Source organism: Lygodium microphyllum, chromosome 29 (genome assembly GCF_053477565.2).
Source record: "Lygodium microphyllum isolate KBCC chromosome 29, Lygodium_microphyllum_v1.1.10, whole genome shotgun sequence".
Lineage (NCBI taxonomy): Eukaryota > Viridiplantae > Streptophyta > Polypodiopsida > Schizaeales > Lygodiaceae > Lygodium > Lygodium microphyllum.
The window spans coordinates 114,902,202-114,974,290 of record NC_141163.1 but is presented as its reverse complement, the minus strand read 5'-3'; the positions used below and the strand labels follow the sequence as shown (position 1 = coordinate 114,974,290).

Below are 72,089 nucleotides of genomic sequence, written 5' to 3'. Positions count from 1 at the left end.
TTAGCATCATCTTTCCTTGTTGTACATGCTTCTGACCACTTTGTGAAGTAGTCAGTTGCTACAATGATGTACCTCTTTTGCGTAGTCGACAACGGAGTAGTAGGACCCACAAAGTCTATTCCCCACTTCTCAAATGGAAGAAGTATCACCATAATAGGGATGAGTGGTCATTTCCTATTCTCTCGACTATCATGTCGTTGACAAATATCGCATCTCTTAACATATGCAAACGCATCCTGGAAGCTGGTAGGCCACCAATAACCTGCTCTTAAAGCCTTTTGTGCTGTAAGTCATCTAGCAAAATGGCCACCGCAAGCAGAATCATGGCACTCTTCCAAAATGAATGGTACCTCGTCAGGCATCACACATCGGCGATAGATGTCATCAACCCCTTGCCGATATAATGTACCTACGATCAAGGTAAAAATTAATGCTTGCTGTTTAATTTTCCTTCTCTCAGCTTTAGATAATTCGGATCCTGCCTCTCCCGTCCATAAATAATGCGTTATTGCAGCATACCAGGAGGGAATAGATGCCGTATCTATTTTAAATAACAACTCCATGTCAGTACCTTCAGCCACAGATTCTTTCGGCTCCCCAAAGTCCACAAGACATTCCACGATGCCTTGCAACCTTGGTGGCTTACTCCTGATTTCATAATCAAATTCCTGCAAAGTGATTAACCACTTTGCTAGACGATCAGGCGGCTGTAGCTTATTCATCAATAGTCGAAGTCCCTCCGCCTTCGTATAAAGCACAACTTTCTCATAGAGAATATAATGCCTGAATTTCTTGGTCCCAAAGACCATCGCTAGACACAACTTCTCCATGTAGGTATAATTGATCTCGGATACCCCCAGCTTCCAGCTAGCAAAAGCAATCAGGTGGTACCACTTCTCTTCCCAAATTTGGGCTAAACAGCAAGCTGATACTATACATGGTGGCTGCTGAGAATATATAGAACACCTCACCTCTTTTAGGTGCTTTTAAAACGGGAGCTCTTGCTAGCTCTTGTTTCACATCCTCGAATGCTACCTTGCAAGGGTCACCCCATTCAAACAAACAGCTAAAGGACAATAAATTTGTAAGCGGCAATGTTCTTTCTGCCAAAGCTTTTATAAATCTAGAGTAATAACCAACCGAAGACAGAAAGCTATGAACTTCTTTTGGAGTGCGTGGTGGACCCATGGCAACTATAACTTTGACCTTCTCGGGGTCTGTCGCAATTCTTACCGAACTGACCACATGACCTAGCAATAGCCCATAAGGTACTCCAAAAACACACTTCCGTGGGTTTAGAGCGATGCAGAATTGTCTACAGCGCTCAAAGCATTTTCTTAAAATAATCAACTGCCTTTCTCTCACGGTGGCGGCCCCTAAGTTATCAATAAACACCTTCAACTCTTCAGGGGATATGTCACCGAATGTCTTATCTGCTGTTCGTTGCCACGAACCAGGCGCATTGCATAAACCAAAGGCCATCACATGGTACGCAAAAGTACCAAATACTGTGATAAAAGTTGTTTTCAACTTGTCCTCTTCTGCAATTGCCATCTGATTATATCCTGCAAAGAAATCCATAAACGAATATATCTCCCTACCCGCTAATTGATCCAAAATCTGGTCAATAAATGGCAACGGGTAGTAGTCCTTAACTGTCTGCTTATTCAGCTCTCTAAAGTTTACACATAATCGAATTTGATTATTTTTCTTCTTTCTGATCACAACCGGCGAACACCATTCTGTGTGTTGCATAGGAAAAATCAAACCCGCTTTTCGAAGCTTGTGTAACTCTTCAAACAGACCGTCCCTCAGTTCGAAAGGCATACGTCTTACTTTCTGTCATACAGGACGACTTCCCTCTTTCAATGAAATTGTATGAACAGCAAGACTAGGAGGAATGCCTCTCAGCTCATCATAACTCCAGGCAAAGATATCACGGAATTCTTGAATCAAGGACACATAGTCCTCCCTTTCTGCTGTGCTGAGCATAGAACCCAATTTGATTGGCCGTGAATCATCAGGCGTACCAAGGTCTAGCTTGATAACATCTGCATCTCTTATACGATCTTGTCCCTCTATCGACTCGTTCAAAGTGATCTGATAAATGTCTTCCGTGGTGGATCCCTCTTTGGACTCATCACTCAATGATGTCTCACTGGCAGATAAATCTTCTAATGTCTCCAATTCTGTAGAAGATAGAGGAGCTCTCTCACTCTACGGGGACTCAGGATAAGCATCAACCACCACACGCTGGGCACCTCTGCCGAATATCAGTCGACCGGCGAGTATATCTACTTGGCAGTCTGCTTGCAAGATCCAAGGTCATCCGAGTAATACTTGGTAACTTGGACGGCCTGCAAAACGAATCACCCTAAAGTCCAACAAGCATTCTGCATTTGCAACAATGACATGGACCTTAGTAATGCAGCCTTCCAGCTACCTCAAACTATCATCTGACATTCTGAGAATTGTGGAGGTATCTTTCTAGATCGCAAGACCCAACCTTTCCATCAGTTCAGAACTCATAATGTTAACAGATGATCCCGTGTCAACAATGGCATAATCTACTAATATCCCATCGACATAGGCTGCAACCCTTGGGCAATGCTTCTCAGCATGCTCGAACCAGTCATCACCAACTCGCGCAATACCCAAAGGTTCTACGATATACCTGGTACGTAGGATCTTTCTAAATTCCTTGCGTACTCCTGGGGAAATCTTAATAAGCTGTAAAAGATTCACATCAAGCTTGACTTCCCAAAGAGAGCTCGCCAAATCAAATTCATGATAGTTTGATAGAGCTCGCTTTTCACACCAAACCATCCGCTCTTTAGGTCGTTGAACCGGCTTTATTTCCTCTTTCTTAACTTTCACCTTCTTCTTTGGTGGTTCCTTATCGGCTTTACTTTCTACGGGCTTCAAAGGTCCCCCTTCCATGGTAGGATCCAAAACTTGCGTTCCTTTGTCGCCTTGTTTAGGGTTTCTGTCGACAGGATTATCCTTGTCGGCTTCTCTACCCATTTGACCTCTTGTAAGAACAGCTCACAGATTGGAGGTTTCAGCATCATTAACGCCTAGAGCCTCAATCAAACTAACCCCACTACCACTAGGTAGCTCCTCCACTGTAGTCTTTGGTTGTTGAAGTATTTGTTTAGGCCCATCTTCTCGCTAGGAATCATTTCCTTGCGCACGATGATTAACAGGCCCTGGTTGCCGACTACCTCACTAGAGGGAACTGATCTTACTCCAGCAAGTAGCTGCTAAAAGGCCGGATTTTCCACAGATGTCGCACTTAACATTTGGGCAATTTCTTGGATAGTGCTGTCCACCACACCATTTGCAACTAAACCTTGAAGGTGCACCCTCCTCTGGGTATCTACTTCCTATCAAATTTTGTTGTTTTTTAAGGAAGTTGACATCAACAGCTATTTGCCGATACTACTCCGTAATCATATCGGTATAATGCTTCATCATGTCCTGTAATGAAAGCAATCAACCATGGAATAAAATCTAACAGAAATTGAAAATTAACTAAGCTACAACAAAGAATTAACAAATCTATTGCACCAAGACATCCTCATCATGTATTAATGGTTGGGAATTCAAGAATACATGACGGCCATGGCTGAGTGCTTCATAGGCTAAGAAGAAGCTAGCTCCAAGAAAATGGTAAAGCCAAGATTATTGAATGATCAAAAGATGTCTTGCCTTTGGCCTCTAGTCCCTTTTATTCTAACCCTCTTCCAAACTTAAGGGTTGTTCACACATGTACACATAGGCTAGGGCTAAATTTACAAAGGCTGGAATTAATCCAAGGTGCAAATATTTATGTTGTATTTTCCTTCATGACAAACCATCCCGTCCTGAAGATGGTTTTGTCCTCAAAACCAAGAAGTAATGGACTAAATCCAAGTCAAGGATGATAGTAATCATGCCCATTCATCTTCCCAATGATAAGAAAGCACTGTCCATGAAAAGAGGACCTTTTTGCATGCCAAACTGTGAGAAAACTGGCTGCTGTCCAAACAGGGCTGATTCACTAAAACTACCATAACTTTTGATATATTGGTCCAAATAAGGCGTATGAGGTGTAGAAACGAAGTATACACTCCCAAGCATCACCCCATAACATCAGAATCAAATTTTGATGAATTCAGGACAGTTTTATTATCTGCAGAAATTTCATACAGCAAGTTGTCTCTACACAGTCACTGCATACTGCATCATATATCATCCTGTAATAACCAAGGAAAGTTACTGACATAAGTGGATGGTTGCCAAGAAGACTCTTCAATGGGCAAATTCTTCCACTTAACGAGATACTCAATGAGAGTACGATTTCTGAGAACTTTCTCTCTCTTTCCAATAATGCTTTCAGGTTCATATATGATCAGTCCTGCCTCATCCAATGGTGGTAACTCTTCCAATACTTGTACATCAGGCCCAACATACTTCGTCAGCTGTGAAATATGGAATACATCATGTATTCTAGTGGAAGATGGTAGCTGAAGTTTATAAGCAAGCTCTCCAATTTTGTCCAAAATCAAGTATGGCCCATAAAACCTATGAGCAAGCTTGTTGTTCCCACCCTTTAATGAAGCATAATGCGTCTTGGGCACTTTGAGAAATACCCAATCTCCAACCTTGAAGTCTAAATGTCTTCTTTTCTCATCAGCATAGACCTTCATTACGTCTTGTGCTTTCCTTATGCTGTCCTTGCATTGCCTCATGAGCAACTCCATTCTTTCCAACTCCTCCTTTGCTTGTGGGTTGATGTCTTCATGGAATAAAACTGATGGAAGTTGGACTTTATACCCATAAAGAGCTTCAAACGGAGACATCCCAATGCTCATGTGATGCGTGTTATTATAGCAAAAATTCAGCAAGGTGGATCCAACGATCCCATGAAGCTTGTGTGTCATGACAATAATGCCTAAGGTACACTTCCACCCAATGATTAACTCTCTCAGTTTGCCCATCAGTCTGAGGGTGATAGGCCGTGCTAGGAGTGAGGAAAGTACCCATAGAGGAGAATAGACTTTTCCAAAAGTTGCCCATAAACTTCGAATCACGGTCTGATACTATTCTCATAGGTATACCATGTAGTTTGAACACACCTTCCATAAATTGCTCGGCGACTTGCCTTGCTGAATATTGGACTTTAGTTGGGATAAAGTGGGCTGATTTGGTCAATCTATCAACTACCACATAGATACTGTTCCATCCATGACTGGTAGTAGGCAATCCCGTTATGAAATCCATGGAAATATCTATCCATTTGCCCATAGGTATGGGTAAAGGCTGAAGTAAGCCAGCTGGTAATAGAGTGGAATCCTTATTTTGCTGACACTCCAAGCACTGAGATACATACTCTTTAACATCTTTCCATAGACCTTTCCAATAGAAGCTTTGATGAACTCTATCAAACGTCTTGAAAAGGCCCAAGTGACCAGCCATTGGCGATGAATGCATCTCTTGAAGCACTTTCAGCTTGAATTTACTGCTGGGAATCAAGTAAACTTTACCCTTAAACCATAAGAGGCCATTATGCACTTTAAAATTAGGAAATTCAGCATCACACCCTTGCTGTAATTTCTGTAGAATATGGGCAGCATGCTCATCAAGCACATATTCCTCTTGAATGTCTTCAATCCAATCCTTATAGATGGTAGACACAGTAGATAGACTGCATGCCCACATTCTTGATAACGCATCAGCCACCACATTATCCTTGCCAGCCATGTATGATATTTCAAAATCATATGATTGCAAAGTGGCCAACCATCTCTTTTGCTTGGGAGAAAGATTGGGCTGCGAGAGAAAATATCTTAAGACCCTATGATCGCTTTTGACTTTGAAGTGTGTCCCATAGAGGTAGTGGTGCCATTTCTTGATTGCATGTAAGATATCAAGCATCTTCTGCTCATAAACATGCATCTCTATCTCTTTGTCATCAAATTTTCTGCTCTCAAATGCAATGACACCATGCTCCTGTGCCAAAACTGCTCCCAAACCTCTACCACTGGCATCTGCATAAATGATAAAAGTCTTGGAGAAGTCAGGGCAAACTAGTATGGGTGCTGAAACAAGCAATTCTTTCAGCTCATTAAAGCTCTTTTCACCGATCTCATCCCAAAAGAAGGCCTCCTTTTTCAGCTGATCGGTAAGAGGAGCTGTAACATGAGCATAGTTCTTCATAAACTGTCGGTAAAAGGATGACAAACCAAGGAAACCTCTTAATGAAGTGGCATTGGTTGGTGTAGGCCATTCTTTGACGCACTAAACCTTCTTAGGATCCACTTTGATTCCATCTTCTCCCACTATATGACCCAAGTACTCCACTTCCTTTGTCATAAAAGAGCATTTAGTGGCCTTGGCAAACAGTTTGTGTATCCTCAATATGTCAAAGACCTCTTTTACATGCTGCAAATGGTCTTCTTTATTCTTGCTATAGATCAAAATGTCATCAAAGAATACCAAAACTGTTTTAAAGAGCAATGGCTGAAGTATCTTATTCATGAGAGACTGGAATGTGGCTGGACCATTTGATAACCCAAAAGGCATAACCATAAACTGATAAAGACCCCTCTCCGTCCTGAAGGCTGTTTTGAATTCATCCCCTTTCTTCATGCGTATTTGATGATATCCCGATCTCAAGTCAATTTTGGAGAACACCTTGGCATCCTTCAATTCATCTAAGAGATCATCTATTCTAGGTATTGGATACCTATTCTTGATAGTGACCTTGTTGAGATCGCGGTAATCAATGCACATTCGAAAGGAGCCATCTTTCTTCTTCACAAGAAGGACTGGAGATGCAAAAGGTGATTGGCTTGCCTTAATGAGACCCATTTCCAAAAGCTCTTTGACTTGGCATTCTACCTCTTCTCTTTCCACTTTGGAGAGGCGATATGGTGGTTTGTTGATGGGCTTTGTATTGGGCAGCAAGTCAATGGGATGATCTACTTCTCTTTTGGGAGGAAGAGAGGTAGGTGGCTGAAAAATATCATCATATTCTTTCAGCAAATTACAAAGACATGGGTCCATATTGTTGGTAGGAGAAGAGGGCTGATCCTCTTCAATCTTGGAAAGAAGAATGGTGAACATACATGCCTTTGCATTTATCTATTTCTTAACTTTCTTGGGGCTGATCATCTCCATTCTTTTCTTTTCAGCTCCATGTAGTGTTACTTGTTGTCCACACCATTTAAACTCCATTTCCATGTTGTTGAGATCCATGGTAAATGTGCCCAAAGATTTCAGCCAGTTGTAGCCAAGTATTATATCAATGGGACCCATTTCTAATGCAATTAGGATCACCGATGTAGTGCACAATGGGGAAAGGGTGATAGGTACATTTGGACAACATTGATTGCTCATCTCAAAACTTCCATTTGCCACTTGGATTTTGAGTGATGTAGGCATTTCATGCGTATTCAATTTTAGCCCATTGAGTGACTTAGCATTAATGAAGCTATGTGTACTTCCCGTATCTATGAGTATATGGGCGGTCCTTCCCTTGATTTGACCTTTAAGGCGTAGGGTATTATCCCCTCTTGAACCACTCCATGCATCACTTGATATGGCACATAGCGATGGATGTAAATCAGTCCATGAATCATCCAAATAATGACCACCCGGGTCGAAAGGAAACCCATCCATCGGATCATAGAACTCATCATGGCCATTCTCTTCATTTTCATGCGCCTCTTCTTGAGTTGTTGTGACATCAAGCTGAGCCAAGCTTCCTTCAATAGATTCAACATCGGAATCATCCTCGATGATCATGCTAATCTTCATATTTTTGGCCTTGCATTTGGACTTATGATCGGGTGACCATTTCTCTCCACATTTGTAGCATAGACCTTTAGCATACATATCTTTGAGCTTGTCATTCGATACATGTTTGCCTTGAGTAGGGACTGAAGTTTTGGCATTTATATCAGTCCTCTTTCCATCAAATCTATTTTCAGCATTAGGTCTGAAATTACTGCTTTGTTTTGACCCAAACACAGTAGGAAAAGTGGGTATCTTGCTGTAGGTATTGCTGAAAGTATTTGATGGCTTCCCAATATGCTGAAAATCAGTTTTAGTATGCCCATAATGGCCTGATGTCCTTGGGAACTGCGTAGGCTGAAAAGAATGCCCTATTTTTGGCTGAAAACCCTTGTATTTCTGCCCATAACATTCAGCTAATTGAATGGCAGCTTGTAGGGATGTAGGATTCATGGCTCCAACTTCAAAAGAAAGAATAGGTTCCAAACCAAATATGTATTTATTCAACTTGGCACTATCGGAGACCCCATGAACATACATCGAGAGGTTCAAAAACTGATTTGAGTACTCTCTAACCGAGAGACCACGTTGCTCAAGTGCATACCACTTTTTCTCTAACCGCTCTTTTTCAATAGGAGAAACAAAGACTTCAATCATAGCATTTTTCAATGCGTCCCAAGACAAGAAGTCATGTCCCATCCTCGCCATATATCTCCACCAAGTGTGAGCGTAGCCTTCTAGATGAAGGGCTGCAAATTTTACTTTGGCATTCTCGGGCCTCGGGTAAAGGGAAAAATACATCTCTAACTTGTCAAACCACTCCTTCAACTCCGTGGGTGAAGGGTTCTCTCCCTTAAAGTTTGAGATAATTATTTTCTCTTTGTACTCTCTCTCGTATTGAGGAGGTTGTCCATTAGGGTGCTATTGCCCACTATGGTGTTGTGGCCCAAAAGAATTGCCAAAAGGTCCTTGCCTAGGATATTCATTATTTCCATGCCCTTGCGCATAAGGAGTTTGCTGTCCATAATGCATACCATGACTTTGTGGCTGGAAACAATGTCCTTGAGGCTGAAAGTATGTGTTGCTCACATTGGGAGGTTGTCCATGCATAGGTGAGTTGAAAGGTGGTTGCTGCCCATTATTTTGCTGATTCCAACCATGATTTAACATGGGACTTGGCCTATTGGGCTGCACTTGAGTAGAGAAATTATGTTGTGGCTGTCCAAAAGCATTTGGGGCTGAATTCACATGTCCATGTGGCTGCCCATAAGAGTTTGGGGGTGAATTAACATGCCCTTGCTCATAGCCACCAACATTTTCTTGAGGGTAAAATTGCTTGTAGAAAGGGTTGCACCCATGGATGTCTTCATCATGCTTTGAGTTTGTTTGCACTTTCTCTTGAAGATCCTGCCCATGTGGCTGAAAGTGACCCTTTTGTTGATGGAATTGTGGCTGAAGTGAAGTGGGATGAACAAAATCCTTAGCTTTAGACGACTCTCCAACTTCAAATTGACCTACCACCTTAGGAGTAGGTGGTTTAGGTGATTCTTCAGCCCTATGAGGATGTGGGATATTAAGACCAGCTGTAGGCAACATTTTCTCACCAAGAAGTGCTACAAGCTTGTCAATACCCAAGCTCATACCCTCGAAACCTGATTTCATATCCTTTATGTCATTTGACAATTGTTGAAAACTGTTTGAATTCATTGAGATATGAGACGTCTCTATGGGTTGATTGGTAGGGGAGTGGATGGAACTTGCATCGACCTCATCGTTCTCATAATGCATTCGGTAAATGGCATCTTGAGAAGTGTCATGTTCACCCCTTTTCTGTTGATGCTCATCCCTTTCCTGTTGATATTCCTTCAATTCTTCATTGATAGTATCCAAAACAGGGTCTCTCTTCTTATTCCTAGCCATGGGTTGATCTCTGTCCTGAATTTCCTGCAGTAGAAAAACTTGATTATCTTCACTTCTAGAGCTCCAAATTACAAGGTCTTTGGCTCTGTTCAAAGCTTGAAGATCCCTCTATCCAATGATCTATCAAGTGCAGAAAATGGATGAGTACAGAAATTTCTGTAAGGGATTTTCTGTTGCTGTCTGAAAATTCTTGCAGGCAATAAATACCCTGTTCTAGTCAATTAATGGCTTGTACCATCAATACCAAGCATGTACCAACTTCATAACCCTGTAGGAGAGTCTCATACGTTTGCCCATATTGAAAATGACCTCTGTAACCAGTAAAATGGCTGTCTAACTCAATGTAGACTGCAAACTTTGATGAGGGTATGTATACATACTCTGTTCCAAACTTTAATGCTGAACCATAGTGTCTTTTCCATAGGATGCATACATTTTACTGTAGCCATAAGTCTTCATACATTTGCCATATCTCAAGAACTCACTGCCCATAACTCATGCTGTAGGTTGATTTCAAGTGCCTTTGAAATTTGTACCTGCACCTAAACTTGAAAATACATGGGATCCGAGACCCGAGGGGTTTGCAAAGTTCCCTCTCGGGCCGGGTTGTGCTCCCCTTCAGGGTCCTCGTCGGTAGGGGAGGGTCACCTCTCTTTTGTCCTACCGACTCGCCCGGCATCCACTTTTCCTCGTGGGCAAGTACATGGCAAGTGAATTCTAGCTCTAAAAATCAGTATGATATGCATGGAATAGGAAGGAAATACAATTGCCTTTCATTTACCCTTTTCATGATATGCAAGATTGGAATTGAAAAGGCTGAAATGTAAATGAGAAATGGAGAGGTATTTACCTCAGCAGTGACTCACTGCTTACAAAGCTTTTCTCACTTACCAATTGGGTAATGATTTTCTTATGATCAAGAGGCAAAATAGGCAATCAATTTCATATCAGGGTTAGGCAATAAAGATTTAGTAATGAAGCTCAAGAAATTACTGATTTCAGTGAATGAAAGTAGATGGGTAATGCTCATTCATTATGGAAGAGTTTGAGACATTTAGAGATGGCCATATCAGTAAATTGAAAAGGTTTAGCAAAGACAATGACGACATAACCTATAGGCTTCATGTAATGCATTAAACTATGAATGAAAGCTTCATTAATCCTCTTATTTCTCTTCAGCAATTGGAAATGAGATCAGTAATTGGATGGAAAGAGAAATTAAGAGTGATTAGAGTACCTCATTTAATTGATTGGAGAAGAGCATTGTTGATGGAATGTCCTTCAATCCATAATGCTTGACATAGATGAGCTGAGCTTGATAATCCGTCTTCTCTACTTGAAGTAGGTTGCAATAGGTAATAGAGAGGGCTTCAATGTGTCCAAGAGATCCCAAAATTTGAGAGGGAATGCCAAAATTTAATGGCATAAAAGCTTCATGCTGTCCATTGAACACCTAGACCTCCATTGGCTTCAATCTCCTTCAATGTCGGTCCAATGTTGATGGATTCTTGAGGGGAAATGGTTGAGGAAGCTTCAGAGATGCTTTGCCCACAAAAGCCCCATGAATTGCTTTAAAAATTTCAGGAATCTTTAATGCTGTCCCAAACTGTTATACATAGAGTTTGCAATCTCCATATCCAAGCTCCATCAAAGCTTCAAGCTTCAAGATCAATCAATGTTGGTACTAGGATGTATGTAGAAGCCTCGGGGAGTATAATAGAGCAAAAACCCTTTGATCTTGATGAAGAAATTTGAGAAATTTGAGTGCTGTCCAAAACTATCATAAAACTCCATACCTAGGGTTTGAGAAAGCTCCCATCTTCCAAAAGGAGTGAAAGATCAAGTAGAAGATGATGTATACTCATAGTTGCACTCCATTTGATCATCCCATGAAGAGTACAAGCTCTGGTTGCATCACGTTTTGTTGATCACGAAGGGGGGGGCTGTAAAAACAGCGCAAACTGCTGTTGTACATCCTCTTGCATCACGTGTTGAAAATGTGGTGGATATGAGGCATGTAGGTACTCCATAGATAGCTTAAGACCCATACTACACTCTTACATAAGCCATTTGAGGATTAGAGGTCATGGGAAGAAGATCTGAGAAGAAATGTCCATGGCAGTTTGTATGGCAGCTTGAAGGAATGAGGAAAGAGAAGAAGAAACCCTTCCTTCTCAAAAGTAACCACAGTCAAAATGTCCTGTAACCATTAGTTTGTCCACTTACCCCAGTTTTTGGCTCAAATCTTGATCACGTCCTGCTATTTTGGCTGGAGCCCTCCATTTCTTCCATTATTAATGCCAAGAATCACCATCTTCATCCCTGTTTGTAGCAGACTTTCACATGTAACTCCGGTTTGAATCCTTCATGTCCTGTCAAGTCCTGTCACTCAAATTTCTAACTATGGTTTGCTCTCTCTAGCCTAAGAAACTGAATCTAGTACTTGAAAATGACTTCTGCAAGGATCTAAGCTATGGCTCTGATACCAATGTAATGAAAGCAATCAACCATGGAATAAAATCTAATAGAAATTGAAAATTAACTAAGCTACAACAAAGAATTAACAAATCTATTGCACCAAGACATCCTCATCATGTATTAATGGTTGGGGATTCAAGAATACATGACGGCCATGGTTGAGTGCTTCATAGGCTAAGAAGAAGCTAGCTCCAAGAAAATGGTAAAGCCAAGATTATTGAATGATCAAAAGATGTCTTGCCTTTGGCCTCTAGTCCCTTTTATTCTAACCCTCTTCCAAACTTAAGGGCTGTTCACACATGTACACATAGGCTAGGGCTAAATTTACAAAGGCTGGAATTAATCCAAGGTGCAAATATTTATGTTGTATTTTCCTTCATGACATGTCCTTAACCTCGCCAAGAACATTGGAAGCACTCGACTCATAGCCTTGGTCATGACCATGTTGTTCCATCAGCCTAACTATTCGATTAGGCACTGGTTGTTGAGCCACAGGCATGGTATTAGAATTGACTGCCTGGCCTCCACCATTCGGACCCATTTGACTGCCCGCAGGCATCGACATGCTAGGGGGAGCTGGTAATAAAAGGACATTCTGCATCATGTTCCCTCTCCCATTAGGGTTAGCCATCGCTATCCCTTGGCCACTACTATCATTGGCCATCGCCATATTGTTTCCCAATACTAAACCCATATTCGAATTGCCTCAAGAAGCATAGACTGCTTGTAGTCTGGATTCCACCTCTTGTGCTCGTGTAATAGCAGTATCTATATCCCCCAAGGGGACACTACTCAACTGCAATTGGATGTTAAAGTCCAAACCATGTAGGAAATATTGCAATTGGGCAGCTGTGGGGATAGGAATAGAGGTGTCCAACTTACAAAAAACCTCTTTTATTTTCTTCACATAAGCACGAATATCCTCGTGTGGTTCTTGGCGGGTCACGTTGAGTACACGCAACCAATATTGCCCACCCCTTTCAGGGGCAAACTCCCTTCGAAAAGCTCCATAAAATAAATCAATATTCAATATGGTTCCGGCTTCTAAACCATGATACCATATAGCAGCTCTTCCTTTGAGAGTCATATTGAAGAACATCATTAAATGTCCTTCTTCTTGGATGCGACAATTAAACATCAGCTTTTGAAACTCCCTAATGTGGAGTTCCGCATCTTCCTCAACTAGCCCATTAAAAATGGGTAGCGGGTAACCTAGAGCCGAAAAATCTGTCGTTCTTGCTGGAATTACAATAGGCTGCGCCATAACGAGGATTGGATTTGCACTAGGAATAGGGGACGGTGGGGTTGCACCTCCTGCACTCGATGTAGACTGGCTTATGGAAGAAAGGGGAGCACTAGAGCTTCCACCTTCTCCTAACTTACTGCTTGTGGCCCCAAGACCACTAGATCCACTCCCTTGTAAGGGTTCAGCACCGCTATGCTTAGGGGAATATCTCCTAAAAATTTCAGCACGTCGCCTAGCTCTTTCGTCTCTCTCTTGCTTTTGGATTTCTGCTAGACGATGCTTATCAATAAATAATGGATCAATCAGAGTATCCTTTGGCATAAACTGCTAGTTGGTCCCTAGACAACTAGGATTCGAGGACCGCCACTTTTAAGCAGCTCCCGACAGACGCACCACTGATGGAACCTAGAACGGGCCGGCACTGGCTCATGCACTAGCCGCGGACCTCTATCTCACGCACTCAACAACCTCACGGCCTCACGGCCAGGAGCATTGATGACACATACATTGCCTTTCTAAATGTCTTGCGTTTGTATTACATCGTTTGTAGTCCACTCTTCTCTCACCCACTACTCCTCAGAGGGAGTCCCTTACACATTGCCTAATGGCACGAAGCACAGACATAGGGGGTCCTCCAACGGCTGAGTGCCGCCACCCCTCTGCGACTCTCCTACACCTTGGGGATTGGCCCCTCAATGCGTCGCTCAACATATAAACATTTCACACAAAATCCACTCAAGGTACCATTTAATCGTATACAAGAATGTACCATTGTCCTTACTTCTCTTTTCCCCAGACCCCACGACTAGCCTATAGCTTAGGGTGTCCTGTCTCTCACTCAATGTGGGTCAAGGTCCTAATGAAAGCAATTGCTGTGCATCCAGGATTTCTGATACCTTTAAATATTTCCATGATTTATGCATATTGTGGATGCTAAGTGCTCAAATAATTAAGAAATCAATATTGTGCACATGTGCAAAACATCCTTTCAATGATTTTCAACTACCGTTATTATGTGGCGTTGCACGAACCTAGCACCGAGGAATCCCTCGTGCTACTAGGCCCTTATTTTATAATTATTCACCGACCTATATGGCATGCAACCAAAAGCCAGCAATCTTTTCATCATTTTACTCCACATTTAGACACATTCTAACCACTCTACCCTCCCATCGATCAAATGTTGCATGTTGTATAGATTTATAAGGCATTTTGCCATCACTTTATGTGTAAAAAGCGAGAAAAACACACTAGAACAAGAAGGTGGGGTTGAACTAAGGCAAATCCTCATGCTTCAGTCCCCACAAACATTCACAAACATTGTTCTTAATTTTCATTAATTTTCCGCACCGAAAATGCATTTTTCCCCTATTTTTAGTGGTTTTTCTCTATTTTCCTTGTATTTTCCCTTATTTTTTGCATTATTTAATTACTAAAAATTCAAAATAGGTTATGGGCTGTGGCCCTTAGTTCCTTCTTGCAACAAAAGTGAAAATTTAGTTGGTGTTCCTATTTATTCTTCCATTTTTATGCCCAAAAACATCATTTTCCCTTGATTTTTCATATTTTACGTGTTTTAGTGTATTATTTTGAGTCACAAGATGCATGTTTTTCTAATTTTCTGATTATGATCAACAAGTACTCATGGAAAACAGCAACATAAACAATTTTTAGCCCACATGAACAACATTTTATCAATCAAAAGCCATGAAATCTCAAATTTCCTTTGAAAACTTGATTTACCGCTTATTTGCGTGTTTCGGGTTTCATGTCCATGGCTGCAAATCTGAAAATCAGCAGCACTTCATGCTCATGACGATCACAAGTCACCATTTCCAGCCCGTGGAGCAATCCGATCGATGCCGGACAAGCCTCCATCATTCTTTCTTCTTCCTTTCTCTTCCCATATGAATTCCCCCTTAGAAGAGAGAGAGGGAGGAGAGAGAAAGAATAGATTTCTATCTCAGCATTCAGGCCATCAATTGATGGGTCAAGGGCGGCGATAGAGTCAGCATTCAGGAGGGAAGCAAGGGCCAATGTCTGTTGGCATGGTTGTTCACAAGCAGGAGATAGCCTCTCCAACATCTTGGCGCAAATTTCGGACGTGATCTGATGGCGCCTTCTCTCCTCTCTCTCTCCACGATTTATTGCTAACTTTTCATGTGGCATAAAATTTCTTGGGCTCCCAAAGGTCATGCCCACTTTGGCCACTCCAATGTCCACCTCTTCAAATCTTGCCCAACTTCTTGGCCATTTCCCCGTCCGGACTCGGAATTGAACTCTGAAAAATCTTGGGCGTCCGGCTTGGCATCCCCCATTGGTCGTGTCAACCCGCACGACAGCCTGAAAAATTATGAAAAATCAACAAGTGTCGCTCTAGCACCTTTAAAGCACTTTGGTGCTTAAAATCGTCCTGGATCGAGTCGCCGCCTTTGACGGTAAATATTTTTCCCTTGATATTCATAATTTTTGGCTATTTTTAAGCACTTTTCGGCACCAAAATTCCGCTCTCACTGGTGTATTGCTGTGCACTACAGGTCGAGGGTTGCAGAAGATTTGCTTGTTGTTTGGTATTAGTTTTGTGATAATGGCAGAGAACAGTGGAAGCCCCATCATTGAGAAGCTCGACAAGAACAACTACAGTTCATGGAAGTTCCGTGTCACGAATTTCCTTATTGGAAAAGGCCTCTACGAGTTTGTTTCAGGTGAAGAAAAGGAGGCGGAGGTGAGTGATCCTCCAACTGCAGAAGAGACAAAGGCACGGAAGGAATGGAATGCAAAAGACAAGAAGGTAATGTATTGGTTGTCTGCAGTAATTGACAATAATATGCTAAGATACATTAGAAATGTAGAGAATTCATATGCAGCTTGGACCATACTTGAAAGTATGTTTTTTGTAAATAGAAAGGCATGAAAGATTCAACTCAAGCAAGAGTTGAATACATTGAAGAAAGGGAAGATGTCTATCAATGATTATGCACTGAAGGTAAGAAGCACTGCAGATGCATTGGCAGCGATTGATGCAATGCCCGATGATGATGATTTGGTGTCGTCTACCTTGGGTGGACTTAACAATGAAAAGGCTTGGAAGTCTTTTAAAACTTCCGTATATGTTAGAAAGCCATTTCCAGATTTTGATGAGTTGGTATCCTTTATGATCACTGAAGAGATCAACATGCAGAGTGAGACATCTGAAAGAAGTGGTGAACAGGTCCAGGCTTTCTACTCCAGTTCAGGAAGGGGACGTGGCAGGCTCTCTTCAAGAGGCCGTGGTACAGGACGTGGTAGTGACAACCAGCAAAACAGATTGAATCAAAAATTTGGCGATATGCAGGTTTCAGGAGGTCATGGTAACTTTAGAGGCAAGGGGAGCTTTAGAGGAAGAGGTGGATAGCAAAATAGAGGCTCTAACAATTCTAGTATTGTGTGTCACTACTATGGCAAAACAGGTCATATTGCATCCCAATGTTATGCTAAGAAAAATGATATTCGGAGTGGTAAGTTGCAGCAAGGAAACTATGCATCGTCTTCACGACAGAATGAAGACAAAAATGAACGTTTGTTTGTTATGCAACATATGCTGAATGCTGTTACAGGAAAGGGAACACATGAAGACGTTTGGTATGTTGATTCAGGTGCATCCAATCATATGATCAGCCATGCATAATGGTTTGGAGAGATGCAGAATTTGCAAAATGCAGATTATGTGCAGACGGGTGATGATTCATGCCACCCAATTTCTCACATTGGAAAAGTTCCCTTGTCCTTGCATGATGGTAAGACAAAGAGTCTTTTAGATGTATTACATGTGCCATCTATTACAAAGAACTTGGTGTTAGTTGGTCAAATGGTAGAGCAAGGGCTGCAAGTCAAATTTAATGCAAAGGGGTGCTTTGTAGAAGACTTCAATGATAAGTGCAGGTTGGTAGCAAAGGGAAGTAGAGTTGGACGTATGTTTACTCTAGATGGCTGGAATTCCTACTATGAATGCTGCTATGTATGCCAAAGGAAAAGGTGTTGTTGCAGACATTGAAATTTGGCACAAATGCATTGGACATGCAAATGTACAGAGGCTGAAATTAATGCAGTCCAAAAGGTTGGTTACAGGTTTGCCTACATTTAGAGTTGCAGAATCTCAGAAGGTATGTGAAGCATACCAGTTTGGTAAGCAGGCAAGACAATCCTTTTCACATGACAAAGATGTAAGCAGAAATATCCTTGATGTTGTGCATACAGACATTTGGGGACCTACACAAAATGTATCTCTTGGAGGTAGTTCATACTTTGTCACATTCATTGATGATTGTTCTAGAAAGCTGTGGGTATATTTTATGAAGGAAAAGAGTGAAGCTTTTGAGCACTTTAGAACTTTCAAGGCTGCAGTTGAAAGAGAAACAGGCTTGAAAGTAAAGTGCTTGAGGTCAGATGGAGGGGGAGAGTACCTCTCAAATGAGTTTAGTGATTTTCAGAGGTCTCATGGGATAAAGAGACCGGTCACATGCAGGTATTCCCCACAGCAAAATGGGGTTGCAGAAAGAAAAAACAGGCATATTGCAGAAGTTGCACGTGCCTTGATGGCTGAAAAGAATATGCCTAAGCATTTTTGGTCTGAGGCTGTTCATACTGCTGTTTATATTATGAACAGAACTCCCACAGGTGCAGTTCATGGTATGACCCCCGAAGAATGTTTTACAGGTAAGAAGCTTGATGTTTCACACTTGAAAGTGTTTGGTTGCATTGCGTATGTACATGTGCCAGATGAGTTGCAGAAGAAACTGGATCCAAAGGGACTGAAAAGTGTGTCTTTATTGGATACTCTTTAGAGTAGAAAGGGTATCGCTGTTACAACCCTGTCACATGTAAGTTCAGAGTGAGCATGGATGTCATCTTTGATGAAATGAGCAATTGGTATGCATCTAGTGGTGATGCGTTGGATGATGATGATGATCATGACACTCATGTGCAAGCTGAAAAGCAAGAATCACGAACTCTTGGTGGACCAGAGACATCATCTGGTAGTCCTTGGTCTGGGAGACTAAGGAGTACCTCTACATCTTCGGGTGCCTCTAGTAGCACTACAGGTAAAGACAAAGGAAAGAATAAAGTGTCAGAAGGCATTGATGTAGTTCTTGATGGAGACTCCAGTGGCTCAGAGAGCTTGGATGATGAGCTTGGCATTCCTTCAATGAGGACTCCAGGTGTGCAGAGAGCACGCGTTAATGCAAAGACTCCATTGAGTGATCCAGTGATACGCAGGTCTAGCAGGGTGAGATACCCTGTTAAAAGATTTGGTTTTGAAGGTTATGCAGCTCACCATTATGCTTATATGGTGAAACTAGTTGAGGATGTTGAGCCCACATGTTTTGAGGAGGCTGTTATTCATGGTCATTGGGATGCAGCAATGGATGAGGAGATGGCTGCATTAGAGGCCAATAAGACTTGGGATCTAGTATCATTGCCAAAGGGAAAGAAAGCTATTGGATGTAAGTGGGTTTATAAGATTAAGCTATTGGAAAGAAAGCTATTGGATGCAAACCACTTTTAGTCCCGTTGGAGCAGAATGTAAAGCTGAGTGTTGATGTTGAGGATGAGATAGAAGACCCTACTATGTTTAGGAGGATAGTGGGGAGTTTGATTTACATGACCATTACAAGGCCAGACTTGAGCTACGCTGTTGGTCTTGTGAGTCAGTTTATGCAAGTACCTAGAGACGCATATTGAGATATGTGAAGTCCACACTACATTATGGACTTTTCTATGAGGCAGGTACAGATGTACAAGTGTTTGGATACACAATGCAAATTAGGCTGATAGTATGTCAGATAGAAGATCTACCAGCAGATACATGTTCTCTCTTGGTAGTGCAGCAGTTGCATGGAGCAGCAAAAAGCAATCTATATTTGCTTTGTCGAGTACAGAGGTTGAGTATAGAGGTGTTGCTGTTGCAGCATGTGAGGTAGTATGGCTGCAAAAGCTATTGGCTGATTTGGATGTGCAGGTGGAAGGTCCAATTGTCATTTATTGTGACAACATGAGCAGTATACAGTTGGCTAGGAACCCTATGTTCCATGCCAGGACAAAACATATTGAGGTACACTACCACTTTGTGAGAGAGAAGGTACTAACAGGTGAGATTGACTTGGTATATGTCAGCACACAGGATCAGATAGCTGACATCTTCACGAAGGCATTGGGTACCGAGAAGCTTCAAAAGTTTCGAAGCTTACTTGGAGTTACAGAGATGCAGTTGAGCTTGAGGGGGAGTGTTGAGATGACAAGCTCAACACATGCAGACATTGATGATGGACCGCCTGGTTAGATGGGTCCACACATCTACACTTAGCACGTCGGTGGTCATTATGACTCTCACATAGCCACTGACTCATTACTTATTATATTCAGGTTGTTACACCTATTTATAGCTGGCATAGTTATAATGCCAGTCGACTAGTGTAGTCAGTTATGCATTGTTTGACTTAGTAGGCCACTTTCCTTTTATGTTGTATCTTATCTATACTTTGTGTACATTGTAAAGAGTGTGGAAGAAGAAGAAGAAATCAGCAAGAAAATGTTTTCGCCTCCATCTCTCTTCTTGTGTCTTGAGTGAGCTTCTCCTTGTCCATTCTGTGTGTGTTCGGCGCATCATCTTGAGCAACTCCCCCCACCACGCGATTCTTGACACGACGGCATCAGTATCCAGGACATCCCCAATGCAAAGACCAAGCTACAGGTAAAACTCATACATGCTCTCTTTTCTAGCGAGCGCTACAACGCGTTGATGCACTGAATTAGCGTACGAATATTGGAAAATGTAGCGGCCCATACCTTGCACGAAGTCAACTGGAACGGCTACATGCGTAAGACTATCGACCAGGCAGCTCGAGCACTAGCCTTAGAAAGCATGCCAGCAGGAGGAGAATCCTCGATGTCGAAGGTCGGAGAAAGAAAGAGGGCCTCCTCCAAAGCCTCGTTCATCGCATACGGGGCCATCTTAACGGTGCTTATCCAGGAGGCCGTGAAGGAAGCAGAAGAGGGGGAGGGGGAAACACCCGACAGATCACCTCCTTATCAACACCAGGAGAGGCCCAGTGATAGGATGGAGACCAAGGAGGAAGGAGAAGAACAAAAAAGCAAAAAGTAGGTCAAGGAGACCAAGAAAAAAGCAGCGCAAAAGAAAAAGAAACAGGATGAAGGCCGTAGAAAGGAGAAGGAAGACTTGGAGAAAGCGAAAAGACAATCCCTAAGGGAGGCAGAGGAGAGAGAAAGAAAGAGGAAGCAGGAAGAAGAAGAAACAACGGAGCAAGTCGGGTAGGCTAAAAAGGCATCAAAGCAAGAGGCTGAAAGGAGAAGAAGAGAAGAGCAGGAGGAAAAAGAAAAACTAGAGGAAGAATACAAAAAGGCCAAAGAGGAAAGGAAAAGAAGAGTCACAGAGGAGGAAGAGGAGTTAAGAAGAAAGGAGGAGGAGGACCTGGCCGAGGCTACATGCCGATCCATCGAGCAGTAGTGCAGGGCAGATGAGCTAGAAGCCTGGAATCAGCCAAGGGAAGAAGGGCCTAGCTCCAACATGCAGGCACCAAAACCCACGCCCCCCACAGCTCCGGAGGAAAAAGGCAAAGCACCCCTCCATCCTATCGCCACCCTCATGGCACCCCCCGCTGAACCCACTATGCTTACCCCTAGCATCCCCACCAGCTTGGAAGTGTCCAACCTGGTGCCTTGGATGCAATAGTTCATCAGTAAGGAAATGGCCCAAGGGAAGAGCACAGAAACCATGACCACGTGACCAAAAAGGCTAGTTGCAGATGCAGAATCAAGGTAGGACCAGAAGTGTCTGTGCATGGAGGCCTCAACCACCCCCACCCACACAACAATGACGCCACCAGCCAGTTATGACGAATACATCGCTGAGCTGCTCTCCTAACTGGAGAGAGCAAAGGAGGAAAAAAGAATGATGGTGGCTGAGTTGGTGACAGAGAAAGAGTCAGTGGCAGCTTTCCAACTGGGGAAAACCCGCATCATCGCCATGTAGCAACGCCAAATATTCAAACTCAAGCAAGAGTTGAAAGCAAAAGAGGACAGGGAAGAAAGCTACAAGCAGCGGTTGGAGGACGAGAATCAAGAACTCGTGCAGATGCAACAGGAATACAAGCTCCTCCTGATGCAATATAAGGAACTAGAGTCAAAGACCGCCACCATTGAGCAGATGATGGAGGAATTGAGCGCCAAAGAAGAGGAGAGAAAGAGCAAGACAACATGACCGATTAGCTATGCCTCGAGAAGAAAGAGCAAGACAACATGAGCAAAGAGCTTAGGTCCCAGGAGCAGAAGCTCGTAACCCTAGCACAAAAGCAGGGGGAGAACATGGAAGGAATGAGAAAAAGGGCCGAGGAATGGGCCATGCAAAATGAGAAATAGGTGAAGGCACTGGCGCGGCGCCACGCCTTGGTGGAGAAAGAAAAAATCTTGGTAGAAAGCAAAGCGGGCGCTGCCCAGACAGCCTTCACTTCCCAGTAGGCCTCCTCAATACACTACTGGACACAACTCAACCAAAGGGAAAGGAGCCGTTGGAGGTGGTGAAGAAGAAACTAAGCATCACACGCAAAGCCCTGCATGCAGGGCTACAGATGCCACTCCAACCTGCGAAGGTTAGGCTGGCTTAGAAGAGAAGGGAAAGTATCTACTACTGGCCGGCCTAACCTTCGGGGAGGCGAATGCCCTCGGCTTTGAAGAAAGAGCATCACAAGAAAACTGGTAGGGGGAGGAAGCCGAACTCGAAGTCGACATGAACAAATTCAGAGAAGATGTAATCCCGCAGCCCCCCTTGCCGCACGATCAGGAACAACAACAACTCGACCCACCCCTGGACAAACAAGCCACCCTCAAGGAGCGATGAAAAAAGCTGGTGAAAGAAGCCAAAAAAAGGCTGCAGGCCAAGCCAGTCGTGTGGCCATCCGCATCCCTCCCACCATGCCCTGATGACCTCCCAATGCAATTCCACGCAAAGCTAGTGGTCTGGGAATGGGAGGAGATTGAAAAGGACCCTTTCTCTTTCAGCTTCCTTATGCCTGACTGCCTAAGAAGGGTCCTGCCGATCAAAGTGATGGAGGAGGTGATCGCACCTGGCTGGCCGACTAGGCCAAAGATGGCTGGATGACAAGGCAAGGACCCCCATGCTGTGGGGCACGGAGGAGGCCGAATTTTGGCAAGACAAAGTATACGAAGTGCCACACACAGTAAGGGGCTATGGCTGCCAACCCCTCTGGAGAAGGCGAATATGCAATACCAACATGCTTGCCTGGATGCATTTTGTAACACCCTACCCTACGAGCAAAACGACCCCACATTCATGGCGTATCCTCGTAGGGTAGGCATGGATTTTGTCGCCACCCTCCATGGGAGGCATGACTTCCCCGTCATCTACAATTCCAACGCCACCTCCTTTGAGGACGCTCTACTTTTTGATCTAGGAAGCCTACCCGCCTCCATGATGTGCTTCCTCGTTGAGTTCTCCTCCTGTCCAGATCCCGTTTTCATAACCACATGTAATTACCTTAGGCTCCTTAAGCTCCTACTTAAGCAAGATCTAGCACCGCAAGAAAACGGCTCGCCTCCCCTCTTTTTTGATCCTAATGCTATTGATAGCTGTGCTATGACCCGCTTAATGATGAGAGCTAGCCTACTACCTTCCTTTTGCCTAGCTCTCCTAGAGGATATGAGCGACAGCCAATTCACTAGGTGTAATCACCCCTTCCTATCCACCACCTCTCTCCACGTCCGCATGAACCTGAAAGGATACATGCAAAGCCACCAATTTTTACGCAAATCCATCCGTCCTCCCTCCCCCCCTCATTCTGACGATGAGAATTAGACTTGGCTGTCATACTCCTAATACTATCCCTAAATGTATCCACCAAAAAAAAAAAAGAGCACGGTCACTGCACCTAGGGGTCCTTAAGTTAGGCGTGTCTAGTGGCTTTGGTCGGCTGGCTCCGCTCCTAACCCCTTAGCCCTTTTTTGATTCCCCACGTCATGCTTAGGGCACATCAAGGGCATGACACACCTAGGGAGGTAACACTCACCTATGGTTAGACCTGTCAACCTAAGCCACTAGCACCGCACCGCCTTGGCACAAATGGGTTCCTCAAGTGTGGGACATCACTTGGGCTCGCTTGAGACCCACCCCTCCCATTCCACTAGCACGAGCACAGTCCACCAACACGCTGAGGATAGCACTCCCCTTAGGAAGAGCATTGCACCTTCTTCTTCAGGCACACCAAAAGCGCCCAACCACCAACTTCCAAGGCCCTCGTCCACCCATGCAATCCAGTGAGCTACTCTGATGAACATCATTCTTGAGCTTCCACAAGCACCTGAGTCTACATGTGGCCCTCACCCTTACACCAACACCAAAGTGCCATGGGATTGGCACCCGTCCAGGAGGGGGGTAATGTTAACCCCAATTCGAGATGGTGGAAAGCGGCCTCTAAAGATGAACCGGGGCAAAAAGCGCAATCTTAAATGAAAAGGCACCTCAAAAAACTCGCAAAACTCTTGTAAAAGAGCCCAGGCTCCCTCCTGTGCCAGTTGTAAAATATTAGAAGGGTATAGGCTAGTGGGTATAGGCTAGAGGCACAATGTTAGAAGAGGGAAATGGAAAAAGGACCTTGCCACAATGGCCGGTCATGTAAAAAAGGGATGGGCACCCATGGGATTTTAGGGTTTGTATATAAAGTTCAAAAAGTGAATGAGAAGCTCATTCTTTGGTGTGTGGCAAAAGGAGTCTTCTTCTTCTTCTCTCCTTCTCACCTTCTTCCTTGTGTGTGCTCTTGAGAGAGGGAGTGTGAGAGTGTGAGGGAGTGAGTGTTTGTGAGAGTGAGGGATCAAGAGGGTGAAACTCTTCACCATCTCCTCTTCTCTTCTTCTCTTCCCTTCTCTCTTCTTGCGTGCATGGCTATGGAGGATGGAGCTTGGAGGTGGAGGAGGCTTGAGGATGCTTGAGCTAGCATCTAGGATCGTGGAGCTACCGGTGTGTGGGAGAGAGGAGGTAACTCATATCGGCACTAAGGTAAGCTCACTACACTCGTAGGATCGACGACGCATCAGCTAGGTGAGAGATAGCCATTATAGCTCTCTTGGAACGCTTGAAACAATAAGCGGTCCTGGGTCTTGGCAGTTGAGCGAAAGCTCCCATAGAGACCGATGGGTGACTTGAGAATTCATAATTGAGCTCACCCCATAGATGGTAGAAAAAAACTTCTGGATAAAAGTATAGTCAAGAAGATACATAAAAGCTCAGAAACTAGTGGAAGTGCCACAATTATGGAATGATCCCATTCTTGGCCAAAAGGGAGTGCTACTACTCGGCATACAAGATGAGGATATAAGGGTCACTGCACAATTGTGCCATCATCTATTCACCTACAATAAGTCTTGATTGGCCAAATGAGAATATGCAAGTGACTCATGGAAGATATCTTGACAGGGAACTTGACAAAGCAAGATTTGAATGCATTATGGATTGAATGCATCATAGAATCTCTAGCTATACCACCACAAGGTCTACTCTAGGGTAATAACTAGAAAATTGAATCATATGGAATCTAAGAATGCTATCATTAGTTATGGTAGTGTACTATCCCACCTCGTAGCCACTTATATAGGCATGTTTGGGGGACCCAACATTATCTTTCTCCCACCACCAAGCCCACAAAACCTAGAAAAGAAACAAAAAGAAAAGGAATTAGGAGGGCACTCAATGCAACAAAAGAGACAAAAAGGAGGAAGAAGACATAATTCTATTGAAAAATGGCCTTAAGCATTCCAAAGATGAATATGATAGGAGCAAACAAATAAACAAGGAGAAATTAGAGGGAAGTTGGAAGAGTATCATTAGGTTATAAAACTTTCCTTTGAAGAGTCCTTATGCATGCAATTGGGTGAAATTTTGATAGAAAAATGAGAGGAAGCTCTAACAGGAGAAAGGAGAAGAGGTTCCACCAATCAACCCAACTCTCTTGCTTAACCTGCAAAGTCAAATGGAAAACTAGACAAAGTAGCTATAGCAGTTGTAGACACATATAACAGAACTAGTTAAGGCTAGACCTACAGTAGAGATAATCACTACAAATGACTAGGAAAAGGAACAACAATCCAATATAACTTAGAATCATCCCAAGTTACAAGACATAGTGGGCGGCTTGGAAACTCTGGGAAAAATGTGTGATGAGCTCAAGGGGAGTAGGGTAGTAGCACTTAAAGAAAAGCAAGAAGCCCAAGTAAAACTAGAGGAGACTCAAGAGAACTACAAGACTTTCACCATCTAGATTGAGAAACAAAAGTTAGAATTCCAAAAGTAGCTACCAGAAAAGGAGAGTACCTTGCAATAGAAGACAGAGGAGCTTCACTAAAAAAGAGGCACCATTAAGTGAGAAATTCCAAAAGAAGTTGTAAGAGGAGAACTCCTTACAAGAATGGGTCAAGAAACCCAACAAAAAGGATGTGCTTTGAAGGAGGATCTCCAAAAGAAAGAGGAGAGGTTATTTTGCAAGATTAGGACATAGAGGTTCAAGAAAAAAAGATGACACTAAAGAAAAAATTGATGGAAATGAACAAGATTAGCAAACAAAGGCTTGATATGAACCACTAATTGATGACACTCCAAATCAAGCTCTGTCAAGACAAGGCAAAAATGTAGCTTAAGAAAAGACTCGATTATAAGCACCATTTATAGGAGAAAGAATAGTGGAAGGTCAACTATGAAGATTATAAAGGACAATGGACACCAAATTGACTTAAGCAATAGACTCATCAATAGAAGGGAAATCACAAAGATTGCAGGATTTAGCATTGTTGAACCTATTCACTGACCTAGCAGCTGTTTTACATGGAAAATTCAAAAAAAAGGTCAAACTGGATGCTTATAGGTTCATCCTCAATAAGCAATAGAAGATCTATAAAGAGCTAGCACTCAATGTCTACATTCTACAAACTAACGATCCTATTGAACTCAAGGCCTAACTTGAAATAGCCATAAGCATGCTGAAGAGCATGGAATATATCAAAGAGGTCAAGTTAATGACCATAGAACCAACTAGACAAGACCTCATACAACACTTGTAGCTAAAAGGACATAGGGATTGAGAGCTATATGTCTTTGGACTTTTCCAAGCCAAATCCTTTCCACATAGAGTTTCCTCTTTCCTTGGAGCTAGACACCACCTATCCAGTCTACTAGATTTTGACTTTGAAGAGTCAATGAAGTAGCCAATTGAAGAAATCCCTAAGTAGAAGGAGGCCTATAGCATGTGATCAAGGAGGTAAAGGCACAACCACAAAAGGTAATTGATTTCCCTCTTCCACCAAAGCTCCTAGTAGAAGAAGAGCAAGGAAACCCTAAGGAGATGGTACAAAAGTTTCAAGCACATGAAGAATCTATCAATGTAGTGATTTTTAATTTTAAGTTGAATGAAAAAGACAATTTCAAAGAACCCTTGCCCCCATGAATAGTGTGGATATTCATTTGAATAGCCCAAAGCATAACAAGTAAGTGGGCATGGCTACTTGACATTGAGGCTTTCAAGAGATCTTATCAAGTCACATGCATTGGAAGTAGACACCTTACCTTCTTGAAACCATGGGAAGCCTAGCTAGGACAATTAGAATGGAGATACTATAAGAATCATGTGGTGGGGTACTTTCTTGACTTGCTATGCCAAAAACACACCATACACACAAGAGAAAGCTCACTTAAGAACACAAGAAGAGAGATGGAGGCCAAAACGTTTTCTTGCTAGTTTTTTCTTCTTCTTCGTCACCCAATACAATGTACACAAAGTATAGATAAGATACAATGTAAAGGAAAGTGGCCTACTAAGTCAAACAATGCATAACTGACTATATTAATTAACTGGTACTATAATTGTGCCACTTATAGATAGGTGCAATAAACTAAATATGATAAGTAATAAGTCAGTGGCCATGCGAGGATCATAATGATCACTAATGTGGTAAGTGTAGACATACAAACCCATCTAACCGAGCAATCCATAGTATGACCAAAAACATCCTTCAAAAAGGTGGGCTTAGCATCCTCAATCACCTTTAGCATATAAGCATAATGGTGAGCTACATAACCTTCAAATCCAAATCTTTTAACAGGGTCTATCTAGTTGTGCTAGACCTGCATACCACTCAATCACTCATGGAGCATTTACATTACCATATGCTCTCTATACATCTAGTGTCTTGACTGAAGGAATACCAAGCTCATCATCCAAACTCTATGAACCACTAGAATCTCCATCAAATCTCAACTAACTAGTAGATTCATCATTACCATCTGACTCATTGAGCTGTCACATAAGTGACTACACGTAATTTTTTTGATATATCGAGTCTTGCATTAAATCAATTTTGCAATCTGACATGAGAAGATGCCTCAATGTTCTCACAAAAAAAAAAACTCCTTGTAAATAATATTATGACGACTTGATCATATACTTTTTCCCACATTATATTTGATTTGGCATTCTCAAATCCATTTAAAGCATCTAGGATCATATTGATTTCGTAACCACAAGACAATTTGCAAAAACCTCTTTCAATAGATGAAGAATGCACAAGCAAGCATGATGTTGAGTGAGTTAAGTGTCAAAGAGCATGACATGACTGTATATACTAGATAAGTCATGAAGTAACTAGGCCAAAAACCACAAGAAGAAGTCATTTTGAAGAGAAAAAAAATACGTTTTTGAAAAAATTGGCCAAAATACATGACGTTTTTTACACCTGGAGAGAGAGAGAAAGCATTCAATAGTCATCCCCATGCCACCATCCAACAAGTAGGCAATCAAAATGAATCTTTAATAAAGCTCAATTGGCTCTTGATAAGTAGCCAAATGAATCAGTCAACTCCATACTCCCCCTCATGCTTATAAATACATCCCACACCCTCTCCATCACAAAAAAAAAAAAAAAAGACCTCCTAATGATGTAAAAATTTCTCTACTTCTCTTATCCATTGAAGCTTTGAGCCTTAAAAGAGAAAAATAACCCCCCTCCCCTTCACGTTGACTATAGTGAGAGAGATATATATATTCATAGGCCATCACATTGTGGAAATTGGAGAGTGAGAGAGTGTGGGAGAGAGATACGCCATCTCAAACATCAAGGGCAGAGACCATTTTGATCCCCTCTTGTTAAACTTCTACCCCATTTTCATTTTCTCTACCCCCTGCTACGTCTTTGTCCCATACGACCGTATTGCTAGGCAAAATATTTATGGACGACCACCAACTCTCCTAAATTACCATGTCAATTTCGTGTGACATTCGATGGCTCCACGAGGTCGTAGAAATTCAAAAAACACATTTGAAGCAAGGGAAGCAAGAAATGCAACCGATGGAGAAAATAACGTGGTAGGAATCAGAGAGACCCCTATCATAGCAAACCTGAGAGAGGTAACATCTTATCAGTTTGGAAAAAGTTAATATTTTATGAGCTTATTGCTTTATTTGGCTTTAAACGATTATAAATGCATTTTGATGAAAATGCATATAAATTATCGCTTAGAAAAATAACCTAAGTAATATAATAATTAAATATTCAATGAAAAGACTCTTTCACTTGAAAATAGATTATATGCTTGTCATTAAAAAATAATTTTAATTATGATTTCTTTCGTGATATTTATTATTATTCAATTAAAGATGCATGTGATCATAATAATAGAAAAATGGTAGACACTGTTAGATAAGGTAATATTTTATAAATTTTTTATGAAATTGACTATCTATATTTTATTTTTTTAATGATAAATAGACCTATATAATAATTTATGGAAATTTATTTTTATAATATCATGAAATAATCAATGCATTAAATCAACGAAAAATTGCATAGGAAAATATATACCAGATATGCATAAATTAGGTGTGTGGAAATATAATTCAATGTTTGAAAGATGAAAGAAAAATTGCACTTATGATTTTTGCATTGTCTGGAATAAAATATTCAGAAAAACAATCAGTATTGCATATGACATAGCTAAATGAAAATTGATCTTTTTAGATAATGTTGAAAGTTTGGCAAATGATCACACATTGTCGATTAAGCTATAGACTATGAGTAGAATAAAATAAAACTTATGTTCTTACTGACATTGCCGCTAGGTGATCTAAGTGAATCACCTATCTTGCCTTAACATACCAGGCTAGACAATCTAACAAGGTGATGAACCAAGGCAAAGCAATTTTGTCAAGAGGTGTGCCAGCTTATATGACTTTAATAGTAAACAACAAGAATGGCATCATTTTAGCTAGGCCATCAAAATCAACGATTTAACCATCAAATAAAATCTATCATGGATCTAGTTAAGGTGCCATCCAAACTCGCAGAAAAAAGATTATTCCAATAGCGACACATGCAATGTTAATATTAATTATTATATTAGTGAGAATGTCAATACCATGAGTTGACCCATGTATGAATCAGCGAGAAAACCTAATCTAAAATATCGAGAATGTTGAAGCAAAAAAAACTATGAAATACTCGACAACCCTGAAACTATTAGTATCAGAAAGTTAAATAACTATTGAAAGTTTGTAGGACTTGTTGAATATTGATAAGAATTTGTTGATATAAATTCTAAAGTCTAAACAGACTTGGAAAAGCATTTGAAATCTTGCTAAGCGTGGGTTAGGGTAAGCTAGCGCATGAATCGCCTGCCATAGGCATAAATGCCCATATTATCTTTTAGGGCAAAAATACCAAATTTTTCATAAGGAAAAAATAGACTTCTTATAAATAATTAGATTCATGAAATAACTTGTGGATCCCGAAAAAGACACTACAAGATATAGGCCTTATACCAACGTTAAAAGCGATGAAAATGTAAATAAAGAAATTTGCCCCCATCATCGCAAAAAGTGTCGTTATTGGGGACGCCATAGAACTGTTGGTATTAGCGTCATTATCAGCGTCACTATTTGCGTCGGTATCAGCATCACATTTTAACGATGCTGATAACGACGCTCTGCAAGGCTAATAACGATGCCAATAACCATGCGTGCAGGTAATTTTGCGACGCTAATAGCGACAGTAACATGGAAAAAAAAATTGTGGCCTATGTGTTTTATTTGAACCATACAAAATAGTTTCTGCACTGTGTACAATACTCATGTAAATAAAGACAAAGTGTACTTAAATCATAACACTGATACATGAAATAAATACATGATTGCATAATGAAAGTGACTGGTACAATCATGGCAAGATATCACTACTACATAGAAAATGTCTACACAGATTAGGTGACCAAAAAAGAAGGGTGTATGAGCTCTAGGGATCCAAGGGTGAGCTATATATCCTCACCATCTGAAAGCTCATCCCACCGCAAAGAAGCATCAAACGGACTCTGTAAAAAAAAGAAACAACTACACATCGGTCCACCATACAATAATGCATTCTAATTAAACATGGTAACTACGGACAAGAAAGATAAGTGACTTACAGGGCCACCGCATCTATACAATCGGTCGATCAATGCAGTGAGGCCGTGCCTCTCTGCATATTGAGTCTCAAGGCCAGTCAAATCGCGATTTGTAATGGAGTGCTACAAATAAAATAAAATACTAACTATTAGAAATATGATTGTCAGTACAAAGGATATTGCAAAAAAATAAGCAAGCAAAACAAAAGAAAAACTTACAAAAGTCCTCCAGATATGTCATGTGGCCGCCACTCCCAAGATGATGGACCACTCCGGCCTCTAGTCGTGCCCTCGTTGCCTCGCACTGTTGACTCCAACGTCCTGGAGAATCTGTTAGCCTCCTCCCTCAATCGGCACCAGTCGTCCGCATCTAGCCTCTCGGGCTTTGCAGCCCCACTCTTGAGTGCCTTGTGTGTGTCCGATCGTCTGTGTGACATATATGCACGCATGCACTCCATCATCTAGCCCGTAGAAAATCTATCTTGTGTGGCTGGAAGTGGAAAATCCTCATGCAAGGATGCTATTATGTAGTCCTTGCTCCCCTCTGGTATGTTTTTCCAATGATCTAAGATGTTGTGCAAAAAAACTTGTTGGCACAACTCTCTCATGCGAGCCATCGCCCTCCTCCCCTCATCATTCATGATGATGGCTCTTGACCTGTCATCAACAAGATAGCCATATCCCTCTGCGGTATGCCTAACATGGGTCCTCTCCCACCTGTGACCACACTCTTGGGCATATCCAGGAGACCCCTGTACATCTGGTATACCGACCGGGGTAGTATTTATCAGTGTAGCACCCATAGGGGTGCCACATGTAGATGGCTAAGCAAAAGCCTACAATAGACGTCCCCACAAGTGTGAAAAATCCTGGAGGTGATGCAACTCAAGCAGAATGACGAGACAGAGACACCGCGTCCATGCCTCCACAGCAACCACCTGAGCCATGCTCCTTGGAACTGCCATAAGAGCAAGGAATAGCACCTGTATCCCATGCCGACCGCGGGCTCACTGCCTCCATATCTCTGTAGCATCCTCCTGACCCTAAATCACTCTGTCCCTCTGGCCCAAGTCTGGAGCGTCGACCTCATCTGCTTGAAGCTGAAGCATCTGATCGCATCGAAGTAGATCTAATAGAGTGGCCTGATGATGTCCGGGACAACTCCTAGTCCGCCATGTCTTTGAATCTCACCATCTAATCTAGAGACATGCGCGTGAAGATATCCTGAAACTCCTCATCGCTCATCCCTCGACTCATCCTAATGATCTAAGTATCCAAAAAGGTCACATGCACAAACAAAAAATGATATTAGTATAATCAATTTAAATCATACAAAGCACGGTAATTTAAATCCTTAAAAAATGATCTCACTTAAAATGCATATCTTATGTATCCTTATAGCGATTAATCAACGAATTGAGTAAGTGGATGCTCCAAGTATAAAATATCCTATGGTTCCATGTCAATCTCCTGACACAACTCTGCATACACTAGAAGGTCGATAGATATGTCACCACAAAAGGATGAGTCCACCTTGTTCTCAAAGAATTCTTGGACTCCTGTATTTCCATCATTGTTACCTGATGCTGGCTCCTCTACATGCTGCAAGCTTTCGATGGCCTCCACCCCTTGCAGTATCGACTCCTCTATTTGCATATTGTCCTCATTTATGCTCAAAAATTTGCTTTGATCATATACTCTCACACTTCAGGGAGCTGAAGGTATAATATACCACCATCGAGGTTGTCGAGGGTTTGGATAGAAGATTACCTATTCACAAACACTTACAAGAGAGATTAAACTATTGTGGCATGTACCATGTCATAATACAATTAACAAACAAATGAGTTCATGCACCTGTTCACAATGGGCCAGCAACACAAAGGTGTCGCACAAATCCATCCATTTTTTTTCGGAATCTATTTCGAGAAATCCAAATGGACCTCGTCGAACTATTGCTCCAGCTCCTTCAAGTACCACTTTGAACCACTGCACATCAAATAGTATCATGGAGAAGCTACGGTAATCCATCGTAACAATACTTTGCAATCCAAAATACTCCATCTATCTATAACTGTGTTTGGATCCGTTGCTCGTTGTCGGCTCTCTTGCTTGAACCTTGCCATGATACCGCATTATGTTGTGGAGCGCATTTTGTCAATACGCTCAATGCAAAAATGCCATCCATGCGACCATGTTGCACTATATATTTTGTAATGTACATGGAAACACTCAAATTAGTTGTCGCATATAAAATATAGATACAACAAATCCTAAACTCATCATTACCTTTGGACTACATCCCCTCCAGAATTTCCACTCCTCGATTGAGACCTCTGCCCCTTCGCGAGACGCTGCGGTCAAAGCTCCATGCAACCATCGTGTTGACATGAACCGCGGCATCTCCTCCATGCCCTTGGGATATCGAATCGGTCGATGGCATGTACTATGTTGAAATTCATATTGCGCTTCCTCTCAATCTTGACTAGCTTGATGGTACTTGGTGAGTCATGTCTCCATAGAGGCATGGTGCAACATACAAAAGCGATTCACCTTCTCCTCCATTGTAGCATCCATTATTTTTTCTACCCCATTTCCAACCACCACATCTCCGATCAATCTATCATCGTCCTTCAGTGACCATAGCATTTTGTTGTCTAGATCCATCGTTGGTAGCCATTGTGAAACATGCACTAGCCCCTTAGACACCAACCAACCTTCAACCATGCTACCTTCTGGTCGAGCTTGTTTTCACACAAACCCTTTCAGGGTTTTCATGAAGCACTCCAAGAAGAACATCCATTGCGTCGTGTGGACATGTCACAACAATCTCCACTTCATCTACAAGATGCATAAGAAGGTAGATTTTTATCGTGAGCATGTTGGCAGGCAGGTATTTCTCAAAGAGACAGACCATCTCCACTGCTCCTCGCCTCGCCGATTCAATAGAGGACGTCTTAATCTCCTTCTGTGAGATGCATTGCACTAAAGTTGATAACTTGTAAATGGCCCCACGTATTTCTGGAGTAAAGCAGCATTATGAACAATGGCTACACTCCAAATAGCAAAATACGCACGCCAATTACAATCCATTCGTAATACAAACCTAACATATCTTATGTCAATCATAGGATTTGAGCCCTAATAATTGGTCGTCTTTAGAAAATGCAGACCTGAGAGAATGCATCATACTCATTAGAGTGCGGATAGACTTGACTATTTGCTTCACAATGCACTCTTCTTTAGTGGACAAAACCTAAGGAGCGTGAGGTAGCTGTATGCGAATATCAGCAGTCGACCATTTTCAGCTTATACCATCTTTGCGGCCTTCATACGTGTTGGAGGTCGTCCAAGAAAACCTTCTCTGAGTTCATGACCCTCTGGCAAGAAAGCTGCGTGTCCTTGATATACCATCTTCTTCATGGTTCGTGACCTTCGGGAGTCTAATTGTGGCTGCACAATGGACATGCATGATAACTGAGGTAACTAGTACGGTGACCCCCTCCTCCCACAAAATCTTAAGCTCATCGACTAATGGACAAAGATACACATCCATATTTTTGACTTTGTAGCAGCCAGGAGGGACGAGTAAGCTAAGGATGAGATGTCCTTTCTTCGTAGAAAGACATGGAGGGATATTGTAGTTGACAATGACTATAGGCCACACACTGTAAGGAGTTGAGCATAGACAAATGGGTTCACGCCATCCATTGCAAGAACAAGCCAAAGATTCCTTGGCTCTCGGGCAAAGCCTGGGAAGGTAGAGTCAATGTGGCTCGCTCCATGTGCGTGAATCTGCCGATATTTGTTGAACTCCATCTGTGGACCTATTCTACGCATGCCGCGTTATCAAGCTCACCATACAGCACATACAAAACATGTGGTTTGTGCAAAGGATAAGCAGAAAGTGTCTAAGAAAATTTTGAGGGATGGTTTGCCCTTGCAAGTCCTATCAATACCTGTGAGCACCACAATTTGGACATGTCTCCATAGTCTCGTATTCTCCTCAAAATAGTATGCAATCATTGATACATGCATGGATCCTGTTGTAGTCCATGCCAAGCTTTCGTAAAACATGTCGTGCATCATCACAAGACTCAGGCATGGTATTTGCAAGTGGTAATATATGATATTTCAGTAACCTGAAAAAAATCATAAAACACCTTGAAAAAACACAAATGTTTTTAATGATAGTGCCAAAAAGAAATCAACTCAGCATACGTACAAGGTACCTGAACAACTCGGTCACACTCGCATCGCTCCACCTGTATTTTTCTTGCATACTTAGGAGTGCAAGCAGTGTCTTCAGGCGAGATGCTCAGCACCCATCATATAATGGTATGGATGCTTCCTCTCTAAGCGGATCAGAAGTCTTGACATCCATGGGAATCAATGCATCAATCATTGCCTCCATCTCAAGCTCCAAGATTGTAGGTAGGTCTGGAAGGCTGCCTGTCTCCTCTGGTAATAACGGCATAGATTGGGTAGTATCTTCCAAGTGGTGGATTGGCTTAGGCACTCTATCCATCACACGCCCACAAACTCTTCTAATTGGCCACAAAGGGTGCACTTCTTCTTGGGACGAGATGTCACCTCCCTGGATAGAAAATGTAACATGTCCACTTGTTCCCTTTCAGGACATGTCTTAGCAGTCCATCGGAAAGAGAGTCTACAAAGCTCTGCCCGGCACTCCCATGGAATGCTACAAGGTTTGTGATCTTAGACTTCTCGCGTCTGCCACATAACAGAAGTATTCCGGCCGTTCCCACTTAGGACCGACCTGAATCAGGGTTTTTCCTAATGGTCACTTTCCTAAACGGCAGCTAGCATCCAACCCCATGCATACAACTTTACGCAGAAACGCCAGGGACGAAGCGGATTCATGCTGCACTTGGTTCAAGGAGAATGGGAAACGAGAGGGGTGCAAGGTCGACCTCTCTTCCCATAAGGCATAGTCCCTAAAACAGCATAAAAAATCGGGATTCTAGTAACCTAAACTCTAGGTCAGCGCCATTGCTGTTCATTTCCTTTGAGAAGAGCTCGTTGCTATCCATTTCGATTGAGAAAAGTTCCCGGCCAACCCGGACCACCCATCTGTAGGACGGACCCATGGCCACATCCATCGCACTTTCCTCAGGGTTGCTTTAGTTGTCTAATTACCTACCACATTAAGTTGGACATGCATCAAGTAGCTTCCTTAATTAGCCACTTAGACACTAGTTCCTTCATGTAATCTTAACACTTGACATAGAAAAACAATGTCAAACAAGTTCCTTTTCAATAGGTTATCTTATTTATCTTTGGAATATATCCATAAAGTCTAGCCCGTAGGCTAATCCATAATCTGCCCGAAGGCTATCCAGCAATCCACAGGGATTACTAATCCAAGATTCCGCTCGTAAACTAGTATGCGGGCCTCAAGATCCAATCCCGAGTCGTGTTGGCCTCTTGTGTAGGGTGGCCCAAAAGGCAAGGGATTTATGGCAAGAGCCCCCCTTGTTGGCATCCAAGCATCCTCCTGCTCCAAGTAGCACTCAACAGAGAGACCTCACGCGGTGGGTTCAGTCCACGTTCCCGACAAGGCTAACAACCCCCTTGGTTAGTGTCAGCCTGACAATCGGGGGTAACTGACGTTGCCTCTCCCTTCAGGCCTTCAACCTGAAGCATTAATTATCTTTCCATCTTTAGTTCCTTGAGCAAACAATGCAAACAATGCTCCTAAACTGTTACAAGCATAATCAATCCAGTGGTCATTTATTTGGCCAACTGCTAAGGAGTGAATCCTTATCTCCAAATGCATCTAGCATTGGATATGGGATCAATTGCGACTTGGCAAGATCCCCAAGGGTTTATTTGTCCACCTTTTTGTCCTTGGGTTAGGGCCATACCCTGTTAACCCAACTTAACCAACACCTTAGGTTTCATAAATCAACAATAAATCCTGGCGACCATGTCGCTCTAACTTGATTGATCCTTTACTTCCAAGAAAATACATAACTTCCCTTAACTTGGAAAATTTTCCCAAGAAAGGTGATGTAACAAGATGACTAATCCTCTTGCAAGTTAAACTTGCACAAGAACCTGCCAACCTCACTCCAAGGAATGGAAAAACTCTCTTGTGATCAAACCACAAGGCCATACGGCGTTGCAACTTGTTGCACAAGTGTCATATCTATTCCATGGGATCATTTCACCCATTGAACGATGTTTCCTGGTCAAGGAATTATGTTTAGACAAGAAGCAACGTTTAGGGTGTCTTCTTACCCAACCCAATCCTAATTGCACTAGGCCGTTCGGTCCTAGGGATTCCAAAATCAAACCGTGTTTTTAACATTAAGTCGGTCAATCCTTAGGGTAGAGACCCTAGATCGTTATTTTCATGAGCATCCAATTGACCCAAACATTCCGTGAATGTGGGTAGGACATTTGGGTTTGAGGGTTTCGACTTGGCAACAAGTGCGAAACTAGGACGAATTTTTAGCGTGCTAAACCCTAGTTAGCACTTGGGGTATTTATCGTATCGACTAAACTATGCCTATACGAGTCCCCTGTGGGTTAAGTGATTTAGATAATTCGATCTACTTGTCTTGCGACAAGGATGAGCCTTTCCTAGAGATGATAAACTTGATCTAAAGGAGAAAAATAGTTGCAAAATGTCACAATACACGTAAAAATGCGATTCATTGCTTCAACGTACCATTAGATTCACAATAACCCTATCCTTCCTTGCTAAAAGTCAAAACACATGATAATTTGCAGGAAACTTTCATAGGATCCACTAGGACTTACATTAAAGAATCATGCCTACAAACTTTTTTTCTAGGCATTTGAGTTTCATGGTTTGATAAGCCATGCAATCCTTTCCAAATGCCACTTGACGGATTGAAATTTATGCACGACAAATGTGCAACATGCAACCCTTTCCTAACTACAACATAGTTAATGAAGTTCATGCAAAGTACATATTGTAGGACTAGTGTTGGCTTATTCCATTTTGCAAGCACATACCACATGCAAATCCATAGAATCATTTTCGTGCTCTGTTATTTCTTTTCAGATAACATCCTACGTGTGTTAACGACTTTTCCTCATGAATCATTACGAGGAAGATATTGCCTAAAATGCGACATATGCTTATTCTTTCCATGTCCAGTAAAAAATGCACTTAACAATTTCATCCCTTTGCCCTAAGCAATAGGCATTTAGACTCATTACTTTGGAAATGCGCCAAAATAGCAACATGCAGCTAATCTCCTAAGATGGTCAACTCTGGAAATGCAAATGATCCAATTGCCTAACATGCATCATTCCTTATCTTTCAAAGAGAATTTATCGAATGTACCTTTATCACTATTATTTGAACTAACGATAGGCGAGAAATGCATTATCCATATGCTAGGTGAATTAGAAACATGCATATGTGCTTTAAAGAATTTCTTTATGTGGAAAATAAATTCATGGAACCTATGTTTGTGGATCCACGGTGATGTCCACGTGAATGCTAGAGGAAGAACCTCTCGCAAGCGTGCCTTGCGACTTCTTGGGAGCCATTGTAGGCGTGACTATGGACTTCCGGTTTTCCTTCACCCTTACGCGATCGGTGAATTTCCTCTAGCCTTGGTAAGCACCCTCAAGATCTACCCTCCCCCCCCCCCCCATACGCAGGAAAAACTTCCACCAAAATGGGTTTCTTTAAAAACCCGGGGAGGCTAGTGGGAATGGACTTATGGATGGCTCGTGGGAATGGGGCTTATGGAAGCCCCCTTAGAATAGAAGCTTCTTAAAAGAAGCTTCTAAGAAGCTTTTGATTAATACAGAAACGTGACAGAAAGGAAATGATTGGGGAGGAGGGTGACAGTGTCGAATTGAAGGAGGCGAGGATGAAGATGATGACTACGACATTGAGGGCAACACCTAGCACAAGCAGCGATGGCGGATGGGGTTGGCGTTGATGGCAGCCTTCCTTCAACAGCACGGGAGCAATACGTTCGATCCTCTCCCTTCATGTAGCCTTATCATTCCTCCCTTCAATCCCACCAACATGGTGGCCTCCCTTCTTCTCTCTAATCCTCCTCTCCCTTCGATCCCACCAGCACGGCGGTAGCCTTTCCTCTTTGAACGACGGTGCGGTAGCTTTTTGACTGTTCCCTCCTCCCTTAACCCAAGGCTAAGGGGGGGTTCTTATAGCTTTAGGGGGAGGGAAGATGGTAGCCACCACGTGGCCATGCATGGCTCCCCCCTACACACCACTCTACCTAGCCCATCCCTCCCCACACTCCCTCTCCTCCAGCCATGCATCGGTTGGGGAAAGGGATAATAATAAAAAAAACTTCTTAATTTTTAACCACTCCCCATTTTGCCCCTTCAAAAAGGGTGTTTCCCCATGGTTATGCAATCTTGAACCCCCGGGCTCGACCTCACAATGTGGAGGCCTCATCTTTGCGTGTGCGGGGTAAGGATTAAGCTTTCAGTAATTACAATGCGGGAGATAACCTTGCACAGGTTTTACGTGGCATGCGGGGAGTCAGTTTAGTAATATTTTTGAGCGAGAATATGACATTCTCTCCCCCTTGGAGGAATCGAGATGTCCTCATCTCGAGAAAAACTGGGGGTATTGTTGGTTGAGAGTGCTTTCATCCATCCAAGTGGCATCATCCTCGGGATAATCTTTCCATTGGACGATGCATTCTCTCAAGGTTTTGGATCTCAATTGTCTCTCCCTAATATCTAAGATCCTGTCATGCACCGTAACTCAAGGACTCCTTGGCTAGGCATTACAACTTGTTGATCATCAAGTACATGGCTAGGATTAGGTACATACTTCTTAGAAGGCTGATATGGAATACATTGTGAACCTTTAGGTTCTCAGGGAGTTGCACTCTATAAGAATTGGGTCCTAGGCACTTGAGGATCTTGTATGGTCCACAATACCTTGGACTTAGCTTCTTGCAATCTCCTAAGGATAGGGAACTCTTCTTTGGGCGTACACGAATGAAGACCATGTCTCCTTCCTCAAAGGTTCTATCTTGACGTTTCAAATCTGCATATGCCTTCTGTCTATCCTTGGTGGCTTGGATGTCCTGTCTTATTGACTTCATTTGGTCATCCATATCTTCCAGCATCTGCCTTGAAGCTTCAACTCTTAGGGTAGGATCTGAGAAGTTCAAAGGACTTCAACAATTGTGCCCATACAATGCTTGAAAAGGAGTCATCTGAATGCTTTGTTGGTAAGAAGCATTGTTGGCAAACTCAACCAAAGGCAAGTATTGAGTCCACCTTTTTGGTTCATGGCAGCAGTGTGCCCTTAGCATATCCTCGATGACTTGGTTGACCCGCTCCATTTGACCATCGGTTTGGGGATGGTAAGCTATACTAAAATAGAGTTGAGTCCCAATGGCTTCAAAGATAGCTCTCCAGAAGTGTGATGTGAAGAGAGAATCACGATCATTAATGATTCTTTCGGGCAACCCATGCCGTTTGAATATCTCCTTGATGAACAACCTTGCAATGTCTGAGGCTTTATAGTTTTTCTTAACAGGAATAAGGTGTGCAATCTTAGTAAGCATATCAACCATAACCATAATGGAGTTGTATCCTCCCTGAACTTGGGGTAGGCCAACAACAAAGTCTATACTGATGAATTCCCATTTCATTTGGAGAATGTCAAGTGGTTGCAACTTTCCTGGCATTTTGACATGTTTGGCCTTAATACGTTGACAAGACAAACACTCAGTGACATATTTGAGAATGTCACCTTTAAGCCTCTCCCAATAGTAGCTCTTTCTGACTGCATTGAGGGACTTGGCATAGCCAGGATGTTCTGTGAAGGGGGAATCATGAGCCTCCCAAAGTATCTTCTGCTTGAGTGGCTGGCTTGTCGGTATACATAATCTCATTCTATAGTAGACAAGTCCACTATTGATAGAGAATTCGTGATACTTAGCTTGTAGCTTTTGGTCCTGATCCTTGATAGGGATCTCCCTTAGCATCTTTTGATAGGTTGGATCATGGCATGCTTCTTCTCTAGCTAGCTCAATTATTGGATTGTTTGGCATGGATAGCTTTGTGGCTAGAGATCTAATTGTTGATGGGTTTTGAAATATTAGAGAATTAAGGAATGCCTTGCGACTGAGTGCATCGGCAACTACATTCTCCTTTCCAAGCCGGTATTTGATTTCAAAATTATACTCCTCTAGCACTTCAATCTGTCAATGTTGCCTCATGTTGAGTTCGTTCTGGGTAAAGATCCACTTGATAATTTTATGATCCGTCACTAGGGTAAACTTGTTACCCAACAGGTAGTGTCTCCAAAGCTTGAGAGCATGGATGATAGCTAACAACTCTAGATCATGGGTAGCATAATTCTTCTCATGGCTCTTCAATTTTCTTGAAGAGTATGCTACATGATGACCTTCTTGCATAAGCATACATCCTAGGGCAAGTGTGCTAGCATCAGACTTTGAACTCCTTACCGAGGTCCGGAAGTTTCAGGATAGGTGCTGATACCAAACTTTGCTTTAACCCATCAAAGCTAGATTGTTCGCATATAATCGATGTTTGCTTCTTTAGTAGATCTATCAGAGGTGTTGCAAGCAAAGCATAGTCTTTGATAAAGACCCTATACCATCCTATCAATCCAAGAAAACTGTGTTTTTCTTTGATAGTTGTTGGTATTGTCCATTCTAGAATATCTCTCACTTTGGCCCTCGGATCCACTAAGATTCCTTTCGCTGATACAATGAATCCCAGATATTCAATCTGACGTTTGAAGAATGCACACTTCTTCATCTTGGCATAAAGCTTGTGTGCCCTCATTGTCTCAAGGACAATCCGAAGCTGGGGTTCATGATCCTCTATTGAGTGTTGAAATGACTTATTTTTTAGCTGATTTTTGTTGTTTTTGAGAGCTGAATGGTTGATTTTATGAGATGATTGATTGATTTGGAAGTGGTTTGAGAATGTTTTGGATGATAATGATGGTGTTTTGGAAGTTCATGATGTTTATTGGTGGTTCTATGATGTTCTGATAGGTTTTGTTTTGTTCTTTTTTGCTCTGTTTTGGTCTGTTTTGTTCTGATTATCTTCTGTAAGGAGGGATGGAGTATTGATTGATGAAGATTGAGATCTTGTGAAAGCTTATTGAATGGTTTGTGAGAGTTTGGAATGGTTTGGAAGTGAGTTATGTGGTTTTGATGACCTTCTATAACCTTCTGTAGGTCTTCTGTAGAGCTTCTGTCTCTGTTCTGTTCTGTACTGTAGCTGTTCTGGTACTGTTCTGTGACTGTTCTGTATGCTTCTGTATGTGTTCTGATGGATGAGAGTGTAGCTTGGAAAATTTTTCTAGCCTTGGAAAGAGGTGAATACAAGTGCAAAAGATCTGAAAGAAGTGAAAGAAGTAGCTGTTGCTGAAGACTCAAGAGAAGACTAGAGTGAAGTGACAGTAGTGAGCTATGAAAGGACACTGTAGTGGCTCTAGTGACCCTTCATATCAGACATACCTCTTGGGAGGGGTATCCACGACCTAAGAAGGATTATTGAGATTGATTTTGAGAGATTTTAGTGAGGATATAATGTATTATTGATGGAGAGAGAGAAAGAGAGTCAGAGATAGCCAATTTTACTCAAACAGAGTGATTGTATATGAGAGATTGAGAGAGAAGACTATGAAGATATTGAAGATGAATACTATGTGATGTATTTCCATTCAAAGATGGTGTATTCCTTTGCTTTCTTTGTTCTATTGATGGATTTTGTGAGGATATTGAAGAATATGATTGATTCTATCAAATCCGTGGGAGATCTACATAATGCTGCATGAAGATTTGTTGTGCCTGGTGTTCTTTTCTTCATTGTGATCATATGAAACATGATAAACAAGCTTGTTGATGTTACAAGATAGATTTTCTTGCAAGATAATTCCCTTTTCCTTGGTGTTCCTCTCGGGGCTCCATGTTTTTGGTGCGCAGCCGGGGAAAACTTACCATCAACAAGCACCAGAAGAGGCTGAAAATGAAGGAAATGGCATTGCCAAGAAGAGAAGAATTCAATGGATGTTTGTAAAGTTCCTTCTTCCACTGAAGAGTTGGAATTCCTCATAATCAAAGCCACTTTCCACAAGAAGTTCATCCCACAATGGTGGAAACACATCACCATCATGATGCATGCTTTATGTGGTGGGCAGTTTCCTCTTCCTGTTGAAGCAGCAGAAACTTGCATCTTGGTGGCAAACTGTTTGGGAACAAACTGAAGAGCAAAAACAGAGAGAATGACCATCCATGGAAGATTTGGCATTCATTGAAAAGTTTCCAGACAACATCAAGTGGGAGATTGTGAAGAAGCTTCAGGAGTCTTGGTCTGTAGAGGTTCACAAAGACAAGAAGGAAAAAAGTTGGAATTTGTTCGTGGACGCTCAACAGCAAGATACATGGGATGCTTGGTGTACTGATAATCTTCTGTTTGTTCAATTAGCAACCCACTGGAAGTTGGTAGACAGAGTGTTTTTCACAACATACACTGTTGAAACCATCAGAAGTTGGCATTACTATGATGATGGCACCACCACAATGCTCAGACGTATGCATTTTGACACCTTCAGAACCGAATATCTTCCTCTGTGCAGTGGCATGAAAGCAGAATTCAAGGACATTGAAAATAAAGAAGTAGAAGAAATATTGGCAAGAGAGTCCTCCAGAGACTGAAGCCTTCTGTTAACCCTCTGTGGAGCACTAACAACATAGTGGAGCCACACCCCTGATGAATGACACAATAAAAAGGCAAGTGTTAGAACGAGTCCAGAGGTACGTGAGAAGAGAGAAAGTAAGAATCAGAGCCGAGAGCGAGCTCGCAATAGAAGCCGACTTTGACGCCCTTGCGGAACTCTTTACAGAAGTCCCAATGGCACATCAAGCCCTTCCTCCTCCTGCTGGAGGTCCACTTCCAAGCCAGATCCGTCCTGGAAATATTGATGATAGGCCAGCGAATGTAGTCCCATTGCCAGTTTTTAAGGGAGAGTACAATGAAGACCCCGATCTTCATGTAGCAGAATTTATGGTAGTATGTGTGGCTAACAATGCCAGAACCCCTGAGTATTGTTTAGCAATATTCCCCGCCACTTTCAAGGGCGCGGCGTTTCAGTGGTATGAGAGACAAGCAGCAGGAACTTTTGGCACATGGGACGACCTGAAGTTGGCCTTCCTCACTAAATTTAGGCGTGAAGGTTTTGAAGAGCGGATGCAAGAGGAATTTATGAACCTAAGTCAATCTTCTGGAGAAGGAGTGGAAGCTTATGTCTCACAAATGGAATCCATCCTAAAGAGATGGACTAACCATAATCTAGATGATGGCATTCAAAAGGGGGCGTTTCTCAGAGGATTACAACCAGAAGTCTGTAAGTTTGTGGAGCTGCAAAGACCAGCCACACTGCAAGCTGCAACAGAAGGTGCAAGACTGTACGATGAGGTGGAAGCTTGATTAGCGATGAATACAGGAAGAGGAGTCCTACCTCCTCTGATGCCAGGAATGATGTATCCACCAAATGCAGTTCCAGGGACTGTTCCCTATCCCTACCAACAGATGCCCTCGGTATCACAGTACAGTGCACCAAATCCACAGTGGCCACAATCCATGCCTCAAATGATGGTTCAACCACAACAACAATGGTCCCAACCAATTTCCTCAATGCCAAATCAGCAGCAACAGTGGAATCCTACCAACTGGAGCCAACAGCCAACAGTTCAAACAGGAGCTTTGAATCAGAACCAGAACAGAGACCCCTCTGTACCAGCCCAACCCATTTATGCAATGATTACAGAAACACCTCAAAACCCTCCTGCCAGTGTCTCAGGAGGAGAAATCTTGAAGGACTACTTATCTAACTCAGTTGCAAACATAAAAAAGTATTTGATGGATGTGATTACAGAGCAACTACAGACGTTGAAAGTGAACACAGCGAGCATATCCAACATTGCAGGAGCAGGAAGAGATGTGATGCGGTCAAATACTTGGTGTGGTAAGTGTCATCAAGCAAGTCATTTAGCCACTGAATGTACACGAAAACCAACTATTCCTGGGGCCTTCTATTCCTACTATTTGCGAAAGAACCATACAGAGGACATTTGCTCTCTGAAGGAGATGCATGATAGGAGAAGGAAGGAAGAAGACGCAAGATTCAACTTGTTGGAATCCAAAATGACAACACAAGATATTGGACCCAAGCCTAGAGAGTTTGGTCCTAATTTCGGACCCAGAAGATTTCCCTCTCAAAGTTACAGAGGAAGACAGTCTGGCGGTGGTCAGAGACCAGAAGTGGAATGTTACAGATGCGGAAAAGGGACACATCTCACCAAATTGTCCAAATCCTCGAAGGTCAGTGGATTACAAGCCCTTATGCAGTCGATGCAAAGGAGAAGGCCACACTGCAAAAGACTGTCCAAGCCCAGCCCCAGTGAAAAACAGTGCTACTGATAGTCCGGCCAAGGCCCAAGAGCCTACCTCCAATTTGGTGGAATTGGAAGTTGCTGCCATCACGCGTACAAAGCAGAAGGAACCACTTATCCAGAAAGAAAATAACCCTCCTGCCAGAACATTGAAGTTCAATCTTCCACCAGAAGAACAGAACAGAACAGAGCCTAACAGTGCCGTACAGAGCTCTACAGTGCCACAGAGAGTTACAGAGACAGTTACAGAGATAGGACCAGAGGTCCAGGATACAGAAGAGGAGGAAGTGCCACAAGTGGCTGAAGAAGTTCTTGTAATTCCTTTGTTGGAAGAAAGAGGGAAAATGAAAATGGGTGTTGCCCCATTCCCTAACCGGTTAGAGAAGCCAATGGATCCTATTAAGGAATACGATCTAGTTAGAGATCTAGATACCTTTAGACCAAACCTCACATTCTGACAATTATTGATGTTGTCTCCCAGTTGCCGGAAAAGGTTCAAAAGTATGCTGACAAGAAGACGTGGTTTAAGGATTGCTCCCTCAATAGCAACAAAGTCCAACAAGGCTTCAGAGCCTGTAAAAGAAGTGGATGTGGCTAATGCTTTCCTAGATCCGGGTACTCCAGAGACTGGCGTGTGGATAGAAGGCTGCTTCATTGCAAATGCACTGATTGATGGTGGTTCATCAGTAAACATTATGACGGATATTACAATGAAGGATTTAGGCCTACAAGGTGTGCAACCCACCCAATGGCTCATCAGACTGGCGGATCATAGTAGAATCAAGCCTTTGGGCATTCTCCCATATGTGAAGACTACAGTGGTTGGAAAAGATTATTGGCTAACCTATCTGGTGGTGAAGCCAAACTCTTATGGTACATCCTATCCTCTGTTACTGGGCAGACCATGGCTTTTTGAAGCCCGAGCAAGGACGGATTGGTTCAAAGGAACTTTGACCTTGGGTAGAGGACCCAACAAAGTGGTGCTGAAACTGTATAGTTCTCAAAAAGGACATGGATCCACCTCCTTGGAATTATCTTCTGACTCCCCTGATGAGGCTACGGATGGAACATCAGCAGAGGGAGATGTTGTCAAATAGATCCTTCCCAAGAAAATAGTGGCACATTCCTTAACAGTGGATATTGTAAGCCGACTTCCAAAAGATGCAAAGCCATTATCAATGGGTGAATACTTCCTGCCTGAACCGGGAATGACTTCTGAAATCACTTCTGATAGTGAGATAGAAGCAGGGATGTACTGCTCTCCCTGTTACATGGCCATAGCAGAGCCAGAGACAGAGGCAGGAGAGGAAACAGAGAATCTATTCTTCTGTTACAGAGCTCCTACAAAGACAAGGACAGAAACAGAAGCAGAAATAGAAGCAGAGACAGAAGCAGAAGCAGAGACAGAAGCAGAGACAGAGACAGAAGAGGTTGGATATGAAATGGATGAAGAAGGTTATGAAAGTGAGCCAGAAGAATCTATCCCACCTGAAGAGGATACATTTGAAGAAGAAGTTCCAGAAGCATCAGAAGCAGATAAGCTCATGCTATGGGACAGAATGGTGATGGTACCATTTGGTCTAGTAAATGGATCTTCTCGTATGCAAAATCGTTATAAGGAATGGATTAAGAAGAATAAGCCGTCTTTCAGTAGTGGCTCATGCCGTCCTAACCCATTTTTGCCGAAGAAAGATGATGATGATGCACCGTGCCAACAAGCACCAGTCCCACAAACCCAACAGAAATCAGAGGGTCCCTGTTATGTGACGTTCCTGGATGTGTCGTCATCAGAAGATGAGTCTTCAAGCCAAGAGGTAATTACTCTTGAAACCAAACCCCCGAAACGGCTCTTATCCCATTCCAACATCTTAAAGAGCAACCTAAGTCTCCACCAAAAGAAGAAATTGGTTCTAGTGGGACATCAGAAGAGGACACCACTCCCTTGAAGAAGTCGGATCTGTACCCAGAAGCAGTCCACAGGACCTTCATCCGTGAAGTAGAAGGTGAAAGGCAGTTAACCTTTGTGGATGCAAAAGGCACTGAACGCCACTTGAAGGTGGGTAGCAGCCTTCCAGAAGAGGAGTTGTCAACCTTGTACAACTTATTGAAAGAAAATTTGGACGTGTTTGTGTGGTCCTACAAAGACCTAAAGGGGATTGATCCCACAATATGTCAATATCATATTGACTTGGAGCCTGATGCCAAGCCAGTACGGCAACGACAGAGGCGAATGAATCCGAATTATTCCACATTGGTGAAAGCGGAGTTGCTGAAGCTTCTGGAAGCCAAGTTCATCTATCCAGTGGCAAATAGTGAATGGGTTTCACCCATTGTGGTTGTACCCAAGAAGAATGGCAAATTGCGAAAATGTGTGGATTTCCGAAAGCTTAATTCCAAGACAAAGAAGGATCACTTTCCTATCCCTTTCACAGACCAACTGTTGGACACAGTGGCAGGACATGAGCTTTATTCTCTTCTGGATGGATTCAGCGGATACAACCAAGTCCAAATCGCAGAAGAAGACCAGTCCAAAACAACCTTCACCACAGAATGGGGGACCTACGCTTACCGAGTGATGCCATTTGGACTATGCAATGCCCCTGCTACTTTCCAATGAGTCATGATGGCCACATTTCAAAATCATCTGCACGACTTTATTGAGGTATATTTGGATGACTTCTGTGTCTATAGTTTGATACTTGAACACTGGGAACACCTGGAACAATGCTTTGACCGATGTCGGGAGTATGGGATTTCCCTCAACCCCGACAAATGCATCTTTGGGGTTTCTTCTGGAGTCCTGTTGGGCCACATTGTCTCTGCACAAGGGATATCAACAGACCCTGCAAAGATCGAAAAGATCGCAGCTCTGGCAGCACCTACCAACCTCAAACAGTTGAGAGGATTCCTAGGCCATGTGGGTTACTACAGAAGGTTTATAGCCCATTTTGTGACAAAGGCAACTTCCTTGCACAAGCTTCTGAGGAAAGATGTAGAGTTTACTTGGACGGAAGAATGTGACAAAGCCTTCCACACTCTGAAGTAGTGTCTGATTGAGGCACCCATTCTGCAACCTCCTAATTGGACAAAAGAGTTCCATGTACACACTGATGCATCAATTGAAGGTTTAGGTGATGTCCTCTGCCAAAAGGGCTCCTCGAAGTTGGATCAACCAATCTATTACGCAAGCCGAAAAGTCACTGATAGGGAAGGGAACTATACAGTGACAGAGCTGGAGTGCTTGGCAATGGTGTTTGCCTTGGAAAAGTTTCGCCATTACCTCCTATCTACCCACTTTAAATTTTATGTAGATCATGAGGCCCTGTCCTTCTTGATGAACAAAGCAGATGTGAAAGGACGAATGATGAGATGGCTCCTTCTATTCCAGGAGTTTGACTTCGAGGTGATTACTAAGCCTGGTCGTTCCCATGTTTTGGCTGATCATCTGTCTCGTATCCCATAAACTACAGACGAGGAGTAGGATGATCCAGACCTCCTTGATGCTTCCCTATTCTTAGTAGAAACTGTAACCCCCTAGTATGCAAACATTGCCAATCTGTTGGCAACCCAACAGTACCCTCCTTGTATCTCTAGTCGGGAAAGGAAGAAGCTTATGCTAGAATCAGCCCCCTATACCTTGTTAGGTGGTGCACTGTACAAGAAAGGCAAAGATGAAGTGCTCAGAAGATGTGTTGCAGGATATAAGATTGGGATTGTTTTGAAGGCTTGCCACGACGAGCCATGTGGAGGTCACTTTGCAAGAGAAGCTACAACCAGGTTGGCTCTGCTAGCAGGTTATTGGTGGCCTACCATTCACAAAGATTCCTATGATTACTGTAAAAGATGTGATGCTTGTCAAAGAATGGGGAAACCGACCAAGACAAGTGCCATGCCACTGCAACCTATCCTTCCGTTGAAGCCATTTGAGAAGTGGGGCATCGACTTCGTAGGTCTGATCGATCCTCCCACCAGAAGGAAACAGAACAGATACATCCTCGTATGTATGGATTATGTCACAAAGTGGTGTGAAGCTAAAGCCCTAAAGCGGGACGATGGTAACAGCGTGGCCCTATTCATGTATGAGAATATCATCACCCGTTTTGGCAGTCCCTTAGAGCTGGTAAGTGACAGAGGCACTCATTTCCTCAGCAAAGTCATGGAAGAGTTGACAGAGTTGTATAAGATCCGCCATCGCAAGTCCACTCCCTATTACCCTAGAGCCAACGGCCAAGTCGAAGTCACCAATCGCATCCTCTGCTCGATTCTGACAAGAACAATCGCCGCACATCGTCGTGATTGGGACGATCGACTTACAGAGGCCCTCTGGGCGTACAGAACCTCCCATAAAGCAGCAACAGGACAGACACCCTTCCAGTTGGTGTATGGTATAGAAGCTGTTTTTCCTGTTGAATTGGAACTACCCTCTTTGAGAGTGGCTATCAAAGAGCGTTTGGGGGACGATGATTCACTGCAACGCCATCTCCTGCACTTGGAATGTTTAGACGAAATTCTTAGGATGGCTCTACAGTGTATGGAAGCCACGCAAGCTCGATGTAAGGCTTACCATGATAGCTTCATCAAGCACAAGGAGTTCAAAGAAGGTGATTTGGTCCTAGCCTATGATTCACGATTTGGCAAGTTTCCTGGCAAGCTCCAACAGCGGTGGATGGGCCCCTATAAGGTACTTGCCGTCAACCCTAATGGCTCTGTCCAAGTACAGACCGTTGATGCCTCTGATGATCCCTTTCTGATCAATGGATATCGCCTGAAGAAGTACTTCCCTCCTTGGGGATCTTGACAATTACGGACACTTGATCCTTTCCCTCGTTGGCGCGGCACTGTACTTCTTATGATGCTACTTCTGATAGCCGTTCTTCAGTCACTCCTGATGAAGTGGACGCAACCCTCTGTCCCCTCAACTCCACCCTCCAGCCTTGATCTCTTATCCTCTATTTTCCACCAGTGACAGTGGCGAGGTTGGTCTTGATACATGGTCTTTCTACCATTCCCTTGCTCAATTTGAAAAAAAAAAGAAAAAAAAACAAAATATATCGGTTATGGGAGAAAAGGACTTAGGTCCCTGTCATGCCGACCTATTCTTCGAGAAAAGGTGGAAACACCCTCGGAAATAGGGAAAAACAAGAAAAAGAAGAAGAAAAAAAAGAAAACAAACAAACAAATCTGTTATGAGAGAAAAGGAAGCAATTCCCTGTCATAGCAGGCCTCGTTCCAAGAAAAGGTGGTAAACACCCTTGGGCGAGAAGCTGGCTGTGGAAAAGGTGGTATTACCCAGCAGTCCAGAAAGTGGATTCATTAATTGATATTCCCAGGATCCAATTCCGAAGTTGCCTCCCTTGGTACGTTGTGTCCTGGGTCTCTCTGCAAAGTGTCTAACTGTCCTCTAGCAGACGACATGTTCCTATCCAATAAAACGTTTGATTTGATGGCTACCTCCCTGGGTACGCCTCTTCAACAATTGATGACGCGATCTTCATCGACAAACAATCGAGTGATGTGAGCTTTCATCCTAACCGGATGGGGAAGTGAGTATGGGTTGCCCTCTGTATCTATCAACAGAGAGTGAGACAGAGGGTGGGTCGAGAGACCAGTCTTTTCCCTTCAAATCAAATGAGAGGTGAGAAGTGTGAATGAAGTGTTGCACGCACGGGATGGGCCTCTCAATGCACAACGCACAATTTGTTTCTGTGCACTGCACCATAAGGCTCCCTGGCCTTCCTTCTCGCACCGTATGCCGGCACAGGGCGGGATGCATAGTTGCACCATCAAATGCGCACACTGCATACAACCTTTGCACAAGTGACTGTGAGGATTACATCAATGGGTTTTAGGAAAAGGCTGCCCTCTTGTATCTATCAACAGAGCGTGAGATAGAGGGTGGGCTGAGTGTGACTGGATTTTCTTCAATCAATTACCGAGAGGTGAGATTGAGGGACAATACGACACTTGGAGTTAGGTATGTTCCCGTTTCCCTATGCACCCACGAGATGGGTCTTTGCCGTCATCACAAGACACATCGCCCTGTTCTGTACACTGCACTGTAAGGCTCCCTTGCCTTCCTCCTTACACCTATGCCAGACGGGTTGGACGCACTAATGCACCATCAATTGTGCACCCTGGCATACCCCTTCTGCACCATTCCCCCTTGACGATTCCTCAACCGGGTATGAGATATGGGTTTTAATCATTCTTCCTCGAGTGATATTAGTCATGGGGCGAGTGACTGTTCTTTCATTTCATTTGAGTGACTGCGAGTTGAGTGTAGTATCCCTAATCATCGACGGATTTCCTGCGATTCCTTCAATCAGCTATCTCCCTGGGTACTGTTGCCTGGTCCCTGCCATGAAGGACGTGCGCCGAGAAGATGCCTTGGTACCTCCAGCGCCGACAACAACACTGGACGTGCCATCGACACTCAACCTTGCTTCTTGACGAAATGGGCCAAGTTTTTCTAACCCTCCCACTTTGGTTTCTTCGTGACGGTCATGTTTTAAGTGTGGGGACATTAGTGGATGGTCTGTGGCGTGGTCCTAGGTCCCTATTGCTCGGTTAACCCTATCCGTTAAGGTCTTAAGTGTGGGGACGCGTCCCTGCGCGTCTACATTGCCTACCCCTCTGCATATGCCTTAACCTGCTCATGCATGTTTTCCATGCCTTGCTTTTACCCTGATGGGGTCCCTTCCCACCCACCCGGTTATGTTCCACCCACCCTTGGGGCTGTTCCCTTGCAGTTTTCCTTCATTCCCTACTTTTGTGGTCCTGCCATGTGAATGCACCCTACGTTCACCGAGGTCCAAATCCAACCTTATAGCCCTGTTCCTTCCTTTGAACAGCCCATTTTTCCTTTTTACCTACCCCTGTTCCGGTGCACGGTTTTTGAGTTATTAATTTTTGAAGCATTTTGCACAAATAAGCCAGTTTTCCATGTGAACGTGCTTTTCTTGCTTCAGAACCGTGATCTGCCATCATAGCCCTACCAAGAATTTTTCCCTTGACATTTTTCCTTTTTACTCCGAGTCATTCTGATGCACGGTTTGTCCAATATTAATTTTCCGGTTTTTTACGCATTTTTCGTGCGTCTTTTTGACCTTTTTCAATGTGACTCTGCCCTATTTGCATCGGAATTTCAATTTGATTTTACAACCATGTCCCTTGTGTCTTCCCTCACCTTTTTCCTTTTTCCTCCATCCTTTTTCGACTTCCGGATTTTTACTTATTAATTTTTCAATGCGTTTTCGAGCGTATTTTTGGAGTTTTTCGCATGTGAACCCCTCCTACTTCCACCAAAACTGCGGTTTAACATGATAACCCTGTGCCACTCCTTCTTGTGGACATTTTTCCTTCTTACTTCATGTCATTCTGGTGTACGGTTCGTCCGATATTAATTTCCGATCCCATTTTCAGGTTTGTTTTTTTGGTTTTTCCCATGTGAACGCGTCTTATCTCCATCGTAATTATGTTTTGATGTGATAGAATTGTCGAGCACATCTTTCTCCACAGTTTTCCTTTTTTCTGCACCTCATTCCGATGCACGAATTTTCTGATATTAATTTTTAATTGCATTTTGTGGTCCGTTTTTTGTGTTTTTTGCATGTGACCGCCCTTTACCCTTCCTGGAACCTCCGTGGTCTATTTTCCCTTTTTTCCCCTTGTCGTCCTGCCCACTTTTTGTTTTTACGATATTTCGGTTTGACGTCCGGATTGGGAGTTATTAATTTTTCTTTATTTTTACGTGTATTCGCGCGCCTGTTTTGCGCGTGAACGCGCCTTTTTTCGATTTTACGCATTTCCACGCACCCCGGTCGTGTCCGCATGACCCGTGTCGTCATCCCGGTGCCATTTCAATCCCGTCACGGTAAATTTTTTTACCCCGCCCCGCGCACGTGCGCGGGACGGGGATACGCCCCCTTTTAACCCTACCCACCCCCCTTGGGCCCCTTCCCACCCACCCTACCCCACCCACCCTGCCCTACCCACCCTACCCCTCTTGACCCTACCCACCCTGCCCACCCCCCTTTGGACCCTGCCCACCCCTTCCCCCCAACCACCTCCCTCCCCATCTCCCCCTATGCGTTCCCTTCTCCCTCCCTCTCCCTTCCTTCTCTCTCCATCTCACTCCTCCTCCCTCCTCCTCCTCCTCCTTCCTTTCTTCTCCTCTCCTCCTGCAGGTCGCCGCCACGCTCCCAAAGGTCGCCGCCGTTCCCTCCTGCGGGTCGCCGCCACGCTCCCAGAGGTCGCCGCCGTTCCCTCCTGCAGGTCGCCGCCGTCTCCTGCCCGCTCCACGCCTGCCGCCGCTGTCGCCTGAGAACCGCGCCCCGCCGCCTGCGGAACGCGCGACGCCGCCAGGAGCCGCCGCGTGGATCAGTGTCGACACCGCCTGGACCGACTCACCGCCGTCGCCGCCGGAAGCACCAGCTACCGCCTGACCAGAGCCGCCGCCGCGCAGGATCGCCGCCCGTGCCGCCGCTCCCCGGCCGTGCCACCGCCCTCCACGCCCACTCCTCCTGCACCTCCTCCTACTCCACCACCTACCTCCACCTCCCCTACACCCAGGTTAGTTACTAACCTTGGTGTAGTTAACACTAACCTAAGCTTAGTTAATCACTAACCTAAGTTAAGTTAAAACTAACCTAGGTTAGGTTAACAATTAACTTAACATTAGTTAACCTCTAACTTAACTCCAGTTAACAACTAACTAACTAACCCTAGTTAGTTGTAACTAACCCTAACCCTAACCCTAACCCACCTTAGGTTACCTAACCCCCTTTAGGTTAGTTTCTACTAACTGGACGTATCTGACTTATCCAACCTGACTAACCTAACCTGACTTGACTTCCTGTGACTTACATGACTTACCCAGACTAACCTGACTTAACTGACTTACTTCTAACTGACTTATCTGATTAATATGATTTATATGATTTAATTAATTTCTAAATTAATTTTTCCATCAAAATAATTCAAAAAAATTTCTAAAATTTCCCTTTGCTTTTTGCCAATTTTTGGGAGTTTGTGCACTGGAAATTACCCACCCTAAAATTTCTGAAAATTACATATTTCCTAATTTCACCCCCAAATTGCCAATAAATGTAGAAAATTCATTTAAAAATAGTAAAAAATTTCTTAAAAATTTCCCTCACCCCCCTTGACCATTTTTCATTTATTTTTCACTTTAAAAAATTATCATACATGGTACCCCTATTGTTTAAAAAAAAAACCGACAAACCAACAAACGGAAATTTCCCTTACCACTCTTTATTTTATTTGCCTAGACCCCATTGTGGCTATTTCCTCCATATTCCTGTGTTGTTTATATTAATTTTCCTTTTATTCTTTTTATTCTTATTAAAAAAAATAAACACAAATAAAAACCAATAAAACACATCCACAACCCATAATAACCACCCAAAAAGAAAAAATCAACCATAAATACTCACAACTTAAAAAAATAATAATTAAAAAACCAACACAAACCAAATCAACACATCCGCTAAGGTGTTGTCTTTGTTGTTTCGTCAGTGGTCTTTACCTTTCCTTTACTGGATTCACTTCTTTTGGGGGCCTCTTCCGTATGCATTTCTGCATTACATACACACCCCTTCCAGGTATTTATTTTATGTGTTTTATTTATTTTCATTTCCCCCTTAATCACAAATTAATTGTTAAAATGAACTCTTTATTCACCCACAGTTTCCACGCGCATTCGTGCTCAACACACACATACTTTTTAATTAAAATAAACCAGCCGTTCACTTAGCACGCGCTACGTGCGCTAAAGAGGCACTTTAATTTTTATTTAAAATGAACCAGCCGTCACATGAGCACGCGCTGGCAAAAAAGCGCTCCACATCACTTTAATTTGTAATCAATGAACTTGCATTTAGAGACCCAGTCGGGTATCGAAGTCCGGGATTTGGATAAAAGCACCGTTTTAACCTAATAATTGGTAATTAAATTTATAATAAGGAACCGCTGTTTTCTTGCTAAGGTTTATCACCTAATAAAAATTCACCCATTCTTAATAATTTCTTAAAATGAACCCTTCGTTAAATTAATTCCCCCTCACTGCACTTAATTCCTTTTTTTTAATGAACCGTTTCGTGGGATGGGTATACGCAGTCCTGAGAGTTTTATCACCGATGTAGTATTGATATGTGTTGGATGTTGTATTGTTTTGGTTTATTGTCTTTGTTACGGTTACGAGTACGGTATGCAGTTTTTTTTTCTTTTATTGCCTGTTACGGGGTTCAGGGTGTTTGTCTGATGCATCGCATGAAGCTTTCAGTCGCATTTGTCTCAAGGTCATGTCGAATTTTTTCTAGGATGTGGTTTGCTTGGGGTTAGTTGGTCGAGTCACGTTTTCTTGTTTGGTTATTCTCTTATCCTTGGTTTTTTTTGTCTGTTGCTTTGTAGGCATTCTCCTTGATTGTTTGTGTTTGTGGTGTGTGTGTAACCATCTGAATGGCGCCTTCTCATGCTCCTCCCCCTATCCAGTACGTCCCACTAGTTAGTAGGGATTACTCTTCCCTACTTACTTTTGAGCTTCTCACGAAGGCGGGCCTTGCTGCTTTTGTGGCTACTTCTTTTCCATTGCTTCCAGAGGATCCGTCGTTATGTGATGAGTTCCTGGCCTCTTACAGTAAGAAAACAGGACTAGTCCAAGGAATTTCTATGACTTTGACACCTCGAGGCTTAGGGAAGGCTCTGTCTCTACCCTTCAAAGGTGAACATTTTGTGACCACTCGTCAGCTTTTCTCTAATGAAGAGATTCTGAAGCTGTTGCAAAAGCAGACAAGGGAAATGTTGGATGTTAAGAAGGTGATAAACTCTTCAGGAGTTTCCTTTTCTATGATCACTGATCCCATATGGAAGATGATCTGTCAGTTTCTCCAGGACAGGTTTATGCCTGCCAAAACGCCATCCCATTATTTGTCCAAAGAGCTTTTCACAGCTTCCAGGATGGTGTTGAAAGGAGTTGCTATTGATTGGAGCTCTTACCTCCTCATTAAAATGGATCAGCATTTTGTCAAAGTCACCAGGGGTAATGTTACCAATGTCACATATGGATCATATTTGTCTGCCTTCTTGACCTATTCAGGTTTACAGAAGACTATGCTTCCACCTCTTCCATCAGATCCAGTACCTCCTCCTCCACCTTCGGAAGAGTCAGAACCCATTGACATAGAGGATGATGATTCTCCGCCTCCCCTGGTCATACAACGCAAACGCTTGAAGAGGGTAGCGGATAAAGCTCCTTCCATACTTCCTTCAGTGCCTATTCCTGCTACATCTGGCAGTGAACTTCCTGGGTATCTCACCTGTACTAACCTGTTCAGAGCACATCGAGAAGGATCATTGGACATCTCAGTTCCCTCCCTGAACAATCTAGTCTCAGAAGATGTGATTACTTTCCTCTGTAAAGATATTCAGAGCTCCATTGAGTTGTCAGTGACAGCCTGTGTTCAATAGCTGTGCGTCCTTTTATGAAGAGCTCATGCAGTCTAAGGACCAGTTGCATAAGGCAACATCTAAGATAGCTTCTGCTAAGGATACCCTAGTAGATTTATTTAAGCAAATGGAACAGCAAACCCAACTGGTTGCCACCCAAAGTGATGAGTTTTCTTCATTGAAGATCCAGTTACTAGAGGCTCAATCCCAGGTTACTAGCCTTTCATAGGAGAAGGAGAGGATGTCCAAAGAAGCACAGGAATTCCAAGCTATCTTAGATGACAAACTTTCAGCTTTACAGATTGCTAATGACACAGTGGCATCCCAAGCCTCCCAAATCAAGCAATTGCAAGATCAACTTGCAAAGTCCCGCTCTGTTCCTCCAAGCCCTCATGTTCTATTGATTCCTTCTCTTTCACAGTAGGACTTGGCTGCCCTTCAGAGACAGGCTACTTTGTGCCCTCTATTCCAAGATAAAGTGGAAAGATTGCAGTCCCGAATGGACTTGTTATGGTCTACCTTTGATTAGTTTCAGGAATATGTTTTACCAGACCATTCTTTCTTTGTCCACTACCACTTACAGAAGTTGGTCTTCTACATGAAGCTTTCCATGATGGATTTACCTTTTCCAGAGGATGGCTGGAGTGGGGCTTGGTCTGCTGAGTTGTTGACAGAGGTAGTCAGAATGGTGTTTGAGGATTCTGTCACGCCAGACACCATGTTGATGTCATACATGTATCTACGAGGAGACTTGTTAATTCCAAATGAGGTGGATATGGCATGGTATGTGGGGGATGTGGTCTTACAGGATGTTTTGTATGTCAATCATTTGGAGTTGCGCATAGCTGACATGTTTCAGCGTTATTCCTCCAAAGTGGCTGATTGTCATGATAATTCGTGGCATCCCATGATTGATTCGGTGGTCCTAAATCAAAGACAAAACACCGCTCCTACCTTTGCCCAGAGTACTAATCAACTGAGGATGGATCTCTTAGCCTATCTTTCAAAACATAATCCATTTGATGCTACCTTCTTTGATGCCTATCATAGAAGATCTCTCTTAGGACCTTCTGTTCCTACCCTCCTCTATTACCAACAAATGGCTCACCGCTATGCTATATATCTTTCCCTTTGTCAATCTAATTCCACCATTATTTTACCCCTTCTTTTCCAACCTTCATCTTTCCCTCAAATTCCCATTTTCACTTACTGTTCCTTTATTGAGGATAGGGTATTTTCCCCTTCTCCACCCTGTCCTTCTCCATCTATTAATGTACCCTCCACGTTTCCTATTTATCAGTTAACGCCCTTCCTTAGTGATTCCCTACAAATTTCTGCCACTCCTTCTTTAATCTTTTCTTCTTTTTATGATTTTTCCTATCCTTCCCTACATCCACTCTTTCTTATTCCACTACCCTCTCCTAACACTTCTATATCTCAACCACCTCAGTTGGTTAGTGACTGCGACGGGTTTGATAATCAGATTTCCAGAAGAAGGGGATGGAGTTCGGATGATTGCCTTACAGGACCGCAGATCAATTGGCCAGTAATTCCAGGAGAATGGACAGCTTCCAGTCAAGCTTATCAAAATTATGTTCATTTTGCCCAGCAGTATTCATAGTCTGCAGATCCTTCAGTGAGATTAACTGCTCACTTTGCTTGGTAGCTGGCGTATATGCATAGGCACTCTCATAATGATTCCAAGCCTATTCCAAAGTTGTGCATGAATGTCAATGTAAGCATTGATTCCTAGCAGCTTGATATTTTGTATTTTCATGCCCTTTGTTTTCCTAGCAGATACTTGGTCCTGTTGGAAAGGATGTGCTGTCTCCCATTTTTTCAAAATCCTCCTAAAAACTTTGTAGATGAATCCTTGTCTATGGATCGTTTCCGACAACATCAATCTTTTAAGAGGGATCATCTTCATTGATACCTTTCCAATGTATGGTGGAAGCTTTTTAATGAAAAACTCTCTTTTTGAAGGAGTCATTCAGATGGTTGTGTTGTGTATTAGTGTTTGTGTTGTGAGTTCATTCATGTCAAATCAATGTGGTGGTTTCCTATTGGATTTCGTATACGAGCTACATTTTGGAGATTTGTGGTGCTGGGGTCGTGGATGGAGAGTTGACACAGATGCAGATGAAGAAGAAGCAAACTCTTATATCCTTTATAAATTTGTTTTGATTTTTAGTTTACTAAGAAGTGTTAATGTATAAAGGGTTTTCCTTTCGTTGTATTTTTATATTAGAAACATGTTATAAGTTGGGGTCGTGGTGGATGGATTCTTTTTGAAGAGATATTGAAGATCAAAGTTGAGCTTTTCAATGAACTTGTATTCCCTTTTTCTTGGGTCGCGAGGACGCTTCCTTATTAAGTATGGGAATATGTTGAGTGTTGAAATGACTTGTTTTTTAGCTGATTTTTGTTGTTTTTGAAAGCTCAATGGTTGATTTTATGAGATGATTGATTGATTTGGAAGTGTTTTGAGAATGTTTTGGATGATAATGATGGTGTTTTGGAAGTTCATGATGTTTATTGGTGGTTCTGTGATGTTCCGATAGGTTCTGTTTTGTTCTGTTTTGCTCTGTTTTGGTCTGTTTTGTTCTGATTGTCTTCTGTAAGGAGGGATGGAGTATTGATTGATGAAGATTGAGATCTTGTGAAAGCTTATTGAAAGGTTTTTGAGAGTTTGGAATGGTTTGGAAGTGAGTTATGTGGTTTTGATGACCTTCTGTAACCTTCTGTAGGTCTTTTGTAGAGCTTCTGTCTCTGTTATGTTCTGTACTGTAGCTGTTCTGGTACTGTTCTGTGACTGTTCTGTATGCTTCTGTATGTGTTCTGATGGATGAGAGTGTAGCTTGGGAAAGTTTTCTAGCCTTGGAAAGAGGTGAATACAAGTGCAAAAGAGCTGAAAGAAGTGAAAGAAGTAGCTGCTGTTGAAGACTCAAGAGAAGACTAGAGTGAAGTGACAGTAGTGAGCTATGAAATGACACTGTAGTGGCTCTGGTGACCCTTCATATCAGACATACCTCTTGGGAGGGGTATCCACGACCTAAAAAGGATTATTGAGAGTGATTTTGAGAGATTGTAGTGAGGATATAATGTATTATTGATGGAGAGAGAGAAAGAGAGTCAGAGATAGCCAATTTTACTCAAACAGAGTGATTGTATATGAGAGATTGAGAGAGAAGACTATGAAGATATTGAAGATGAATACTATGTGATGTATTTCCATTCAAAGATGGTGTATTCCTTTGCTTTCTTTGTTCTATTGATGGATTTTGTGAGGATATTGAAGAATATGATTGATTCTATCAAATCCGTGGGAGATCTACATAATGCTGCATGAAGATTTGTTGTGCCTGGTGTTCTTTTCTTCATTGTGATCATATGAAACATGATAAACAAGCTTGTTGATGTTACAAGATAGATTTTCTTGCAAGAGAATTTCCTTTTCCTTGGTGTTCCTCTAGGGGCTCCATCCTCTTCCTGTTTGGAGTAGACTAAGGTATCGTCGAAGAAGACGAGTATGAAGTCATCAAGATATGGCCTAAAGATATCCTGCATTAACCTGTTGAAGGTGGTAGGTGCATTCGTCACCCCGAATGACATGACTAGGAACTCAAAGTGTCCATATCTTGCGTTGAATGCCGTCTTTGGGATATCTTCTTCCTTGATCCTTATCTGATAGTATCTAGACCTGAGATCAATCTTGGAGAAGATATTTGCACCTTGAATATGGTCAAGAAGTTTATCTATTCTTGGAATAGGGTACTTATTCTTAATGGTTGATTGGTTCAACCCTCTGTAATCAATACACAGCCGAAGCGTTCCATCTTTCTTCTTCTGGAACAGCATTGGAGCTCCCCATCGTGAACTACTGGGACAGATGTAGCCCTGATCTAACAGTTGCTTGAGTTGCTCCTTCAGCTCAATCGCTTCCAGGATGGACTTTCTATAAGGCCTCTTTGCAATTGGCGCAGCTCTTGGCACTAGCTTAATTTCATGATCAACTTCCCTTTGAGGTGGAAGTTCTGTCAGCTCTTCAAGAAATATGTCTGCGTACTCCTTTAGCCATGAATGTTCTTCACTAGACTTCTGACTTTGATCTAGCTTATTAAGCTTAATCAAGTAGACATGTAGTCCCTTTCTAACTCCCTTTATAATCCGAGATGCTTTGGCCAATTGAATTTTCAGCTTTCGAGCCTCTCCTTGAGTTGTGACCAATTCCCCTTCAGAGTTTCGAAAGGAAACTTGGCCCTTTTCACAATGAATGTGGGCGTCATTAGGTTTAAGCCAATCCATTCTGAGTAAACACTCATGGATACCTAGGTTCATGACCCTGAATCTGACCGAAGTCGACTTTCCTCCCAGAAAGAATTCCACCTTAGCAGTTTGCCTGGTACAAGTGACCTCATGACCATTTTCTAATTCCACAAGGTAGATGCTTCTATTGTGCCTATTCCTAATCTTCCTTCACAAGATGATGAGATAAAGGAATGTGTACTACCATAATCAATCAAGGTTTTGAAGCCTTTACCTTGATAGTTCGATGGTGTCTGAATCACCGAAGATCAAAAACTGGTGATTTGGGCCTTTCTTGTGAAGGGCGGCATGGACTATTGCCCTCTCAAAATCTGCTTCCATGGTTGGGTCTTCTTCTTCACACATTTCCCTGTTGGCAATATAGGCGGTTCTTCCTCTGCCTCGGGTGGTGGCTCCTTGGCCACGAGCGGTTCCTTGGAATGGTCCTTGACGTTTTCCTCCGCCAAGTTTGGGACATTGCCTTTTGAAATGACCGGGCTCGTTGCAATGGAAGCAATGGAGGTTGGGGCCATTACCTTGGGTAGGGACAAAGTTATTGACATTGTTGGTCATTGCTTTCTTTCTTTGTCCTCGGTATTGACCTTGAACTCTCTTTGCCTGGGACCTATATACTCCTTTGTTCCGATCATTATAAGACCAAGTCTTGCTACCTCTTGGCCTAGCCTGCACCTCCTCAATTATGGGCGCAGCTTGAATGAGTACCTCCTGAAGGTCTGTTGGGCGCATTGATTCAAGGCCGGTATTTACAGGTGGGTTTAAACCGACATAAAATTTCGACACCTGTTGTGTCATATCCATTTGTGGCGCATACTTCAGAAGAGAGATGAACTTTGAGTAGTATGCGTCAAGAGTCAGACCCAGCTGTTTTAGCTCATAGAACTCATTCATCTTCTGTGTGTGATATGCAGGTGGTAAGTATCTTCCTTGCACAACTTTTTTCAGTTTTTCCTAGGTAACAGACCCTTCCGTGATTCCTTGGTCTCTACACCATTGCTTCCACCAAAGTTTGGCTTCGCCGGTGAGCTTCAGCTTGGCGAGCATTGCCTGGTTGGCAGGTGCAGTACCGACCGCTTCAAAGTAATCTTCCATGGACTCTATCCAAATCTTAGCATTAGCTTGGACATTCCTTCTTTTTTCGTCAAATTCTGGCGGCTTGATCTGCTTGATAAGAAACTTCTTCTCCTAAATCACGGCCGTACTTGGTGTAGGGGTCGGACTGGGAATCTGTACCTAGGGTTGTGCCTAAATAAAGGGTTCTTAACGTTAACAACTCGCTAATCGTTACTATTATATTTCATACCCAATTCAGCTTTCAGCCAAGAAACCTAACCACTTAACTTTTTATTAATATGGGCATAGCCCTTTCGAAGTACAATATTTCTTGGGATGGTAGAGCAAACTGATACATTAGTTCGTGGAGAATAAGGTTGTGTTACATTTAGCTACGGGAACTGGGTAATAGTATGGATTTGGGTCATGGATCTTCAGGAATCGATATGTCATTGGAAGATTAGGGTATCCTTTCCTTTGGTACCCATTCTTCTCATAGCGTCCCAACACCTTGATCCTATCGGTGAGGATTATGTGGGTCACCTCCTCATACACATATGAGTTCAGCTCGACCCTCCGACCTTGGACATGTAAAGTTGTGTTTACATGAGCCTCAACAAAGATGAACAGCTTCACGATCTTCAGGTCCTTCAACCATTTGATTCTCTTTAGGTTGGTTCGAAGGTATGCAAACGGGTGGGCAACTATGTAATAGATTCCTGAGTCACCTGTCCATCTCCGTTCCACGTACAGAGGCGATGGATTGTAAATGCGGTCTAGGATGTTCATCATATTGATCCTTCATCGATAATATAAGTGTTGAGATGATAAGCTCAACACATGCGGACATTGATGATGGACTGCCTAGTTAGATGGGTCCACACGTCTACACTTAGCAGGTCGGTGGTCATTATGACTCTCACATGGCCACTAACTCATTACTTATTATATTCAGGTTGTTACACCTATTTACAACTGGCATAGTTATAGCACCAGTCGACTAGCGATTATGCATTGTTTGACTTAGTAGGCCACTTTCCTTTATGTTGTATCTTATCTATACTTTGTGTACATTGTAAAGTGTGTAGAAGAAGAAGAAGGAACTAGCAAGAAAACGTTTTGGCCTCCATCTCTCTTCTTGTCTCTTGAGTGAGCTTCTCCTTGTGCATTCTGTGTGTGTTCAGTGCAGCATCTTGAGCAAGTCCCCCCACCACGCGATTCTTGACATGGTATCAAATCTGCGCCACTGATAGAGGCTGATTTTGAAGGCTGAACTGAAGGAGAAGAAGTAAGGTTCAAGCAAGTAAGCCACGGGTAAGAAGCTGTCCTGTTCAATTTCAGTTATGTCTGCCGTATACAAGTACACAGGTCACAGATTTCATATCTGTAAGTTCAAAGGTGTTTACCGGTGAATAAACACAAGGTTTATCCGCAAACTGGTTGCAGATTACATGTATTGTTGAGCAGACAATGAAAAATATTATCTGATGTATTGTTATGCACTACAGGTCGAGGGTTGCAAAAGATTTGCTTGCTGTTTGGTATTAGTTTTGTGATAATGGTAGAGAATAGTGGAAACCCCATCATTGAGAATCTCGACAAGAACAACTACCCTTCATGAAAGTTCCGTGTCATGAACTTTCTTATTGGAAAAGGCCTCTATGAGTTTGTGCCATGTGAAGAAAATGAGCCAGAGGTGAGTGATCCTCCAACTGCAGAAGAGACAAAGGCACGGAAGGAATGGAATGCAAAAGACAAAAAGGTCATGTATTGGCTATCTGCAGTAATTGACAATAATATGCTAGGACATATCAGAAATGCAGAGAATTCATATGCAGCTTGGACCATACTTGAAAGTATGTTTTCTGTAAATACAAAGGCACGAAAGATTCAACTCAAGCAAGAGTTGAATACATTGAAGAAAGGGAAGATGTCTATCAATGAGTATGCACACTGAAGGTAAGGAGCATTCCAGATGCCTTGGCAGTTGATGCAATGCCCGATGATGATGATTTGGCATCGTTTACCTTGGGTGGACTTAACAATGAAAAGGTTTGGAAGTCTTTTGTAACTTCCCTATATGTTAGAAAGCCATTTCTAGATTTCAATGAGTTGGTCTCCCTTATGATCACTGAAGAGATCAACATGTAGAGTGAGACATCTGAAAGAAGTGGTGAACATGTCCAAGCTTTCTACTCTAGTTCAAGAAGGGGACGTGGCAGGTTCTCTTCAAGAGGCCGTGGTAGTGACAACCAGCAAAACAGTTTGAATCAGCAATTTGGCGATACGCAGGTTTCAGGAGGTCGTGGTAACTTTAGAGGCAAGGCGAGCTTCAGAGGAAGAAGTGGATGGTAGAACAGAGGTTCTAACAACTTTGGTATTGTATGTCACTACTGTGACAAAACAATTCATATTATAGCCCAATGTTATGCTAAGAAAGATGATATTCGCAGTGGTAAGTTGTAGCAAGGAAACTATGCATCATCTTCATGACAAAATGAAGACAAAAATGAACGTTTGTTTGTTATGCAGCATATGCTGAATGCTGTTACAGGAAAGGGAATACATGATGATATTTGGTATTTTGATTCAGGTGCATCCAATCATATGACCAGCCATGCAGAATGGTTTGGAGAGATGCAGGATTTGCAAAATGCAGGTTATGTGCAGACCGGTGATGATTCATGCCACCCAATTTCACACATTGGAAAAGTTCCCTTGTCCTTACATGATGGTAAGACAAAGAGTCTTTCAGATGTATTACATGTGCCATCTATTACAAAGAACTTGGTGTCAGTCGATCAGATGGTAGAGCAAGGGCTGCAAGTCACATTTAATGCAAAGGGCTACTTTGTAGAAGACTTCAATGACAAGTGCAGGTTAGTTGCAAAGGGAAGTAGAGTTGGACGTATGTTTACTCTGGATGCTAGAATTCCTACTATAAATGCTGCTATGTATGCTGGAAAGGTGTTGTTGCAAATATTGAAATTTGGCACAAACGCATTGGACATGCAAATGTACAAAGGCTGAAATCAATGTAGTCCAAAGGGGTTTGCTTACATTTAGAGTTGCAGAATTTCATAAGGTATGCTAAGCATGTCAGTTTGGTAAGAAAGCAAGACAACCCTTTTCACATGACAGAGATGTAAGCAAAAATATCCTTGATGTTGTGCATACAGACATTTGGGGGCCTACACAAAATGTATCTCTTGGAGGTAGTTCTTACTTTGTCACATTCATTGATGATTGTTCTAGAAAGCTGTGGGTATATTTTATAAAGGAAATGAGTGAAGTGTTTGAGCACTTTAGAACTTTCAAGGCTGCAGTTGAAAGAGAAACATGCTTGAAAGTAAAGTGCTTGAAGTCAGATGGAGCGGGAGAGTACCTCTCGAATGAGTTCAGTGATTTTCTGAAATCTCATCGGATAAAGAGACAGTTCACATGCAGGTATACCCCACAACAAAATGGGGTTGCAAAAAGGAAAAGCAGGCATATTGCAGAAGTTGCATGCCCCTTGATGGCTGAAAAGAATATGCCTAAGCATTTTTGGTCTGAGGCTATTCATACTGCTATTTATATTATGAACAGAATTCTCACACCTGCAGTTCATGGGATGACTCCTGAAGAATGCTTTACTGGCAAGAAGCCTGATGTATCTTACTAGAAGGTATTTGGATGTGTTGCATATGTTCATGTGCCAGATGAGCTATGGAAGAAGCTTGATCTAAAGGCAAAAAAATGTGTCTTTATTGGATACTCTTTAGAGAAGAAAGGGTATCGTTGTTATAACCCTGTCACATGTAAGTTCAGAGTGAGTAGGGATGTCATCTTTGATGAAATGAGCAGTTGGTATGCATCTAGTGGTGATGCATTGGATAATGATGATGATCATGACACTCATGTGTAGGCTGAAAAGCAAAATCATGGACTCTTAGTGGACTAGAGACATCATCTCGTAGTCCTTGGTCTGGGAGACTAAGGAGTAGCTCTACATCTTCAGGTGCATTTAGTAGCACTACAGGTAAAGACAAAGGAAAGAATAAAGTGTCAGATGGCATTGATGTAGTTCTTGATGGAGACTCCACTAGCTCAGAGAGCTTGGATGATGAGCTTGGCATTCCTTCTGTCAGGCTACGAGGTGTACAGAGAGCTCATAGTAATGTAAAGGCTCCATTGAGTGATCGGATGGAACGTAAATCTAGCAGGGTTAGATATCCTGTTAAAAGATTTGGTTTTGAAGATTATGCAGCTCACCATTATGGTTATATGGTGAAACTAGTTGAGGATGTTGAGCCCACATGTTTTGAGGAGGCTGTTGGTCATGCTCATTGGGATGCAGCAATGGATGAGGAGATGGTTGCATTAGAGGCCAATAAGACTTGGGATCTAGTATCATTGCTGAAGGGAAAGAAAGCTATTGGATGTAAGTCGGTTTATAAGATTAAGCACAATGCAGATGGTTCTATTAGCAGATACAAAGCTAGGCTGGTTGCAAAAGGCTATGCCCAAACATATGGCATAGATTATGATGAAACCTTCAGTCTAGTTGCTAGGATGGCAACTGTCAAATGTGTGATTGCTTTGGCAGCAACCAAAGGTTGGAGGTTGTAGAAAATGGATGTAAAGAATGCCTTCTTGCATGGTGATTTGCAAGAAGAAGTGTATATGGATCAGCCAGCATGTTATGAAGATTTAGAGCATCCCACATATGTGTGCAGGTTGAAGAAGACACTCTATTGGCTCAAGCAAGCACCTAGAGCATGGTCTGACAAGATCAGAGAGTATCTTGTCAATATTGGCTTTTATGTTTGTGATGCTGATCACTCACTTTATGTGAGAAAGGGAGATGCAAGTTTGGTCATCATAGTCATCTATGTGGATGACTTGATTATTACAGGTGATAGTGATAGTGGGATTGCTGAAGTCAAGGACTTTTTGAAGAAGAAGTTTGAGATGAAGGATTTAGGTAAGCTAAGGTACTTCCTTGGCATTGAGGTGATCAGATGTGATGATGGTATATGGCTATCCCAAAGACAGTATGGCTTGGATATGTTGTCCAAGTATGGTATGACAGTGTGCAAACCACTTTCAGTCCCATTGGAGCAGAATGTAAAGTTGAGTGCTGATGTTGGGGATGAGATAGAAGACCCTACTATGTTCAGGAGGATAGTGGGGAGTTTGATCTACATGACCATTACAAGGCCAGACTTGAGCTATGCTATTGGTCTTGTGAGTCAGTTTATGCAAGTAACTAGAAAGCCACATTTAGACGCAGTCAGACGCATATTGAGATATGTGAAGTTCACATTACATTATGGACTTTTCTATGAGGCAGGTACAGATGTACAAGTGTTTGGATACACAGATGCAGATTGGGCTGGTAGTATGCCTGATAGAAGATCTACCAGCAGATACATGTTCTCTCTTGGTAGTGCAGTAGTTACTTGGAGCAGCAAAAAGCAATCTATAGTTGCTTTGTCGAGTACAGAGGCTGAGTATAGAGGTGCTATTGTTGTAGCATGTGAGGTAGTATGGCTGCAAAAGTTATTGGCTGATGTAGATGTGCAGGTGGAAGGTCTAGTTGTCATTTATTGTGACAACATGACCAGTATACAGTTGGCTAAGAACCCTGTGTTCCATGCCAGGACAAAACATATTGAGGTACATTACCACTTTGTGAGAGAGAAGGTACTAGCAGGTGAGATTTACTTGGTGTATGTCAGCACATAGGATCATATAGCTTACATCTTCACGAAGGCATTGGGTACAGAGAAGCTTCAAAAGTTTCCAAGCTTACTTGGAGTTGCAGAGATGCAGCCAACACATGTAGACATTGATGATGGACCGCCTGGTTAGATGGTTCACAAGTCTAGACTTAGCACGTCGATGGTCATTATGACTCTCACATGGCCACTAACTCATTACTTATTATATTCAGGTTTATTACACCTATTTACAGCTGGCATAGTTATAGCGCCAGTCGACTAGTGTAGTTGGTTATGCATTGTTTGACTTAGTAGGCCACTTTCCTTTATGTTGTATCTTATCTATACTTTGTGTACATTGTAAAGTGCGTGGAAGAAGAAGAAGAAACCAGCAAGAAAACGTTTTGGCCTCCATCTCTCTTCTTGTCTCTTGAGTGAGCTTCACCTTGTGCATTCTATGTGTGTTTGGTGCAGCATCTTGAGCAAGTCCCCTCATCACGCGATTCTTGATACTAAGGCATGCATCGCAGTCATAAACATGACCTGGAACACCATGAACCTGTTCCATGCTTCATAATTCTACAAGACAGCATCGATAAGTATGGAAATATTCCTGATAGTAACATTTTCTTTACTTCTTCTTATTAAGTTTTCTTATAAAGACAGATCCTTCGTTGTGGTTCGCCCCGATACCAACTATAACGTGTCCACCTATTCCCTTTCTGGACACGTCTTAGCAGTCAATCGGAAAGAGAGTCTAGAAAGCTTGCCGGGCAGTTGTACTACTCTATCACTGATGTTGGTGGTATCTTGCATGACTTTGAGGGGAGGGAAGTGATAGCCTACTTGAGGAGTGTCGTGCATGCCACATACAAAGATTGCATGATTCCCTTCAAGCACCAAAAAAATGGTTTGTGGTAAGAGGTGTTGCGGGCAGTACATAAAAGGTACCCTAATCTCGAGAATTCACAATTCTCAGATGATTGGGGACGGTCAAAGGTGAGAGACACACTTCATAACAAGAGGTCTCACCTTATGACGTGCGCCAAGGAGTCATTGCGGAGACAAGAGCAGGGGCGCCCTGGATATGGCTAACCACCCAATTGCCACCGCAAGGAGTGGAAAGAGGTCAAGAAGAGAACAGCGGAGAAAATGACAAGTCGCCAGCATGCAGAGGCGTGACGTATCTAGATGGCAACCATGGAATCGTCGCGTTATGGATCGGGTGGCAGGGAGTCATGGGAGGCTGAGTTTGTAAGTATTATTTGATTTTATTTTTTAAATTAAATTTTGTAATTTGTTTCACTTCATTATGTAGTGTGTTTTAATACGTTGTATATTCAATTTTTTTTGTAGTATCATATCGTTGTTGAGATATCAAGCTCCACTCATGATACGCCAGGGTGACCGTTGTGTATTTATGTCACCGACTTGTCAGTTGCAGATGCGGTTGGTACACCGCCCATGAATAATAGCTACATGATAGCTATCCTTATCTACTCTAGTTCGTGGCTCAGTTACTATGACACCTTAGTTAGTTGAGTTTGGTTTGAGACCCATATATAGGGTTCTTCTATTTCCTTGTACTTGAGTTCTTTTGGCTTCCACAACTAAGAAGAGAAAAACTGTTTTCAGCCTCCACCCTTGTGTGTATTCCCCCATTGTGCAAGCAAGAAAGCTACAAGTGAGACTCCTTCCTTCTCTCCCACAATCTTGACAATCGTTGGTAGGATGCCTACTCCTAGAGAGGTAGGCTACCATCGACGTCATAACCAGGCGTCCACTTGGCAGCATTTTTACGAGGAGGGTCTCATCACGGAGGAGCAATATAATCGCGCCATGAGGATTCCACCACCAGAAGAGGCATGTTTTATTTTTTACATGAAAAGTATAGATAACTCTAATTTATTATTTGTAATGGTATTTATATACCTTAATCCTTTGTGTAGGCGAACCCTGATGCAGTTGAGGATAGCGAAGGGGGGACTAGCAATAGCGGTGGCGGCAACGGCAGCGGCACATGCAGCGGTGGTGGTAGCGATGATGATGTCTCTTCTGAGGAGATATAGAGGAGCCCCATGCATGCATGCCTCCCCTTGGCTTGTAATTTTCATTTTTGATATGTATTACTTTCAGCTAGTGCTTGCGACCATGACATCACAAGCACTAGAACTCATAATGTAAAAACGTTTCACCTATATATATGAAATTTCGTGTGCTATATACATTGTTTTGTTTTCAGTATCCAATCTTCAAAATAATCTTTCTCTGTTTTCCCTAAGCATACAATTTGATGTTGATGGGGGGGGGGGGGGGGGGAACTAGAGAGCATGTGGCTTGCAAAGCCACATGCTCTTTGGTTTTTTTTTCATACCTCTATTTTGCGTGTCTATCAGCGCATCTAAATTGCAAGATAAATGTGTGTCTATTCTCGTCAAAAACTTTCAAAGTAAACGCGGTTTTAGACGCGTAGATACACGCGTGTATAGATGCACAATATGAATATATCCACTTTTTTATAAATATGATTATATATTTACATAGTGCGTTTATACGCGTGTCTAAGTGTGCGTGTAACTCTGATCATAAGCGCGCTTTTAGACGTGATTTTGTAGACGCGTTAATAAACGTGCCCAACATTTTTTTTCACAATTCAAATATTGTGTCTATAAGCGTGTCTATGGAGCCTTTTTGTTGTAGTGAAGCGATCGGCTAGATTTTGTAAAAATATTGTGCTCTTTGGCCCATCATTATTTTACAAATCTAGTAAGATATTTTAATGTGAAAATCAAGTTGAATAGTTTAAGCGCTAAACTAATTCGTGAAACTTATGATAACTTAGGGTAATACAACTATTGCTAGTCCTACTGAAATTCAGGAGAAGAAGTATCTCCTTAAGCAGGTTAAGCCACTGGAATTTGATGGCAAGGGAAAAGATGTTGAAGCCAAGGTAGAGATTTGGATTGAGACCATGGAGGACTACTTTAGTGCCATAGGAACTGCCCTTGCTAATCAAGCTATGATCACCATATTGAAATTGACCAGTGAGGCATGCCTGTGGTGGAAACAGTAGTGTAATAGCCTGGGACTTGCTGAGATAGCTATTACCTGGGAAAAGTTGAAAGAAGTTGTTGCCACCATCCTATCACACGCTAAAAATAAATGAGTTCTTTAACTTAAGATAGCTAGGAATGAGCCTAGAGGCATATTACTCAAAGTTTATCTCACTGCTTAAATATGGGCCCTTCCATGACTATTGCTCTCAGGAGATGTCTAAGTTTTGTCATGAATTTAATGCTCCTTTGAACACACGCCTTGAATCTATGGATCCAATTGATCTCAAGATGCTTTGACTAGCGCAACACCTCTTGTTCATGAGATTCAGTCAAAGCCAAGGAATAATAGGCAATCAAAACAAAGGGACTTCATGGGGCTATGTTAAGTGAGCCCAAGGTCAAAGTCTGCCTAGTTAAAGAAAGAGGGCCAAAACTAATGCAGTCGAAAACTTCATACCTATGGAAAGTAATTCAGGAGTACTTAGGTGCTTCCACTGTAATGAGCCATCCCACTTTAAAAGACAGTGCCCAAAGCTTGGCCAAATCCCTCGCCAAGGACATTACAGAGGTTAGAAACCAAGCTTCAATTGTAAAAGGAAAAGCATTTGATGTAATTCTTAAAGAGCTTGAAGAAGAGGGAAACACAACTATGGAAGGTGATATGGAGAGGGCATCAGTTCACACTACCCTCCATAAGAAAGGCCAAAATTTTCAATGCCCAAATCGCCAATTTTCAGTGATTCAAACACTAGCAGAATATCAGGGTAAGTCCTTTAAAATTTTGATTGATTGTGGAAGCACACACTCGTTCATGTTACCAAAGTGTGCCAAGAAATTAGTTATAGACACAATATCTACATCTAGGTTGCTTGTGGAACTTTCCAATGGAAAAGAAATCATGTCTACTAAGCCAACTTGCAAAGTGACATTTAGTCCGGGAAGCAATCTCTCTGAAATGGGATTTAGGATCATGAATTTAGGGGCCTATAAATGTCTATTGGGTATGGAGTGGCTAATCCCAATGATGCACATATTTAGTGTAGAAAAGGCCAAGTGACTTTTCAAAACCTAAAGGGGGGAAAAGTGATGACCCAAGGTGAGGTAGGAAAACCCGAGGTTCAACTAGCCAAATCTTCTTGC

The 72,089-nt window shown here is 42.6% G+C and overlaps 1 non-coding gene across 1 annotated transcript; it reads left to right on the top strand.

Annotated features, from left to right (window-relative positions):
- The first annotated feature begins 59,077 nt into the window (after positions 1-59,077).
- LOC148011062 (small nucleolar RNA SNORD36) lies at positions 59,078-59,145 on the top strand. Its single transcript, XR_015689649.1, has one exon. It is a non-coding gene; the product is annotated as a small nucleolar RNA SNORD36 (small nucleolar RNA).
- Positions 59,146-72,089: the final 12,944 nt, after the last annotated feature.